General features: G+C 42.5%; 1 protein-coding gene across 1 annotated transcript; it reads left to right on the top strand.

The window, feature by feature from the left end:
* The first annotated feature begins 22,629 nt into the window (after positions 1 to 22,629).
* Positions 22,630 to 44,788, top strand: cerk (ceramide kinase). The gene is made up of 12 exons (XM_080737385.1): positions 22,630 to 22,764; positions 23,277 to 23,399; positions 26,611 to 26,736; positions 28,096 to 28,162; positions 28,886 to 29,031; positions 29,832 to 29,906; positions 30,210 to 30,362; positions 32,587 to 32,692; positions 33,500 to 33,582; positions 34,304 to 34,512; positions 36,000 to 36,220; positions 38,711 to 44,788. Exons 1-12 carry the CDS (start codon positions 22,719 to 22,721, stop codon positions 38,802 to 38,804), a joined length of 1,449 nt encoding a protein of 482 aa, XP_080593511.1. The 5' UTR covers positions 22,630 to 22,718; the 3' UTR covers positions 38,805 to 44,788.
* The last annotated feature ends 27,301 nt before the right edge of the window (positions 44,789 to 72,089 follow it).

The following is a 72,089-nucleotide window of genomic DNA, read 5'->3' as shown; positions in this document are numbered from 1 at the left end:
CTTGTTGACAGTAGCTGGCAGTCACAGACAGTGTGTGCCATCATTATCATAACCATGATAGTACAGTAGAAGATATGATATGGGTCTAGCATGCATGCACGTGCAAAGCATTGGTTCTCAAAGTGGGGCCCGGCCGCCCGGGGAACCCCAGGGGTCCATGAGGGAGTTCTAGGGGGTCCCCAGCTAAATCATAGATAGGAACAACTTATGGGTCTGTAACTCAGAGAGTACTGGTCTACAAATGGAACCAAATTGACCCATTTCATTTTTTACACTCTCAGAGTTAAATTAACATTAACTAGCCCTTACCCGTTCAAAGATATGAGCTCCAAAATGATGTGCAGTGTGTGGGTTATGGGATGTGCACTGTGCACACAGTATATGAGGGATGGAAAGTAACTTTAACTGGTGCTTGCATGATGTAGGAGCATCAATGTAAGAAACCTGTTTCCTTTAATGGCTACAGAGATACTGTCCCCCCCCCCCCCCCCCAGCCCACCCGCCCACCCGCCTGCACACACACCCGCCCGCCTGCCTGCACACACACACACACACACACACTCCCCCCGTGTGTGTGTGTGTGTGTGTGTGTGTGTGTGTGTGTGTGGGTTTGTGTGTGATTGTGCATGGCCTGAACAACAGCGCCCCTCCCTTAACATGTGTGGTCACAAAAGGTACTGTAGGCTAAATAGATAGATACACCATAAAAATGCAAATATACAGCATACGATTTGCGAAAGTGACAAACGGGCTTCACAGTTATGTCAGGTGTGTTCATATGCTTATGGTGATGCGATTTCAGATCAATTGCTCCAGCCACTGATGAGAAACGCGGTTTCAGACAGACACTCAGACAGACAGACATTCGGAAAATTATATGTTAGATTTTACAGATAGAATTGCCATTACATGGGAGTCCGTAGCCTAATGCATGTCAAACTAGGGGGTCCTTGAAATTAAAATGGTTGAGAATCAAAACATATTCTCTAATGGGGGTCCCTGGCATAATATCATTTCAAATGGCAGGTCCGTGGGCTAATAAGTGTCAATTTGGGGGTCCTTGATATGAAAAAGTTTGAGAACCACTGGTGTAAATAACCTGTTTTGCACCCATTGCCATGCGGGGGACACACACGTGTTGAGGTGCAGGTCAGGAATGTTAACAGACACCAACCCCCATACCCCTCTTCCAGCGGTGAAAGCATTTTCCAGGCTATTTATTATTGTGACTCACTGACACACAATGCAAAGTGACTGTTTTGAATGTTATTCAAATTAGGCTGGCTGTCATAGAATTCTCTGAGTTTGTCTAGAAGTTCGAGAAGAATGACATGCAATGTTCCCAATGAAATGATTAAACAAACAAATAGATATAAATACATAAATACATCTCCAGACTCCTGTTTAGCCTGTATGTTTCAGGGCTGGTTTATATAGAGGCAATATACAACAGGGAGAAATGTTGAATTGTGCCAAAAGAACGTTAAGAGATAAGTTTACACCCAACTTGACAAAAGCCTGAAATCACTATGAGGGTGAATACACGCTCATGTAGCATTTCCCCACAATAAATGTGCAAAAGACACCTTGAGCATGGATTAATCTAAACTTTATAGGCCCTGTGGTAACAATTCAAAGTCCACAAGTTAATGTGTAACTTAGATTTATGGATTATTAACATAGATAGTGTTTCACACGAGTGGATGCTTATTTAGTAAAACTTGTAAAACTAATCCAAGGTTCACGTCGCCTCGCAGATGCAACCGTTGTGAGCTTGTAGATCACACTAGGATGCGGCGCCAGAAAGCTGCCGCAAACCTTCTGCGCAATGCACAATGGGACGTTGGAAAGTTGTGGATAGATTGATACTTTTTATTAGTCAGAAATGTAAACAGCATGTGGTACCGAAAGCTAGAAGTATAATAACAAAAAAAGTCCTCAGGACTTGTTTACATTGTGGTCTGTCTTCATCAATTCATCAACGTAGCTTACAAAATGGACACACTATTACATGTCATCAACAATTACAAACACTAGTACACATGTACAAAGGAGAAAGGGAAAAAACAGCAGCAGTGAATAACACCTCCTTCCAATGGGAATTTACATACTTCCCCATAGTCTCCTAGGACTGGGGCAGACCTCCATTCAGAAACACCCCCACTTAGAAACATCCCCATTCAGAAATACCCCCACTGAGGTTAGGGTTTAGGTTAGGTTTAGGTGACACCTCCATTTAGAATAATGGAAGTGAATCTTCTGAATGGCAATGTTTCTGAATGGAGATGACCTGGATAGGTGTTTTTCAGGCCAATTTTGAAAGAAAACCGTGATACACATTCTTTTATGGATGGTGTCAGGGAATTCCACATATTGGTGGTAACAGTCTCAAAGATGAGACAACCAGGGTTCCAGTCTGATTTGATGAAGTTATTCATATAGTCCTGCTTCTCATGACATTTAAAGGGTGGGTTCACCCCCAAAATGTTTTTTTCCCCCTATCGATTACTCACCCATTGGAGACTGTAATTCATGGATATATTTTTTGTTTTTGGCACATTCCTAAGCCAATCATTTGAGGACACTCGTTTGTGTCTCTATGGGGCAGCGTTTCTCAACCGCTGTGCCGTGGACCTTTGGTGTTAACGTTTTGAACGAAAGCACCAACGAAAGCACCAAAAGCAGAGTCCATTCAGTGAAACCAATAGAAATGCAAATGTCTGGCTTTAACTTCATGGGGCCATCACCTGTACTACTCACCGGGCAGGTTTCAGGGGTGAAAGTGGGCTGTTAAAAAGATTCAGTGCCGGGCGGGTACCCCTGTCTGTACAGAGAAGGAGAGGGGAAAGCAATGCTCTCAAAGGCCCACATTGTAGCTGCCACAAACACTACGTTAAACGTCAAATCAACATCACTGTTAGTTTTCTTATAAAGTGCCTTGAAATCCAACATTTTTGTGGTTGATATTGATAATGAAGTTAAGATTAACACATCTGTGGTACATAAACAATTATTATTTTTCCTACATTATCAAGTGTTTTATGTGCTTGTAATTTCAAAACAGTTTAATTTGTAATTTCTAGAAAAGTAACTATATAATAGTTACTTTATATATTAAAGTAACTACAGTATATATTAGTCTTGTGACAAAAATAAATATCTTTGAATTCAAGTCTCCATGGGGTGAGTAATCGATAGAAGAAAAGTAATTTTGGGGGTGATCTGTCCCTTTAAGGAGAAGTAGTGGAATGCTGTTTAATCCAAATCTCCACCTGTTATCATATGATTGTCACATGCTGTGGTGACATTTTCCCAGTTGTCGGGACACTTTGACATTTCCAGGGACACCCTGTGATCAGCATTAGTGTCAACCAAAGGTCACCAGCTGGCCTGCTGATCACCCTCCCTTAACCCAAGACCTCTATTCTGAGGTGAACATTTGGCCAAAATAGCAGATCAATAGGCTTGTAGATCGGCATTGTGAGCTTGTAGATAGTAAATGTTTTTGCCACACACACACACACACACACACACACACACACACACACACACAGACTCACAGGTTTGTATCATCATGTGATTTTATCAATGCAATAAATGTTTTGCCATTTATAAGCCGAAAAATAGTAGCCGATCTACAAGCTGACAACACGTTATTTTTCGGTGCATGACACTGGCACAAAACTAAGTATGAATCATGTTTAACTCTAATTCCAATCCCTAAACCTAACCTTGAAATGTCTAACCTTAATCCTAACATCGCCAACCTGAAGGACCAGGAAAATGGCCCTCAGTTATAATATTCTACTATACTTGTGGGGACATTGGCTCTCGCAAGTATAGTCACACGCACGCACGCACGCACGCACACACACACACACACACACACAATTAAGTACAGTTTAGAATGGTCATGCCTGAGCTCACGCAATCATTCTGTGAGAGGCCGCGTCTGTTTCCACGCCAAAATCCCAAACCTCCCTTTGTCTGTGGGGGCTAAAATTAGCCTTGCCAGTTACACGACAAGGAAGACAGAGAGAAACTTCAGCGGTTCGGCTTGCACTAAGCGTGCAGATTTCCTCGGGTGCATGTACGGTGTACGCGTACCCGAAATGGGTGCACTAGGGATGCTACTCACAGACATTGTTTTATATATAGGGTTGAGTGCCAAGAACCGGTACCAGGCTGATCTAGAATTGGCACAAAGTAAGCTAAATGAAACGAAAGTGTCCTCCTGTAAACAACATTGTTCAAAGAAAGAAAAAAAAAAAATCTATAAATGTCATTGACAGTTTTTTCTTTGTATGGATAATTTCAGTTTTGGCACCATTTAGGCACCTTATGAAAAATAACTGTTTAGCAATAGGCCTTGGCAAAAAAAAATTTACCCTTTTTGTATTGAAAAGTGTCTGTTCTAAAAAAAAAAAAAAAAAAAAAACACTGGTTTAGCAGCACCCGTATCGTATAAAACCCAATCGATACCCATCCCTAGTTAAAGATGTATGTTGATTGACAGTTGACACTAGGTGTGATGTTTACCTTGCTATCCTAGTGATTTTTGTATCACTTTGAGGGTTTACTAGGGTTCATACAGCTTATACTCCGGGCTCTTGGATAAGCTGCTAAGTGCCTAAATTTTAACAATGAGGACAACTGTTAAAAAGACATTCTAACATTACAGTCACAACCAGGCCCATTGTGCTCCTCACATTCTTTCTTGTGGTCGTAGAAAACCACAATTAGATTGACTTACTTGGCCTGTACTGGCGGCGAGGGCAGGACACTTGGCGCTGATCGGTGGTAGTGGTTGTGAGATTATCTGCTGACAGACTGACTGACTGGCACATACACAGAAATTTGGGTGACATTAACTCTTTTACCGCGTAACGAGTGCTCGTTCTTTGTTTCACGTGTCCGCCGTGCCATGACGAGCGTTCGTTCTTTTACCTGTCTGAGCACTGCAAGCAGATGAGGGGTGGCGCGGGTACGTACAGTAGCAGCAGCTTCCGTAACGTTAGTCTCAAATCTGGAGCGCACATAAACAACAATGGCGGCGGGATCACTTCTTTAGTGTTTTTTCTCAGCCTGGATCTACTTTCTCTATTTCTATGTCTGAAAACTGATGCAAACAGGGGGAGGAGGAGCCTCTCGCTCCGTAATGGCTGCGCCCATAATGTTGTGGTTTTTTTTTCACTGCTCCGTGATCGATGCAGCTTTATTTTACACAAGAACACGATAGGAAATAATGGATGGTTATTTTTCTATAAAATCGCAAAGGTAAGCTACTTTGATGGCCGTGAGCAGACTGTACACAACCTAAATGGCAGTAAAAGAGTTAAAGGCTATCAAAAATCATGGAAACTAATTTATATGTTTTTACATTGGACATTGAAACATATTATGATTCATTCCTAATTTTCTTTGGCTTTTAGGCTTTGTGAATTAAAATTGCACAAGTATATCTTCAATATATACAAATAAATGACTGACATTTAATAATTAAATATAACAGGGGCGCCCGGAGGCCTACTGGTCTAAGCGCATACCATATAGGCATTGATGCCTGGTGGCGTCGCCGGTTCGATTCCCGATCTGGACGACCTTTGCCGCATGTCTCTCCCCATCTCTCCCCCCGTTTCCTGTCAGTCTACTGTATTATCCAATAAAGGCATACTGTACAAGCCCAAAAACAAATCTTAAAAAATAAAATAATAATAATTAAATATAACAATTTAATTATTCTAATAATTGAGATTATATACAGTACATGTATACATATTACATACTACTACATACAGTACATGCAGTAACAGTACATACATATACATACAGTACATACAATACAGATGAGCATTCGTCTACACAGCTTGCCCCTCAGGCACCAGCCATGCAGTATAAATATATAAATGTAACTGGATGCCAGTGTAGAAGTTATTAGGTTAAGCACCACTTGTAGGTCTCATTGAGCTGTTGAGTGCAGGTATACAGTAGCTGTACTGAAACACTAACCTTGTGTGATGAGTACTTGAACCTAAACGCACCCCTGCCACGTTGCTCCTTGTTGGCGATCCCTTCTCAAGCTCCATGAATATTTGATCATTAGATTGACCCATATACCCTGATGACTGTCAGAGTGTATGACTTAAATGGAACCAAATGGACCCTTACAGGTCTCCAACTCTGAGAGTGTACAACCTAAATGGAAACAAATGGACCCTTACAGGTCTGTAACTCTGAGAGTGTACCACCTAAATGGACCCTTACAGGTCCGTAACTCCGAGAGTGTTACTGTTACCCCTTAATTTAAGGGGTCTGATTCTATGTCAGCCAGTATTATTGCCTTTAAAAGGACTTGTCACTTGTGATTTTTCAGGAAAATGTTCTTTAACAATAGCCAACACAGCAGATTGGGTAGCCTGGCGCTACATGACATTTTAATTTATTTCTCGTTTTTCTTTGTCATCTTTAAGCTATCATTGTGAATTTGTGACTAAACAACACCGTGGACTGTTGTCTCAGATGCACACGGTAGCAATATACACTTATATAATGTAGTGAGTCACCTCCATTGAGATGATGGCTACGGCAGTGGAGTTACAGTTATCATAACACAACTGTAATTATCCTGTCATTCCTGGGTAATGGAGCTGCATGTGGACTCTATCGCCGCAGTCGGGTGGAAACCTCGTATGTCCAAAAAAACTGTTACTATTCAGAAAATGGACAAAAATAAAGTGTGGCCCGGATCGCTGGCCTTGCGGTCCGGGCACCCAGGGTTGATGTAGCCTGACAGCTTGTCGTGGGTTCGAGTCCCGTTTTCCCGACGAACTTCGCTACGTGTCTCCCCCCGTCTCTCTCTCTCCATCTCCCCTCTCAATCTACACTGAAAAACTATCAATAAAGGCAGTAAAACAAAACAAAAAACTAACAAAAGAAAGAAAAACTAATCTTTAAAAAAATTAACAAAATAAACGGTGTTCCAAATGGGTCCAATGTAGTTATTATTTTCTTAATGCTTTTCATTGGTTTAATATTTATAAAGCACACAGACACACTGAACCACTACTCGTGAAAATAGCAGATCTACAAGCTCACAACATGTCGCATAGCGACGGTACATTCTTGTACCACGAAGTGTGGCATTAATACAAAAAAGGTATGTTAAATATGGAGATACAGGGTTTCTGTCCAACTCCAACGACGACATGCCTCAAAGATAAATAGTCATTTACCCTACCGCTAGCTTATCTGTGTGTCATGTTACTTCATTCCGTTGGCCCACCGCTATCTACCATCTAGCATCTGAAGTTGTCAGGTTATTCTCTCCCGTTTATTTCCCCGATATATGGGCTTTGGACTGAAGCCAATTCATCTCCGAAGCTGAAAGCAGCAATGTTCAGCTAGATATATATCTGGGGGTGATCACAAGCCTATAAAATGGTTGAGATCTCTCAAAATGGGGCAATTCCAAGGACCTTTTAGTGAAATAATCACCTCCACAGATGAGAAGGGAAATGGAAGTTTGCGATAAAATAACCTTTCTTTATTCCTTTTCTTTTTTTTCCGTCATTTTCTGTGAAGCCTCTGGGCATAATTGATTTCTCTCATATTTTTTCGTGAAAGATCATTCTCTTGACTGAGAGGAGTAACATGACCCCGAGGTCTCACCCCCCCATAATTGAAATTTCTAGATTAAATGGCGCTGCCACTCCAATTCCTGCTCAACAATACATGTTTAATATAAATAGACGCTGCAGGGGCTCAAATCAAACAAGCAACACAAAGAAAGATGAAGTGAGGGTGCCAAAGGCAAAAAGAAAAGAGAAATGTATCTTTCAAAGACCTTGGACGAGAGCCAGCATTCAGTGGAAAGGTGAACACGTGGGGCTTTTATCTAAACGCGACCCAGTTTGCATGTTTTTGAGTTTACTGCCTTTAGTACTGGCATTTTGCATATTGCTTTTTCTTCCAGTATTCTGTGTTGCCATGTCTGCTATTTTATAAGTGACCTTTGGCTTGTTCTGTTCTGTCAACAGTGTACTCTGGCTATTCCTTGTTACTCTGCAGTCCCAGCTAAACATAGAGCGTTACTCTGGCTTTAAACACCCACATACAGCCAGGATTTACGTCATTAAAGCATAGTATGTACCTTGTCCCTGTGTTTAGCAAAACAAATAAATACTTTTTTAAGCATCATCCACAGCACTATGCTATGCCTTTCAACTGAGTTGAAATGATTTCCCTTTCTTCCACATGTGTAGAAGTGCTGAGAAGCATTTTCAAAGTCCTTAAGGTCTTTGCACACTGCTGCGTTTTTCGGGCCGAATATCGGAGTGAATTTCAGAGCGCGTGAAGAAAAAAACCAACCTCATGTTATGTCAATCACGTTTGCACACTGCCGCCCGTTTCGTATTCATTTTCGGACCAGGGTTGATTTTTTCCGATTTTCGTAACTGTCGCCACTGGGTCCTTCGGATTTCCAAAACGCAACGAAAGATAGATAAAGACTGTAGATAAATAGATGTGGTGTTGTCAATGTCAACCCTCCAGAGGGGGTTACAGGCAGTGGTGTAAAGTAACTAAGCACTGTACTTAAATAACATTTTGAGATATTTGTACTTTATTTGAGTATATCCAATACTTTTACTTCTCCACTGCATCTCAGAGGCAAATATTGTCTTTTACTCCACTACAATTATTTTACACTTTGGTAACTAGTTACTTTGTAGATTTGGATTATTATTACAAAACATTATCTACTTTAGCCCTGTATATATTTTGGCCATTTGGAAATAGCCGATCTACAAGCTCACAATGCGTCACATCTCGGCACATTGTGAGCTCGTAGATTTTTCATCCATTTGAAAACTTGAAATGCGATATTCTGCACAATGAGTTCTTTTACTTTTTGTACTTTAATAAGTACATGTTGATAGCAATACGTTTGTACTTTTATTCAAGTGCATTTTGAATTCCGGATTTTCTCTTACTAGCATTTCTACATTGCAGTATTGATACTTTTACTTAGGTAAAACATGCGAGTACTTTTTCCACCACTGGTTAGTGGTGTCAAGGGAGATGGAAGGAGTTCTCCTTCCTTGCCTCAGTGACCTTTTCTTTCCACAGTAACGTTGCCCTTCTCCTGCAGGTTTCTGCCCTGCTAGGTTCCGTCGCAGAGCAGACTCAGGTAGGAGAACCTCTTGGCTACTAGTGGCCACTAGTGGGCTAGTGGTCAAATAACACTGGCCATTATTAACAACACCCTCTGGTGTAGTACTTGGTGGAGAATTAACTGCGTGTCGCTTTTAGTGGGGAAAAGGGTGCTTCTGTCTCTGCTGTATTTGATGTTGATGAATTAAAAGCTACAACCCAGGACTTATTTTAGTGAATAAAATGCTTTAAATGCAGATTCTATGCCTTCTAAATCAGTGGTTCTTAAACGTTTCCATGTCAAGGACCCCTAAAATGATATGTAGGCTATCTGGTAATTATGATACATTTTTCAAACACTTTTCAGATTTTTAAAAAGTCTTCAAAAATAGCAGATGTACAAGCTCGCAGCTGTGAGCTTGTATAACTGCTATTTTTGAGAACCACTGTTCTAAACCACTGTTCTAAAAATCTAAAAACAAATGTTACTTTATTATATATAGCTAAAATCTAATCTATTACGCTACTTCCATTGCTTTTAGCAAGGGGAAGTTTCATTAATGGCCAAAATTAGTTTTTGCACATACCTGGAATGTGTCCTCTGCATTTTAAGCCATGCTAAATATTGGGAGCAGTGGGCAGTGCAGTGAACAGCACCCAGGGAGCAGTTAGGGGTGCTACTATATCTTATGCTCAAGGACACTTTGACACCATGCCAGGAGGGGACGGCCACTCAACCTCCTGAGCCACCGCTGCTGCCCTGGACAGAAATGTCTATGTAGGAAATTAGATTTTTTCCCCCCCTTTTTTGCCAAAACAAAACTTTTGAGCTGGATCAGATACGTTTTTTCCCCCCCAAATTGATATCCTATGTATTTGGCCATAGACAGACACCCCCACTCCGGTGCCAGAGACCCCCAGAAGAGAAGATTTGTGTTAAAATAATAATACTATTAAACAAACAATCATTTTGTCCTCCTGGAACTCCCCACAAGGACCCCTGAGGGTTTACTTTGAGAAGCACTGACTGGAGTAAAAACCACTATTCTGGGGTGAACATTCTGAGACAATAGACAGGTTTACAAGCTCACAACAATGCATCACTTTGAAACATGTTGTGAGCTTATCTGCTATATTATTTGGGGCAAAGATATTTGGTGTAGACTCAAGGGGAAAAAAGGTTAGGGATGTTGGTCAAGATACTGTATATAGGGTTCAAGCGGTCAAGCTCAAAAGTGCATAAAGGCCCCAAATTGCATGGTGTGTCCTCCTCCATTGGCATAGAGTGCTGCCAGGGCCAGAGATAGATGGTTATAATTATATTCCCATTCAGCATCAAAAACAGCAGAAGCCTGCTTTTGTGAGTGGTTGTGGTTTGGTTTCTAGTGCAGCGTGTGTTGTGAATTGTTGCTTATACTCCTGCCAAATTAACAGGGCACATACGTGACCAAATATGTCATAATGCTACTAAACATATTGTGTGTGTGTGTGTGTGTGTGTGTGTGTGTGTGTGTGTGTGTGTGTGTGTGTGTGTGTGTGTGTGTGTGTGTGTGTGTGTGTGTGTGTGTGTGTGTGTGTGTGTGTGTGTGTGTGTGTGTGTGTGTGTGTGTGTATTGTTGTGTAGATAGAGGCTTTAACCTTTGCTTTTTAATGAAATATCTGAGACCAATAGGGTTTTATTTAAGATGTTTCTGAACATTTGTTCATGTATTGCTAGTTTGACCACTTCAAATAGGCTTTTAATAACCGAAAAATGGCTGCTCTACAAGCTCACAACATGTTTGTGCATTTCGCAGTGTGATGTGCGGTGAGCTTGTAGATCATCTATTTTTGCTGTGCAACATGATTCCATAGAAGACATGCTGGCTTCTATGGAATCCACATGACTGAAGCTGAGCTTGTAGATCAGCTATTTTCAGCCAATTTTCTCCTCAGAATGTAAAAAAAAGAAAAAGTTTCAATCACAATGTTTTGGAGCCCCCCCGCATAATAAGTCTGAGGACCCCTTAGGAGTGCAAGACCCCTGTTGAAGACCCCTGCTCTAATTGCTTCCTCTTAGTTTTAGCAACAAAAACGGTAAGGCTTTCCTCAGTCTCTAACTGAGAGAGGCAGACTGAACAGAGACTGACTTGTAAAAAGCTGAAACAACGTTCCACTGCAACAGTGTGGATGTGACACAGTTTCATGCCGAGCCATGCCGGTACATGACTGCTAGGCACGTGCGTTCACCAACTTTGAGCTTTGTGAGGACATGCCCAGGCGTACGCTGAGGTCCGCTGTTGCACCTTTCTAATGCACGCAGATGTGACATTCACCAGGGTTTACAAGGGACACACACACACACAAGTCAAACGTTTTAAACATAGTTTTATTTGACTAAATCTAAGAATTGGTATGAGGTGTGAGCAAGTTGGTAATCAGTCATGTCTAAATTGTATGGATGACGTATGGAATGTGAGTGGCGTGTAAAAATGTGTAAAGAAAACCTAAACAAAAAGGGTGACACTGGCAGCCAAAGCAGAACCTGCCTCTGCAGAGGGAATAGAGCAGGGGCCTTCAACATTTTCAGGCAAAGGACCCCTTAGCTGAGAGAAAGATGAAGCAGGGACCGCCAGATTCCATATAGTTTCATCGTTTGACAGCACAATCATCAGTGTATTTTGGATTCATGTCAATTTGTGTTATCAGATATGTAACCACTTGAACCATCAATACTTGATAAACTTGACCTTTCACTCTGTACTTAGTGTGCTCTTTTCTCCCCTCTACACAAAACCTCTTTGACGAAAATAGTCGATCTACATGCTCACAACGCAGCGCGCTGCGAGTCATTGTGAGCTTGTAGATTGGCTATTTTTGGCTAAAGGTCTCAGAATATGGATGTTAGGGTTCAAGTGGTTAATATAAAAAAGGAGAAAAAAAGTTTCTATCAAACAAAGATTTAACGGACCCCCTGTAGTAACTCTGAGGACCCCCTGGGGGTCCCAGACCCCCTGTAGAAGACCCATGAAATATAGGAGTCCTTTATATACTTCCCCAAACCCATAACCTCAGTTACAGTACTCTTTTGGTCTGAAGGCAATCACCAAGGCTTCCAGCTAGCCAACAGTGAGGCAGAGGGGCAGAGTCCAGAATATGTATGCCACGTCTGAAGTCTGAACCAGTACAAATGTGTCCCTGTATAGTAGGATGAAATAATTGGCATGAGTGTCATAATCACTATCTTTATATTTATTTACAGCATGGCATTATGCCTTAATTCTGAACAATCTTATGAGCATGTCAAGCTGCCAAGAGTTAAACCTTTTTGGCCCCTCTTCTAACTACTTAAATCCTATATACTCTGGGTCCTCAGGGGTCTACTTGACCTCCTCCTTTTCCTCCCTCTACGCCAAATCTATTAGCTGAAAATATCACATCTATAAGCACACTACGCGTTGTGTTGGTGACACATTGTGAGCTTGTAGATCTGGTATTTTGCTTTTTTCATGGAATGTTTGCCTATTGCGATTGGCCCAGAAAAGGAAGGGATGCTAAGGGTACTTACTGTACATGTGGTTAACCTTAAGTCTTTTCATAAGATTGAGTGAGTGTGCACAGTGATCTCAGCTGAACTATTTGTTTTTAGTGTCTTGTTCTGACCCGACCTAGTTTTCTTTCTAAGAAGGACATGGTACCTTGGGGCAGTTCGCTGGTGTCAGGTTTGACCTCATAGTGAGTCTGTAACTGCTGAGCAAATGTCTCCTAAGCCCTCTCTCATAATAAAAGCACCAACATGGCCTTTTGCACAATTATCCTTTTTAATCTGTTTTGTTCCTCTGAGAGTAGCAGGCATATTGTCCCTTTGTCTTATGGAGTAATCATTTTGTTCGCCCTTCTTGATCATATATATACTACAGTGTCACACAAAAGCATTGCAGGTTTGCGCAGTGTTTTGAGCTTGTAGATCTGCTACTTTTCATATGTTTGAACTTGAATCCTGGAAAGTAACAGTTTTGGACATTATGAGGTTTCCATCAGCCATGGTCAGTTTTTCATACTGGGATTCCTGGGCATCTTAAACAACAGCACAATATAGTGTCCTCTAGGCCAGGGGTTCCCAAACCTTTTGGGCTCAAGGCACCCCTAGAAATGTATCTTTCATCCGAGGCACCCCTACATTATATTCATATTCCAGCTACCTTATATTTATAGCATATTTTAGCGATTATGTTGGAAAACGTTGAGATAATAGACATTTTGGTTAGAACTGACTGAAAATAACGTATTTCAAGTATAAAATTATACTAAATATATATTTCAAGTGTCCAAATAAATTCCAACTATTATCAACCCCTGGACTGCTGTCACGGCACCCCAGGGTGCCACGTCACCCACTTTGAAAAACCCTGCTCTAGGCTACAATCATTAAAACTGAAAGACCTTAATAGTGGTATTGGCATAGTGCCTTTTTAAATACATGAAAGACGTAGTCATTTTAAAAGCGATCAAAGTTACATCATTGCTTTGGAACGTGGCTCGTCCTTATTCAGTTCTCCAGTTCCTCAGTATTTATGCACCCTACAGAGAGACGTCTGTCTTTGTAAAACACTGCTATAATATGAGTCTCCTCTCCTTCTCTTTGTGGACAAGATAAATTAAATTTGATCCGCTGATTCCACAGAATCCACACCCATGCTGTGCCATGTGTTATTGTATAAGCGTTACAGAGACGCCATCCCCTCAGGCAGGGCTGCTTAATGTTACGTTATGTTATTTTATGTTATGCAAGCCATTATTATCTCATATCGGTGACTCATCCCTAGTGCTTTTCCTTCTGCAGTCATAAGGAAGAGCTTGAGGCCTGCTGTTACTTAACCTGAATATGAATTTGATTGATTGTTTTCTTTTTTTTTAGGTTTATTATATGCTTACAGTTTAGGCATTTAGCAGATGCTTTTAATCCAAAGCGACTTACAATAAGCAGGTAATACACATCACTATAATAAGCAGGATAATATGTCAGTACATTAACAACAATATAACAAATGCATAGGAATATCAATCTAGAAAAACAATAACATAGGTAGCCCACGCACCTAATCAGTAAAACGTCTAAAACCTAAAAATGCTATCTAGCTTCATGTATGATTGTATGGTCATTGAGGGAAGGGAGAGTGTCACAGTAGTGCTATGGGTTTAGGTGGAGTCTGAAGAGGTGAGTGAGTCTTCAGTCTACGGCGAAAGCTAGGGAGTGAATCTGTAGTTCTAAGTGCGACAGGGAGTTTATTCCACAGTTTGGGGGCCAGGAGGGCAAATTGTCTACTCTAGGACAAGTGGATTTTTGTCCTGGGGTTTTTAGTGATGGTTCTGTCAGCGTCCCTGTGTTGGCTGATCTGAGTGAATGGGTGGGGTTGTATGGGTTGATCAGGTTTTGCTTGGCTCATATTAGTAGATTGGACTTTTTCTCTGAAGATTGGTCACCAGAATAGGTTTACATTATAGGGTTCAAGTGGTTAACCTCTAACAGCTCTCCTCATGAGCGCTCCTCCGAGCAGGCCATCTGCTGGGCGAATGCAGAAAAGTAATTTCCCCAGTGGGACGATACAATACTTCTTGGCAAGTTGGCACCTCAACAGAGTGCCAACTTGCCCACCCACATACAGTACATACAGACAGCCCACCGAACAGGACAGATCGAGGTACTTGCGCGCTCTGCTGGCGCACAAGTACGCCATATGCGTACGGCCGCGAGTGCACAAGAAGCAAGTTGACACCTCCACTAGGGCATTCACGAATAGTGATTTTTAGTATTCAAATTATTCGACCTCAAAGTATTCGAATAGTCGAATATTCGACAGGACTGGCCAAACTGTAAAATATTAAGTAAGCAAGAGGCAGACATTGTGAAAATAGCCGATCTACATGCTCACAACGCCTCGCAACGCGAGGCGTTGTGAGCATGTAGATCGGCTATTTTCACAATATTTATCTGAGGAACCGAGTCACATTAAATGTAATACAATTCCAAGTGCTTGTCAGGGTGGGGGTCCCCAGTTCAAATATGTTTATTTTGGGGGTCACGGCCTAAAAAAGGTTTGAGAACCCCTGGTATATAGCATTAACAAATTCATCCAACAGGGGCTTGACTCATTCTTATGACTTACTATCTAGCCAAGTTTTATAAACTATATCTTTTTTTGAATAGAGTGCAGTCTAGTTATTGTTGTTATTATAATATGTGCAGCTTGGAAACGGTGACACTGATGAACAGGAGGCAGAGCTGGAGGTGGCAGCATTGAGGAACAAGTCAGGAACATGATCAGAAATGACATGTGCAGAGGAGGGATGAGGAGGCCGGGGTACACTGGGGAGAAGGATCACTGAGATGGAGCTGCCAGGCAAGAGGAAAAGAGGAAAAGCAGAACAGTAGGGGGTTCTTACAGAACCTTACAGGTCTGTAACTCTGACAGTATAGAAATGGAACTAAATGGACCTTACAGGTACATTTGTGCATTGAGTTATGGTGGTCCTTGAAATTAAAAAGTCTGAGAACCACTGGTATTGTTGTATAGCAGACTTAAAGTCCACATACTAGCTCTGAAATTGTGATAAAACCCTCAAACCGTGATGGATCCCATTCTGGTTCCTCAATGTTGGATCCGGTTTGGGATCCCAACCATAATTATGATGATTATGATTTATGATTATTATTGTTATTATTAATGTAACTCTAGAAAACATCGACTACCGTCTCACAGAGAAAGACTCCTATTCAGCACTTCTCTAAGGCTGTCTCTTCTGACACACCGACCGGTTTGGTCTCCCGTGTGTCCTGGCCTCTTGACAAAGACACCGTCCGCTGTTCCTCAAGCTCGACTGAGCCGCTGCAGCAAGGTCACAGCCATAAAGCGTGCTAATTCCCCTTTTTTTAAGGTGCATTTTCACCTGACCGTTAAAAAGGACAACATAAAAAAGAAAAAACAGCGCTCCTAAACGCTAACAGATTGCTCTTCCCTTTGGAGATAGAGGTAATTGCTCTCCAGCGAGCGTATCCTAGCGTTTTGTCAAGGTTGGCCCGCGCGGCGCAGTTTCTCATTCAAACACTCCTTAGCCCCCTGTGCCCCCCTCGGGACGACCATTACCCTGCTTAGTTTACTTTCGTAATGAGCCAACGGTTTCCTGTTGTGTGAATTGTGTGTAAAGATAATGCTGCGTGTAATTGCCAGAAAATTATGTCTTTGAGGGGTGCGTGCAGGTGAGAGTTCTGGAATGGTTTACGTTTGGGGCGAGTGCTTTATAAAATGTTTTGACAATACAAACAAAAACGGACAAATATACGCATACGGAGAATATGCATATTATATACACCCCCAGGACAAGACTGTGGAAGCACACTATGAATTCAAACCTATAACACAACAGTTCACCACAATGTAGAAAACACTGAGAGAGAAAACACTGGGAGAGGCTGTATCGTTGGCTGAATGTGGTAATGATCAATCAATCGATTTTGTTTCTGGCTTGGATCAATGGAACTAAAGAAGGGGTCTTCAATGTTTTCAGGCCAAGGACCCCTTAGTTGGGAGAGAGATGAAGCAGGGATCCCCACAACCTTTTCATGGATTTCATATAGTTTTATTGTTTGACAGCACAATCATCAGTGTATTTTGGATTCATGTCAATTTGTGTTTTCACTTATTTAACCAGTTGAACCGTCTTAATAAACAAAACAAAAAATACTTGAAATACTTAATAAACTTGACCTTTCTCTCTGTACTTAGTCTGCTCTTTTTCCCCTCTACACCAAAGCTCTTTGCCAAAAATAGCCGATCTACAAGCAGCTAGTAGATCTGCTATTTTTGGCTAAAGTTCTCAGAATAAGGACACTAGGGTTCAAGTGGTTAATATAAAAAAATCACACCCGTGTGAACTGAGCGGTGGTTCTCCCCCCCCCCCCCCCCCCGTGTGTGTGTGTGTGTGTGTGTGTGTGTGTGTGTGTGTGGCCTGGACAACAACGCCCATCCCTTAAATGTGTGGTCAGAAAAGGTACTACACAGGCTTGAGGCTACATACAGACCCACCCACATACAAACAAACTAACTAACAAACAAACATACCTACACACACGGCCACGCTATGGAGACGGTGTGACCACCGCTCAAAAATAAGAAAAAAAGTTTCTATCACACAAAAAGAAGGAAAAAAGTTTTTGTCACACAAATATTTGGAGGACCCCCTGTAGTAACTCTGAGGACCCCCTAAGGGTCCCGGACCCCCTGTTGAAGACCCATGAACTAATGTAGTAAAAGTTCTTATCTTATCTGTATCACAAAGTAAACACATTTTTTCCTCAAGGTTTTACAGAAAGAAAACACAGTGACCTAGAGTGACCCGGGGTTTTCATGTTCTCTTCCTAGACTGGCTCTGGCACGCTAGTTCTCTTTCTCACTTCCGCTGTGGCAAGCGAAACCTCTGTCCCACGGTGCCTAAAGTTTGTTTATGTGTGGATGTGGAGGCCTTGCCATCAAAACACTTACATAATCACCTTCCTGACGCTAATAACAGCTGATGGAGTGTTTACAGCGAGACGGTGACCGTTTTTGACAAGCGGCTCGTGATCTGAATCAACATGCGATCTGATCCCCCCTGCACCTTCCCTAAGGCAGGGGTGTCACACCAAATTCTGGGCCCTGGGTACAAGGATTCACTCACATTTTGCGCTTTAACTATTGAAAAATAGCAGCTATACAAGCTTGTGCCGCGCGGTGAGCTTGTAGATCTGCTATTTTTGAAAAAGGTCTTCTTCTAAGGTTTTTGGAAAAACCTATGTTTCTATGTCAGTGGTGCTCAAACTTTTTCATGTGAAAGACCCCCAAAATGATATGTGTTTGGCCACGGACCCCCATCTCAAAATATTTAGTTTCAGGGACCCCCTAGAAATACAATTTTAGTTACAAATGCTCGCTTAAAAAATAGTACATATATTCAAAGATTTGCAAAAAGATTTGCACACATTTTCACGACTTTTCAAAAATAGCAGATCTACAAGCTTGCAGCGTGGCACTCGGTGCCGCGCTGTGAGCTTTTATATCTGCTATTTTTCAATAGCTAAAGTATAAAATAATGAAGGCCCCTCCACCTTGGGCCCTAGTAACTCAGTCCCACTTTCCCCCCCCTTGTGACGCCCCTGCATAAGGTTATGTAGTCCTCCAACCGCTCTTATAGGTTGATGCAGGGGTTCTCAAGGTGGTGGACCTCCTAGGGGTCCTCGAGAGGGTCCCCAGGCGGTCCCCAGGCAATGTGTGTTTAATACAGCATCGAATTGGTTTAACAGCTGTTTTGGGTCATTACTGATGAGTAAATATCCCTTTGTGCGTGTGTGCGTGCATGCATGAAAAAATTACTCGTGACCACCTGTCTGTGACTCAAAAAAGGGTCCCGCCCCATTGTTTGGGAACCCAGTGCCCTTAAAGAGGCAAGCCGACCAGGAAGTTAAGACTTTAATGTGACCCTTAAACCAAGGTGATCAAAGCCTTAACGGCGTCTGCAACAATAGATGAACCATGAACCATTAACATCTTCTCTGTCCTCATTTGACTGCTCCATTGTTTAGAGTTATAATTCCAGACGTTTATTGTTCCTTCTCCAGATACAATCGCCTTCATGATCGCCACATCCTCACATAACATCCCCCTGCAGCAAGCCTTCGTTTCAGTGTTGCCACGTCTGATTATTATAAGCGACTTTGTGCTTGTTTTATTCTGTGAAGTTGCTTGTAAATATTGGTGGTTTTGGTTTTTGGCTGGTTTTGTTTCTAAAGCGCACTAGTTGCTTATTTGTGCTTGCTGTCTAATGTTGTTTAAACCAGTGGTTCTCAAACATTTTCATGTCAAGGAACTCGAAATTAATACTATTGACCGCGGACCCCCATCATTTTATTGTGTATTTTTTTTAGCTTGGCTATTTTCAATTAGGCGATGTATGTTCGGTTAAAGTGGTTTAACGGGGAACCGTGTTTGTGTGTGTGTGTGTGTGTGTGTGTGTGTGTGTGTGTGTGTGTGTGTGTGTGTGTGTGTGTGTGTGTGTGTGTGTGTGTGTGTGTGTGTGTGTGTGTGTGTGTGTGTGTGTGTGTGTGTGTGTGTGTGTGTGTGTGTGTGTGTGTGTGTGAGTGATGTGACCTGGTCGCTTCTTTTGGGCTTATTTTCATGGATGCTTGTTTCTCTCTGGCAACTCTGGCTGCAGGAGCCTTTGTTTACACTCCCTTCCATTCCCCCCCTCCCTCAGCCAGCAGTCCCATAGCTACAGCCGCACCGCCTAGCGCCCAATTCAAACCCTTAATTGCTCCATTACAGCTTCCATCTCATCACATTAAAGTTTATTGGCCAAAAAGCTATCCGACAGGGGTAATTGATACAGTGCAAGCGGGGCCTTGTTTGGCTCAGGCTGGTGAAAACAGGCCAGACTATGGGCTGTGTGTGTGCTGGGAGGGGGGGGGGAGGGGGGGGTCTGTGAAATTTTAGACATCTGCTGGGTCAACTTGACTTTTATTTTAGTTTTCTTTTTTTTGTACATTTTGGACGACTTCCAAAAAAAGTAGCGCTGGGGTCACTTTTGCCGTTTAGTAGTAGTTAGTGGTGTCTTGAGCGAGTTAACCTCCTCAGCCCTACTTTCCAAAACAGCGAAAAAATAGGCTGCAACGGGCGTCGGCAGCCTTTTTCACATGAAGTGTGCCATATAGACATTGAATTTAATTATGACACCGACATCAAAATACAAATTGGTAGTTCCAACAGATTTAGGTTTTCCATATAGCCTCCATAACAACCATACCGTATTTATTTTTCTTTTCAACTACATCAGGACATTGTAATGATCACTTGATCAATAATCAATCTCCCAGACTCGCTCCACAGTCAGACTTCAGAGTTTGAATGGATGTAGAATCATGTGCAGGATGTAATTGGCATACAATCTGATACATACTGTATGTGTGCCAGTGATGACCCTCCTCTGTGCCAAAGTTGGCACCCGTGCCTTTAGGTTGCTTACCTGTGACCAGGGGTGTCGCACCAAATGTTGGGCCCTGGGTACAAGGATTCACTCACATTTTGTCCTTTAACTATTGAAAAATAGCAGATATACAAGCTCACAGCACGGCACTGAGTGCCGTGCTGTGAGCTTGCAGATCTGCTATTTTTGAAGAATAGTGAAAATGTGTGCGGAGTCTGAATATTTTAAATCCTTCTAAGGTTTTTTTTTTTTTTTTTAATAATATGTTTATTAAATTTTCAAACATACATTATTTGGACAACAACACACTATACAACACTCAACACTATACAAGAAAAGGAAAAAGAGACAAACAAACTGGAACAACAAAAACAAAAGAATAAACATAACAAGCTCAGGCAATAACATGTATGTAGGAAAGATTAATACATGATGAGCGAAGCAATCAATCCCCAGCCCCCCCACAACCCCCCCACAATGGAGAGGGCAGGCCTTCTAAGGTTTTTTGAAAAAACTATGTTTCTATGTCAGTGGTGCTCAAACCCTTTTCACGTGAAGGACCCCCAAAATTATATGTATTTGGCCACGGACCCCCATCTCAAAATATTTAGTTCCAGGGACCCCCCAGAAGCAAAATTTGAGTTACAAATGTTTGCTTAAGGTACATATATTCAAAGATTTGCACACATTTTCACGACTTTTCAAAAATAGCAGATCTACAAGCTCGCAGCGCGGCACTCGGTGCCGCGCTGTGAACTTGTATATCTGCTATTTTTCAATAGCTAAAGACAGGCCCCTCCACCTTGGGCCCTAGTAACTCAGTCCCACTCCCCCCCCCCCCTTGTGACGCCCCTGCCCGTGACCTACAAGCTCACAACACATTTGAGCTGTTTATTTTAACCCGTTAAGACCGGGAACACATGTGTGTGCCACTTTAACCATTATTTTTGTATACTTTGGCTTTTCAAAAATAGCTAACATGTGAAGAGATGGCCAACCATAAAGGGACCATTATCAGAGACACTATAATTATTTTCCTTTGTTCTTCACAGAAAACGCTACAGTACGGACATGGTTACAAATGACATTTGAGCTTTTCATAGGTTTCTATAGGTCAGGTTCAACAGAAAACTTTTACAAAGGTAATCTATGAAGGCTTTTTTTCTTTTTTCTTTTTTAACTTTTTTGCATGTTTGCTTTCTCTGTTTGCGATTTCATTCCCACTAAAGTATAATTTAATGTTTAAGATTTTTTGAAAATGTCAGCGTATAATTTACATCCCCAAAAATAGGGACACCGGGGTTAGCGTGGTCAAGCAAAACACGGCGGTTGACATGAAAACATTCTTTCAGCTGCCGGTCTATCTTAATGTCATAGGCGTTTAAACGGGTTGGAAGGAACTTTTCCCACCGAAATCATTTAGATTCTTCAAGTCTGCTCTGCAATTTCCCCCATAATTGCATGTTTTTATTGAATCGGAAGCACTAATTTGTGTGTGTGTGTGTGTGTGTGTGTGTGTGTGTGTGTGTGTGTGTGTGTGTGTGTGTGTGTGTGTGTGTGTGTGTGTGTGTGTGTGTGTGTGTGTGTGTGTGTGTGTGTGTGTGTGTGTGTGTGTGTGTGTGTGTGTGTGTACCTTTGATTCTAGCTTAGAGGAAGAAGCCTTTATAACCAAAGTCATTTAGCCGCTCATCACAGAGCGAGGCTATAGGTGCAATCTATTTGTGTTCATCTTTGGCAGCCTTGGACATGTACATAGGTTGGTTGTAAGAGGCTTCCAAAAACTTGGGATGCCAAAAAAAGCAGCTAAACGGCTTGCAAAGTTCTGTGCAGTCTCTTCTATCGGTAGTCGCCAAATATGGCGAAGGCGTTGTTACTTATACCAGTGGTTGACACTAAGGTCTCAGAGGCACTTGCCCGTCGGGCAAGTACAGGTCATGTTCTACTTGCCCGAAGGTCATGCCCACTTGCCCGAAAAGTAAATTGTCCATAATAAAATGATAGTGTAGGTAAGATTTTAACTACCTCTCAATTTAACACTTTCTTTACTTTCTGGGGCTGTGCGCTAAAAAAAATGTTGTCCTCAATACCTTCAAATCCAAATGCCTACATAGCTATTATTGAATATTTCACACTTGTTACATTCCACAGACCAGAAGACGCGCGCTGGCCACGTTCAGGTGTTTAGACAGATATCTTGAGTTGTGTTTAGAGACGGCTGTGTCCCCTCTCAAATGAGCACTTGCCCAGTCGGGCAACCTGAAAGCCAACTTCACCTGCCCGAAGGTTTTATTTACCTGCCGGGGGCAGGTGGGCAAGCCTTAGTGTCAATGCCTGTATACCCTTGAATGGTGTGTGGGAATTGGATATTTGTCCAGGACCTGCTGACTGTACATTATTTACAGCACCTTGTAATATTTGTGTCCTTGTATTGTATCTCTTATGTGGACATAAAAAAATGATTGAAATGTGTGTGTGTTCTAGGTGTGTGCCACAGCGTGCCTGTGTCAGAGATCGTAGCGGTCAGAGAGGAGGATGTGGAAAACAACACGTCTAAGAACGAGGGCAGGTGGCAGAAGATGCCGCAGCAGAGACCAACAGAAGCCTACCCGTACGCTTTCACAGGTAAACAGAGGTGGAAGTAGTACTTGCATGTCTTACTTATGTAAAATGTAGAAATACTCTGTTAGGGCACAGTCAAACCACACTTTTATTCTACCCATGAGGGGGGAATCTGCCAATGCATTTCAATGGGAATGGAGCGGTTTGCTGCCATTTGTGGATTTCTGAAAAAAAAAAGAAAACACACTCTATTCCCATTGAAATGCATTGGCAGAACCCGCTTCATAGGTACAATAATAGTGCGTTTTGACCATGCCTTTACAAGTAAGTCCAGAATTCAAAATGTACTTATTGTAGTTGTAGTGGTTACTGTATGTTTTTTCTTATATTAAAAAGAAACCTAAATCTACAAAGTAACTAGTAACTACAGTGTTCAAAATAATTATAGTGGTGTAAAAGTACAATATTTGCCTCTGAGATGTTGTGGGGTAGTAGCAAAAGTACGAAAGTCCTGTTAGATATTTATGGGCATAAAAGGGATTCTGTTAGAGTGTTGTGTGTGTTTCTCTCTGCAGTGTCCTACGTGGAGAGGATGAGGCAGCATCGCTGGCGATGCAGCGAGGTCACCTTCCACTGCCCAGAGGGGGCGCTGTGCCAGCTGTGGGTCAGCACCATCAGAGAGCAGCTTGCGTCACTGGGTAATGATACTGATGACGCTTGAGTTAGCATTGAGTTGTTAGCGTTAGAAACTGCACCGTCACCCTCTTAAAATAATGGCCCACAATGTTCTCTAAATCATCTCTTCCTGACCCTGGCCACCCCTGGTACAATTGCCTACCCTGTGTCCTTATTGAAAAGGATCCATGCTGTTCCCACCCCTGTAGCAGTGGTGGAAAATACTGCAATGTAGAATTAAGTTAAAGTCCGGAATTCTAGATTTACTTGAGTAAGTAACTAGTAACTACAAAAGTATTGCTATCAAAATGTATTTAAAGTACCAAAACTAGAAAGTACTCAAAATGAAAAAAATCCCATTTTCAAATAAATGGATATAAACATCCTCTGAAAATAGCAGATCGCATCGCGTAGAAGTTGAAATAGAAGTAGAAGTAAAAAGTACTTATGGAAATACTCAAGTAAAGTAAGAATATCTAAAATTTGTAATTATTTACAGTACTTGAGTAAATGTATTTAGTTACTTTACACCACTGGTCAGTAATACAGTGGCCAATTGCCCAAGTCAAAACATAGAGCCATTTAATCCTCTTATGTTACATAACTTGACAGACAACATTATTTGTATGTCGATAGTTACATATTGTTGTAAACATTTCGTGTGAAATGATGAAGTATGTATTTCTTTATCTGAAAAACTGGGCCATTCATTTAGACAGTTCCTCACTGGGTAACACAGACACTGACTTAACACTGAGTTATTGGCGTTAAAAACATCATTATACGATACTTAGACAGTTGGTCTCGGTCCATTAATTTAATTGCTGTGAGTTCCATTGATTGCTGATATACATTACATACAGTACAACAGCACTCAAACTTTATATTGTAACATTTTGTATGATTTAAAACCATGCTCACAACCATGCGAGCAAACATTGTTAGGCTATTTACCTACTCGCACTGTTCATATGTTGCTCTAATTTTGAAGCAACTGTGTTTGTTGCCAGAGCCAAATAAACATTATTTTTGTCTCTGTCAGATGGAGACCTCATCTGTCCAACTGTTACTTTTCAGGATTAAAAAAAAAGAAAAAACTCTTTTTAGCTTGTGGATCTGCTATTTTCAATGCTGTAGTAGTGTGATCAAGTAGAGTGTTAATTTATGAAAAAAACACAAATGTTATAATATGGAGATGAGAGGTTTCTGTCTGACAGCAACGATTTACGAAATCATGAACTATCAATTTAATTGGCATAACGATTACATGTGTGGAGAAAAAGGAGATAAAAAGCAAAACCACTAATAACTAGAAGCAGTGCTCTTCCGAGCACAGGTCTCCACCAGGCCGTGCGTCCTCTAGGGAGTGTGCTTACAAAGTTTGAAAGTGATCGGTGGAGTTATAGGTAAAACCACAAATCGGCCTGTTATAGCGCCACCATGAGGCTGATTTTTAAAAATGTAAGTGGCATTCCTTCCTCGGCCTAGTGGGAACGTGTGTGCGCGATTTCATGATAATTGCACTTTGCGTTTGTGATTTGAGGCATTTTGTTCAAAACGGCTCAATCCTACAAACTTTGGAAGCCAATATTAGCCAATCAGGATGTTATATGCAAAATCGGACAGATCCGTCTCGATCACATGACTGTCGAGATACTGCCTACCGATTTGTAGGATTTTTGGACAAAATCTGTAAGAGTAGTCCACAGAAATCTGTTTTGCAAACATCGGCCACTAGGTGGCGCTAGAACAGGCCCATTTGAAAAATGTAGGGCAGAGGTTCTAGATTGGCATCCAGGGAATGTGTGTGCTCACTTTGGCAGTGACCGGGCAAACGGCGACTGAGATTAGCTGCACACAAACTGCGAGGACGCACGCACGCACGGACGGACACACGGACGGACGAAGGGGAAAACATACTCTCCCCCATGCCTTCGGCTGGTGGAGACAATAACGAAACATTGATTTTGGACATATAAGGTTTCCAACCCACAACGTTTTACAGTACCTTGTGTGATGTGCTATTTAATGCACCCTCAAAAGCATCCAAGTCAATGATCTCATTGCTGCACTTTGGAAAGTTAGAGAGCACTTCATGAAATACAACCCCAATGAAATTAATGATTAAAAAAAAAAAAAAAAAAAACAACAACCAGACATTAGAAATTGAAAACGGGGTCACAGGAGAATAAAACAGGCCAATGCAGCAAGAATTAAATGGGTCAAAAATAAAGCCCATAAAAGCCTGTCTGTAAAGAAATGTGCTTTTATAAGTGATTTTGAAATATGACTGCAGAAGTGTAAAAGAATAGGGAGGAACTCGACTGTAGAAATACAAAGGAGACTGTGGTGGAAAACCAGTAAGACTCCCTAAATCGGGAGATATGCGACCGTCAGGTCGCATACACAAACTTTAGAAGGCAATGGTAGCCAATCAGGAGGGAATATGGGAAATGGGACAGATCCATGTTGATGACATGACTTTAGAGATACTGTGTACCGCTTTGCGTGATTTTAGGGCAAAATCTGTAGGAGCAGTGTCCAAAAAAAATTGTTTTGCATAAATCGGCCTGATGGTGGCGCTAGATGGGACAGATGCATGTTGATGACATGACTGTAGAGATACTGTGTACCGCTTTGTGTGATATCAGGGCCTCGTTGTGAGGCGTTGTAAGCATGTAGATCGGCTATTTTCACAATTTGGCCAATGTTTAATTTGTCATTTCAGAAGTATTAAAAAGTCCTCAAATTGTCACTTTAGAAATGTGTAGATACCCTCTATACACTTAAACCTTATGTTGGTTTGTTTACTGTTGAGTGAGAAAACAATGTTGCACATTAAGTTAATCATCTGGGGACCTCCCAAAATAATTTGGGGACCCCCCTGGGGGTCCCGACCCACAGGTTGAGAACCACTGTTCTTAAGTGCCTGTATTGTAAAATGTACTTAATTGTAACAAGAGTATTCTTTCTGTATTGTGGCATTGCTACTTTTTACTTTGAAGTAGTAAAGCATCATGAGTACTCCTACCAGCAGCACTGTGTGACAGTAAGAAGGAGGTTACCCTCATTCAACCCCCCCATTTCCAGGACCCATGCTGCACAAAATGCTGACTACTGGAAATGGCTTTTTACTATTTCTGGCAGAGAAAGCATTCCTCTCCCCACTGTGATTAAAACGGTCCATATTTCTTTCTTTCTCTCTCTCTCTCTCTCTCTCTCTCTCCATGGCAGCCAACCGACCCAAGCATCTCCTGGTGTACATCAACCCCTATGGAGGCAAGCAGCAAGGCAAGCACATCTACGAGCACAAAGTTGCCCCACTTTTCGCACAAGCCAACATCTCCACAAACGTCATCGGTGAGTCGTCCAAGAAATAATTCGTCATTGATAAAAAAAAACAACAACATACCTTTTTTTTTACAACCTGTTTCTCCCTAATTTTATTTATAACAGTGTTCCCATGGTCATGAAATTCCTGGAAATATTTTGAAATTCGAAAAATATTTTTCCAGTACTGGAAAAGTTTTGGAATTGATCAAGGGTCCTGGAAAAAATGGCTATGCATTGTTTTTGGTTATTGATTTTGTTCTCATTTACTGCCACCATAAGTCGACTTTGAGGATTCCCTGCCACGATTTTCTAACCTTTTGACGTGGGCACGTGCGTGTCCATCGTGCACGATCCGCATGCACGCCACGGTCTGTTTGCAGCGTGCACGCTTTATTTTTGCTACACTGCCTGTCTTTGGTCATTGCACATGAGAGTAAGCGACTCGTTATTGCGCTGAATTATTGTTATATAGTCCTGGAAATTGGCTTAAATATTCTGAAAAAGTTTTGGAAAGGTTTTGGAAATTCATTGGTAAAAATGTGTGGGAACCCTGTTATAAGCCAGTTATTTCCTCCCCACACATTAGTTCTGTGTTGTTGTCACTGCTGTTGTATCCTACTGACTCACCTTCAAAGTCTTCACTTCACATGATGCTATGTCATGAATGACGACGGCGTTCATGACTAGTTGCCGGAGGCATACAAACACAATGCCGTAATTCGGGTTTCTTAACTCTTTGAGTGCCAATCCCGAACTAGTTCGGCTTTATTAGCGTATCGTAGAGTGCCGATCCCGAACAAGTTCGGCTTTAAAAAAAAAAAAAAAAAAAAAATTTTTTTTGAATTTTTTTTTTTTTTGGACCCCATCAAATCTGGTGAACATGATTTCAATCGCGATTTTGCATGTTCCACCCCCATACAACCCCATCTAACATACAGGGCAGCCATTTTTGTTTACATTACATGTAAAACATAATGGCGATTATTTCAAGAATGCCTGAACGGATTTCCAATCGGATTTTTTTGTTTGAAAGCTGTGAACAAACTGCACAAATCCACTCCAATGCAATCCAGGATTGCATTGGATTTTTTAGAGCTCATTCTTCTCTGTTTTTTTCCCATGCATGAGGTGTGCAAGGTTTAATCATGGCTAAGTTGACGAAAATAAGGCTTCTAAAATGCTTGGTAGCCAATAGCTAACTTCAAGCTAACTTCATCCTCTTCCTGTACATGCACAAAGGAAAGTGTTCAGGCAAGTCATGGCTCCAGGGCTTGGGCATGCATTACCAGCATATCTCTATTATTCTCTGGTCACTGGGCGCCCTCTAGTGGTGATAGGCTGGCACTCAATGAGTTAAATGTATTTATTCTGTCTTGTTTGCTACAGTAACAGAGTACGCCAACCATGCAAGAGACCACCTGAAGACTGACACGGAGCTAAAGAAATATGACGGGTGAGCCTTAGGTCAAGTTTGCTATTGACGGATTAAGTGGTTAAATGTCTGAAAATATACCTGAACATGAATCCAACAGATTAATAGAAAGCGTCAATCTCTTTGATGTCTCCCTGTGCCCATTGACGCGTTCGACACGTTGTACAGTAAACTATATTAATCTGTAGCTACTGTACAAAGCTACCGCGGTGACGGAAAACACTCCATTTCCCGAAATGCTGTGCAAGATCACGTGACGCTGCTGCACAAATGTAAAATGTTGTCCTAATCTAACTTTTAAATCACCTTCATGTTTAAAACGCGGCCTTCTCTACCAGCCGTTACAAAAGCACTGAGGCCCGTGATTGTTAGAAAACTCTCCTGACTGAAAGAAAATACTATTGTGAAAATAAACAGGACATACTCAGATTACTTTTTTGCCAGCCCTTCAAAAGAAGCTAAAATGACAGGTTGCCATGGGCACCTGCCGATTAAATGTTGAATAATCCTGGTCACCCTATGTGTTAATTGACACAACCCTGATGATAGTGCTATCAAACACGTCTATGAAGCCATCTATGGAATCCATTAATAATGTTAATCTGCAACACAGTTTAAATACAACATGTAGTGTGGGGAGGGGGTCCCTGCTTCATCTCTCTCTCAGCTAAGGGGTCCTGGGCCTAAGACCCCTGCTCTGTAATAGTCCTGTGTGTAACCCTTGACCTTTCCGTTGGCGTTCAGAGTGGTGTGTGTGGGCGGGGACGGCATGTTCAGTGAGATCGTGCACGGACTGGTCGGACGCACGCAGCGGGACAACGGCGTGGACCAGAACTGTCCCGACCAGAAGCTGACGCCCTGCGCACTCCGCATCGGGATCATACCTGCAGGTCAGAGACACACACACACACACACACACACACACACACACACACACACACACACACACACACACACACACACACACCATTGTGAAAGAGGGCCTTTATTCTCAACCACTAGGCCAGGGGTCTTCAACAGGGGGTCCGGGACCCCTAGGGGGTCCCCAGAGTTACTACAGGGTGACAGAGTGATATCCTTTTCATCCTTTTTATGGCGTTGTGAGCTTGTAGATCGGCTATTTTTGGCAAAGAGCTTTGGTATAGAGGCGAAAAAGAGCAGACTAAGTACAGAGTGAAAGGTCAAGTTTATTAAGTATTGACAGTTCAAGTGGTTAAATATCTGAAAACACAAATTGACATGAATCCAAAATACACTGATGATTGTGCTGTTCATCTCTCTCTCAACTAAAGGGTCCTTGGCCTGAAAACGTTGAAGACCCCTGCACTAGGCATTAAAACAACCTGAAATCCAGTACAAAAAAAAACATTTCTTTACCATGATTATTTGATCCCCTTCCCCCTCGCTTACATGATAAAATACTGCACATCATCAGCTCATTAAGAAATGTTATTTGCCGTGCCCTCAAGCAGTTAACATAATTAACCCATGTCTCTATTTAACTTAATTAACATTTAGCTTAATTAAGGGACATTTGCTAATGGGAAAAGAGGGAGGAGAAATATATTTTTAATGTTCAGTCTTCTATAAGTCGCCGTTAAATTGGCAGTTTTTTGGCCATTTTGCCCACTGTTCTGGTTACCTTTTTGACTATTAAAGCTATTAACATGGTGGTCTCTTCTCTTTCTAGGATCCACGGACTGTATCTGCTATGCAACTGTCGGGGCCAATGATCCTGTGACTTCGGCTCTGCACATCATAGTGGGTGAGTCACAGCAACCACTGTATCCATTGGAGCACACTCCAATGTCCCAGTAGGCTACACAATAAAGGGCTGATATCTTGTTGGTATGGCTGTATATTAAGGTTGGGTCTATAACGCATTATACACGCATTTATAATGCATTATAATGTGCTTATGAGGCATTATAAAACTTGCTGGAAGGAGAAAAGACACTGGAGCAGCTCGGGCAGTTGAAGCCTCTTTTATTTGGAGACCCACTGGGCTAGGAGACAGTCAGCCTATGGACGTGTGTTCAAACCTACGTGTTGTTGTTATTGTTGTTAGGAGACAGTCAGCCTATGGACGTGTGTTCGGTTCACCACAACAACACCTTCCTGCGCTACTCCGTCTCGTTGCTGGGCTACGGTTTCTATGGTGACGTGCTGACGGACAGCGAGAGGAAGAGATGGATGGGGCCGGCCAGATACGACATCTCAGGTAAGATGGTCACCATCAACCAATGACTCTAAAAGAAAATCTGGACAAAAGGAGACGTTCAAATCTTACATTTTTTTAATTCCCGGTCCTGAAATGGAACCGGAAACTAATGCTATTGGCTGGAAGGGCAGTGGGGGCGGGCCTTCACGGAGTAGAACCAGTAGAAGCTCTAGAAACATACCCTACTTTATCGTAAATTTTAAAATGAACGGGATAATTAAAAGAAAAACTATAACTGAAAGTATAAAGTACTAGAGGGTCGCGGCCCTTTGGGCCGCTCACATCTAGTTAAAAAAAAAAGTTAAAAAAAAAAGTTAAAAAAAAAAAAAAAAAGTAAAGTAAAAGAAATAAAAAAAAAATAAAAAAAAATAAAAAACGTTAAAAAAAAAAAAAAATTGGGGGGGAACTATTGTGGCGGAACTATTGTGGCGGAACTATTGTGCCGCAGCGCACGTTTCCGGTCGGACATATTTGACCGGCGGACTATTTTATACAGAGGCAAAATATGAGGGTAATAACGAATACAACTGTATACAGAGGTTTGGAAACGACATCTTGCAAAGGTGACATGGGTGTTTGAATTTTTAAGCTATATTTAGTACATATGTAGTACATCTTGGCCAAGTGGTTTGGTATTTAAGTTAGCGATACATGACCCGGAAGTAGATCACTTACTCTGATGTAATATAAAGATTGATGACAGTGTTTACTAAGGTAATAAAATCAAGTGTTAAGTCTGGTGAAATACCCATTGAGATTAACAGTTCTACTGCCAGATTTATTATTTATTTATTGGGGCTGGTGCCAGCAAAAAGCAGCTTACCTTTGTGATGTTATAGAAAATTATCTATTGATTATTTTCAAACTAATTCTTTATACAATGGACGCTCATATGTGTACTTTAGCCAAACTGGCGGCAGAGGGCAGCCTTATGCAAAGAATTCATGTGAATTGGGCCACTCCGCTTGCCATACATTCAGCGCATAGAAATGCATCTTCTAGATCAGATCCACAGAAAACAGCCAGGAAGTGATTTGGGACTCCATTATTGCTAACGTGCGGTGGACTTTTGAGAGCAGCGTTACGGGAGATGTTTTTACTGTACACGGCTGCGTGACCCCTCATCAGCTTACAGTCATCAGATAAGGTAAAAAGAACGAGCCGTATTGGCAACAAGCTGGGTTGAAAATCGGGGCGAACAGGAACGTCCAAAGCAGTAAAAGAGTTAATGGCATGAAAAGTCTTCTGCAACCTGAAGGAGGGGAAACAGCGACACCCTCCAGGCCATTAATGAGAACTGCAGCGTTTTCAGTACTTTACCTTTTTATATAGCCTCATTTCCAGCTGTGAATGCTTGCCGCCTGCTTATAACCAAAGGGGGTCACTGGTTCAAATCCCTGGGCCGACTGGGGAAAACCCGGGGCAGGGAAAGTAACATGCTCTGACTAATGTTCCTCGCCCCCTCCAACAATAACTAATGTTCTTTGCCTTGCCCTTGAGCAAGGCACTTAACCCCAATTGCTCCGGCCTGCAGCCGTACAACACTGATGGTGCATGGCAGCTGCAACGCCCCAGCCTGGCCTCTAGGGGGAGGGGGGTTGCTGGTGCTCAGCAAACCTGGCCTGGATAAATGCGTTAATTTCGTCATCAGTAATTGTCCAGTTTTGCACCTTAGCATGCTACATTGCTGGCATTGTTACTTAGATAAATTGTGGTGCTGTAGCGAATGCACCAATGAGGATGCTGGCAGTGGGGAAAGTGAATAATGAAAAGGGAGAATTCTAAAGCCTATGTGCTGTGCCCCCACTACAAAGTAGTACCACCTTTACCAGCGCAAATGTTTTTTCCTAAGTTTTGATGTTCCTGTTTTCTTTCTTTCTTTCTTTCTTTCTTTCTTTCTTTCTTTCTTTCTTTACTTACTTACTTCCAAGCTAGCAGTTACACCGTTTTTCTTTCTTTAGATATTACATGTATGCCCAGAATTAGTTTGTTAGATAAATAGTGTACATGATGCAGGAGCAAAGACCCTAATGAGGATGAAAAAGCAGAGACCCAGACGAAGGCTACTGTACCTCTGCAACACTGGTCAGATAAGGAGGTTCACTTCAGGGCTGCAACAAGTCAATCAAACTCATTATTGATTATGAAAAGAAAAAATCTATTTTAATAAAATATTCAATCATACTCTGCCAAAATTAAAATCTTTGCATCGATCATCCTCTAGGTTTGAAGACGTTCCTGACCCACCACTACTACGAGGGGACTGTGTCCTACCTACCAGCTAACGATATCCTGGGGACACCGCGGGACAGGGCCAGGTGTCGAGCAGGGTAAAGGCCTTCATCATTCATAAAACACTGAAGCACGGGTATTACTTCGCAGACTTCTTATTTATCGGCCTGTTTGGTAAGAACCGACTACGCGGCTCCGACGTTATAACTACTTACCAGACGGGCACATAAATAAAAAGTGCGATGAGTGTGATTCGAGCCTGAGGTGCTGAGATTGCTGGGCTAATATTTAACGTTGACGTCACGGTGCCATGTGAAATGGGAGGGGTCTTGGGAGTTACTTACAGCGGTCCACTCACGCCTTTGCCTGGCTCCAGGTCATAGACCCGCCAAGTTCACACACCAGGCAGGCAGGCACACACACACACACACACACACACACACTGACACACTGACACACACACACTGATTTCACCAAGCTGTTAATGTTGATTACATGTTTCTGGTCGCAGATATGTGTGGAATCAATCACACACGCCACGCGCGATCGCTCACGGCCGTGTGCGTGCTTCGCGATCACGCTCGCACACAGACACACACACGCGATGTTTGTTGCTGCCATTGTGTTTGCAAATGGCTTGGCTAGAAATGTTGTGGGAAGCCACAAGTAGGCGGATCCGCTGATCTCTAGTGATTGGTTTAGGGGAAGTCAAAGTCCCTCGCCTCATTGTGCCCTGTAAATCCTTCAGACAGGGCACAATGTCAGACTCAAGCGTCAGCGGAGTCTGAAATCAGGCTACTCACGCCTCGCATTTGAAATGCCATCTTCCTGTGCATTTAGTTTGCCCTGTGTGAAGACTCTGGAAATAATGTACATTATGTACACCCCCTATCTCCACGTTTCAGCTGCCTGATATGCCGGCATAACGGGCGGCTACATTCCGAGGAGAAAGCAGAGAAATACAAGACGGAAGAGGTTTCCGACAGCGGTAAGTTCCTTTTCAGATTCAGTCTAGCAGAAAGTTGGTTTGAAAATGCAAGCCCTTCAATGCATGTCAAATTGCTTTGGCTTTAAATCTTCTTTGTGTATATTCAGCGGTTACTGTAAAAATCAAGTACTTACTGATATTTAAGGTTTTGCCTTCGATTTAAATAATTATGGTTTTCAAGGAGAAATAAAAAATGCCTGCATAAGGATATATGCTGATACACACAAGAGTGTCTTGGACTCTGTCACACAGACACACACACACGCACGCACGCACACACACACACACACACACACACACACACACACGCACACACACACAGTATATGCCTCGTTAACCACATAAACCAGTGGTTCTCAAAGTGTCGTCTGGGGACCCCCAGGGGTCCTTGAGGGAGTTTCTGGGGGTCCGCAGCTAAATGATAGTTAGACACTAGCCTCCCCTAACACAGGCTGATTTTGGTCTAGAGGGGTGGATTCACCGGCTGAAAACAGCCGGTGGATCCTATTGGTTCACGATCTGTGCCATGGCCCGCCTCCCACTTCCTATGCCAGAAATTGCAGCAAGTTACCCCAGGCTTTTATTTTTCTTCCTATCGCCAAAATAAAAGCCTGGGTTTCCGAGGCTAGTTAGACACCACTTGGGCCCTTATGGTTCCATTTGTACACTCTTAAATGAACATAGATTTTTGTTTTAACCAACAAATATCACTTCTTTCCAGAGAGTGATGATGGCGGGTGGAAGACGATCCGAGGAAAGTTCCTGGCCATCAACGCGGCCAGCATGAGCTGCGCGTGTCCCCGCAGCCCCAAGGGACTGTCCCCGGCTGCGCACCTGGCCGACGGCACCACCGACCTCATCCTGGTCCGCAAGTGTTCCCGCTTCCACTTCCTCAAGCACCTCATCCGGCACACCAGCAAAGAGGACCAGGTACACAGGCCTGGTTATGTGTTGTTTTCTTCTCCAGGACAGATGTTAACCCATTCAGAACGGGTACACATTATTGTGTATCATTATTTTATGCTTTAACTATTGAAAAATAGCAGATCTACAAGCTCACAGCGCTGCGAGCTTGTAGATCTGCTATTTTTGAAAAATTGTGAAAATTAGAATTTTGACCCGATTCTATAAGTGTCTTTTGAATCCTTCTAAGATTTTTTGAAAAAACCTATGTTTCTATGTCAGCAATCTGGCGGGCCATCGTCAAAGAAAAGGTCCTTTTCACTTAACTAGAGCTCAGTTAGTCTGTTCTTGAGAGACTACTATGTCAGTGGTTCTCAAACCTTTTCATGTGAAGGACCCCCAAAATTATATTTATTTGGCCACGGACCCCCATCTCAAAATATTTAGTTCCAGGGACCACCCAGAAGCAAAATTTGAGTTACAAACGTTTGCTTTGAAAATACATATATTCAAAGATTTGCACACATTTTCACGACTTTTTCAAAAATAGCACAAGCTCGCAGCCGCGCTGTGAGCTTGTATGTCTGCTATTTTTCACTGGTTAAAGCATTCAATAATTATTGGCCTAAATGGGTTAAATAGTGCAAATAAAGACGTTTTAAAGTCACATTCTGACGGCGCGGCTGCAAACACGACCCACATCCTTGCTAGCCAACCGGAAGTCAGCCTATTTATTGTTTTCTTTACGTGCATACATTAACCTTGTAAACCAGGGGTCTTCAACGTTTTCCAGACCAAGGACCCCTTAGCTGAGAGAGAGAGAGAGATGAAAACGGACCCCCTCACTGCATGTTGTATAAATTGTGTTGCATGTTAAAGGAGTAGTTCACCCCCAAAATGACTTCCTATTGTTACTCTTCCCATGGAGACTAGAGTTCAATCATATTTTTAGTTTTTTGTCGCATTCCTAAGACAATAATTATCAGTAGAAATAAAATCATTTTGGGGGTAAACTACTCCTTTAAATGTTTTCATAGACGTGTGTAGATTTCACTGTATGTTGGATTCATGTGATTTTCAGACATTTAACCACTTAAACCCACAATACTTGACCCTTGGCTCTGTACTTGGTCTGCTCTTTTTCCCCTCTACACCGAACCTCTTTAGCAAAGATAGCCGTCGTTGTGAGCTTGTACATCCTGCTATTTGTTTGCTAAAGTTCTCCTCAGAATAGGGATGCTTGGTTCAAGTGGTAAATATAAAAAAAAAAGTCTGCTGCAGTTTCCAACAGGAAACAGGATGTATTCTTGGTTGATCGAGGTAAAGTGTTATTAACTTCTAGATTTGTTTTTGTGACACCGTCTTACAACAGTACAGTTTTACTCAATTTCTCCACTCCTCTCTCTCTCTCTCTCTCCCTCTCTCCTTCTCTCTCCCTCTCTCTCTCTCTCTCTCTCTCTCTCTCTCTCTCTCTCTCTCTCTCTCTCTCTCCAAACATTCCAACCAACCCTCAGTTTGACCTGTCCTTCGTGGACGTGCACCGCGTGCGTCGGTTCCGCTTCGTGCCGCGCCACTGCCAGAGCGACTCTGACCTGGCGCTGGACCTGCACCAGGAGAACGGCAAGCGCCTGTTCAGCCACATCTGCCGGGACCACCCGGCGTGCGGCTGCGCCCCCGCCTACAGCAGCTGGAACTGCGACGGCGAGATCCTGCCCCACACAGCCATAGATGTCGGGTATGTGTCCTCCCTCCTGTAGGAGCAGTGGTGAAAAAAAGTATCAAGTATCAATACTGCAATGTAGAAATGCATCAGTCTTGTATGACAAAGTACAGCATTAAATTGACAAAACAATGAGTTTTAATATGGAGATGCAAGGTTTCTGCCTGATGAAAAGGGAGAAGCCATATACCAACTGGTGCCACAAAGGGTTAATCTGCCCCTGCACAAGAATTACTGAAGAAATGTTTGGACGTAGCAAAATGTGTCTGTGTTAAAATGTTCTTATTTTGATCATAAGACCCCGTTACTGAATGTCAAGCCTGCTGGTGTCTGACAACTGATTTACTATAGCACATTAGGAGTCCAACTACTGTAGTTCTAGTGGTTCTCAAACGTTTTATTTGCACGGACCCCCTAAACTTTGAGAGTGTTCAAATGGAACCAAATTCCATTTGAACACTCTCAGAGTTACAGACCTATTACGGCTATCTCTTAATGTTTCTGGTAATATTATTGACCACTCATTTTGTATGTCCGTGGCAAAATATATATATTTGGACAAAAAAGTCCCTGAATAAGCCAGCATGGCTGAAGAAACGTTTGGAAGTAGCAACATTTGATAAAACAAACTAGCAGCTGTAGATGTGAAATTAATCAAGATAAAGCGACTACATGGCCTATTTACTGGCTGAAATGAATAGTTTGTTTACAAACAGGCTGCCAGAGACGAGCAACGATAGTCTGTACTCCTCCTCTGTGCATACGGTACTGCATGGGGATAGGGTTTGTAGTGTGTTTGTTTAGTTCAGATCCATAAGCTTGAACCATTTAATCACTTAAACCATTTATACCTTTGCTATTCAAAAATAGAGCTCACAGCATGTCACATCGTGCCACACTGAGCTTTTACTTCTGCTATTTCTTTAAAACTTTATAAAAAATATCGAATTTTCCATTTAGTGGTCCTTGGCTAGAAAAAGTGTGGAAACCGGGCTGTAGTGCAAGGGACTCATAACTCATTTCACACTGTCTGATCTCCGTATTTATTCAAATAAAATTACACCTTGAAAAATAACTCGATAGAACTTGTAGAAAATGTTATTTTGATACATAACAACCTTAGGAAAGGAAGCTTTCCTTCGCTTTCACGCGAGGTTAGCGATCAGCTAATTAGCCAGTGTTTTATTCTGTCTTGGGGTTGATATGGCCTGTGGCTCAATCTTGTAAATGAATTCATGAAGTCGAGGGAGAAAGAACCAGGAGGCATAATTAATCAGGATGGAGAGTAGTAAAAAAAAAAAAAAAACACATTGATGGTCACCTGACGACTGGCGGGCAGGGCACGCTGTGCTCCACATTTCTGTGGCGGTCTGGGGCAGTGGTGGAAAAAGTATTCACATATTTTAAGTAAAAGTATCAAGAAATACTCTGTTAGGGTGCCCTCACACCAAAATACCTATGAGAGTGGAATCCGCTTTCTGCCAATGCATTTCAATGAGAGTGAAGCGGTTTCATGCCAGCAGAGGATTTCTGCAAAAAACGCTCCCTTCTTATTGAAATGCATTGGCGGAACGCGGATTCCACTCTCATAGGTATTCTGGTGTGAGGGGGTAAAAGTAAAAGTCTGGAATTCAAAATTTACTTGAGTAAAAGTACGAAAGTGTTGGCATAAAAATGGACTTAAAGTACCAAAAATAGCAGATCTACAAGCTCACAGCGCGTCGCATCACAAGGCGTTGTGAGCTTGTAGATCTGCTATTTTCAAATAGCCAAGGTATAGAATTGGGCTAAAGTGGTTCATGTATGTTTTATAATATTTATAGCTGCAAAGTAACTAGCAACTAAAGTTTTCAAATAAATGTAGTGGAGTAAAAGTACAATATTTGAATCTGAGATGTTGTGGAGTAAAAGTACTAGTAAGGCGCCTCAGGGCGACGAGGTCGCGCCACAGTGATGTGGACATCAGGGACGTGGACATCAAGGATCTCCAAATATGGACTTAAAAGGGATTTGTTCCCCTGGCATCGCAGGGATCTCTATATCTCCATATATGGGCATAAAAGAGATTTGTTCCCCCTGGCATCACAGGAATATCTCTAACAGGGCATCATTAACATTGATGACATCATGGAACTCCATATATGAGCATAAAAGGAATTCTGTTAGTGTGACATCACAGTGAAGCCATAGACCGTAAAAATGTGTACACATCTACACGGACGGACGGGGACAAGCTGTGACATTTCTCATAGTAAACAGCGACCTTTGGTCGCAAAAAGTATTGGAATTTGGAAATACTCAAGTAAAGTACAAATACCTCAACATTGTACGTACTTGAGTCGATGTACTTAGTTACTTTACACCACTGGTCCGGGGGGCGTCAAACCGTCATCCTTCTTGACCACCAGCTCCACGCCACGCATATAGGTCGAAGTTTGTCATACCAAGGACCCCCAAATGGATATGAAATTTGACTTTTCCTTATTCTCTCTCCCCCCTCCCCAGAGTGCACTGCCAGTTGATCCAGCTGTTTGCTCGAGGGATCGAAGAGCCGGCGGTGTACGAAGACCTCACCAACAGCAACCCGTGTGCAATATAAGAACACCCCCGCCCCGCCCCCCAGACACTGGAAATGTCTTAAAACTGCGTTTTTGGAGGAGGTCACAACGGTATATATATATACACCCCCCACCCCGTCCATCTGTGATGACATCAAGATGGAGACTTTGTGGGTTGGGGGGTCCAGTAGGAAAGTGTAACTATTTTTATTCCAGCAGCAGCGTGGTTCTCAACCTGTGGGTGGCGAATGCCTAGAGCAGTGTTTCTCAAACCTTCACATTTCAAGGTCTCCCCTCAACTCTGACAGTGTACAAATGGAACCAAATGGACCCGTCAGGGTTCATTTGGTTCCATTTGTATACTGTTAGAGTTACAGACTTGTATGGGTCAATTTAGACCCCCATAAACAAACCCACCGAGTCCTTGGAATCCACTTTGAGAACCATTGGACTAGAGTGATCCGCAAAAGGTTTGAGAACCACTGCCGTAGCGTGGATTTTTTTTCTTTTCTTTTTTTATTGCGAGCCCCATGGTTGAGTCTGATACCGACAGGGATGAAGGTTGAATGGTGTCTGGTGCCTCACTTAATTTGACAAACCTAATCAGCCCCTTTAATACTTACATATGAACTATAATTAAAGCGCGATATAGTTTTCACGTGGTCCCCCAGGGACCTGTACTTGGACCCTTCTTATGACCCCTCTGGTGCGTTTGTTGGCACAAATAAAACTATTAGAATACATCAGAAACGAGGAGGGTCGCCGCACTCAGAAATAAAAGTCTCATTGTTTAGTTTAGTTTTTCCCATGCTTCAGGAAAGGTGACAGACAGACGCTTTGGGCTACTTTATAATCCAACCTTTTCATCGATGTTAGATTCCTATTGATTGGAAGGCTGGATAGCCTGCATAAGGCCTGTCACCTTATTACCTGAGGCATGGACAAATTTTAACGGGAAAGAATGGACTTTTATGGCCCACCTTATTTTTGATATAAAAGAATAATCTCTAAAAAATAAAACTTAACGTAATATATTCCCTCATTCTTTTAGTTTGTTTTGTTTTTGTTGCTTTAATGGAGTTATGAAAGGTATTTGTTACAGTAGAGAGGTGCAATACTTGTCAATATTTGTTAAACTGACATCTTTGCACATTAGCCTGTCTGCTGCTTTAGCGTAATGGTGAATTAAGTGTTTTCAAATATATAATAAAATAGGTATTTTATTTTATTTATTAAAGTCATACTTTGTAACTTTGCTTTTTGGAGTTTTGGCAACACCTCTGGTTGTTACATGGTCCTTCCAGCATCCTTTTCTTTTTTCTTTGTAAATGAATGCCCTTGGCCTAGTAGCCTAGTTCATCATGCAAGAGTGTCACACAAAAATGGTAATAATAGCAGATCTACAAGCTCACAGTGCAACACATTTTTTGGGAAAAACTATTAAAAACGTTGCACAGTATGACTTTAGGTACAGTAGAAAAGTAGATTAATCATTAAAGAATGTTTTGCACGTTTTGTTTTAAAACCTTTATTTTGTTATTATTATTATTATTACCCTTATTATTATTATTATGCTACAAATCAAAGTATACCGTGTAAACTAACAATTGCCTGTGCCTGTGGGTTAATTTCGTGTTATAGGTTGTGAATACATGCATTTCTAATATCGAGTAAGTCGTATATTATATTTTAGTTGTAAAGAAAGGTCCCCAGATTAAGTGATACCAGACACCATCCAGTCAGATTTTTTTCCCAATTCTATTATGGGTTCAGTTCCAAGCGCATTTCAGTCGCTTTTTCATAGTTACAACCAGACGTGAGACGTGGACTTAGGTTGAGTCAGACTTATATTAAGTCATGAAATTCCTGACTTGACTTGGAACTGGGTCACGTTTTCCGTCTACACCAAATCAACAAGCTCACGGTGCGTTGCAAGCTAGTTTTGGGCGAATGTTCCCCCCTTAGAATATGGACACTGGGGCTCAAGTGTTAAGTTGTGAAAATCTGTACGTGCACCAAAAGACTAAAAACAAGAAAGAAGGAAGAGCATTGACCCTTTACCAGTGGAAAAGGACTGCTTATCAGACGGACCATTTGAACCCAATGTCGTGTCCGTTTTTTTTTTTTTTTGTGTGTGAACTGAAAAGAACTGAATACATTAGAGTAGGTAGGATAAGCTGACCAGCTAGCTCTATTATTGCTGCAGTAATCATTCCGTAGTCGTGTCTTCAAATGTCTGAAATGGCTGTCAGAAACAGTAGTGTTGAATGATGTGTTGCACTAGTGGTGCACTTTGAGGCGCTGCTCTCCATTCCAAATCTCTGGCTTTGCTCAACAACACACACTGGCTCTTTTCAACCCCGGACGAAGTGTAACCTAACCCTTTACCTAACCTTGACCTGAACATTTTCAGAACCCATGGAGTTCTGTTAGGGTTACATTTTTGCTATTTTAGAAGAAAAACTAAATGAACTTAAAAGTATAATATAAAGCAGAGGTGTGGACTTGAGTCACAAATGTGATGATTTATATTGACGATCTTATACAATCAAATACAAATAAAATAAATACGTTGACTTGACTTCAACACCAATGACCCCTGACTTGACTTAAAGTCACTTGAGACCTTCCAACAAGCTCAGGACTTGTTTGCGACTCAAAACAAAAACAAGAAAAAACGAAAACAAAAAAAACGTTAGGACTTGGACTTCCCTTGGGGCTTGCCTTGAGTTCCCAGAACTCCAGGTTAGTACCAACCTTCTGAGCATGGGGCCCCACTTTAGGTTCTGAGAACCTAAAAAATGTAATAAATCAACTGTCGGGTGGAAACCTCATGTCCAGTTCCAGCTTATGGATCTGATCCTTTTTGTTGTTCTGCCTGACTAAGTTCAGAACATGTGAAATACGTTTTCAAGGCACAGCGTGGTTCACTTTGTTCTTGGTAAGTCGTAAAGAGCCAGTGTTGTGTACGGTGCAGATGACCCTCCCTCCCTCCCTTTCCTTGTTTGCAAGCTGGCCTTGCTCCATGTGAGGGAAAACGGTAGCAATTCCTGATGCAATTCAACATGCATGTGCTTTGTCTGAGCATCACAATCACAGGGTTTTAAACATGTGTGTTCATACTGTATACCTGACCAAATGATACCAATCACGATGTAGGGTTGCCAACCCGTCCCTTTTGAAATAAGGAGTCCTCCTTTAATTTGGAATCTAAAAGACGTGTCCCTCATTGGACTGGTAAAGGGACACACTTTTGTTCCTTATTTGTTGGGAATCGATGAATGGCACACATCTTAAGGGTCATTACCAGTGTGGACACTACCATCCACTTCAATTGAGAACGATATTTTTGATCTTTATCTTTATCTTGCCCAGTGGGAATAACCCTTTACAGTTCATATACAGTACCTAGTAGTATATTATTTATAATACAGGTCGTTAACATCTTAAACCCTCTAGACTTAGTAAACTGGACCTGAGTTATCTCCGTACTTTTTTATTTCTTTGTCCAACGTTCCTAGCCTGGTGTACCGTTCCGGTCGCGTGAATTCACATTATCCCGTGTCTTCTGCAGACCCGTCTGGCCCCAAGCGCTGGGTGGGCATTTTGCAGCAACCAAAACCTGGAAGAGACGGACGCTGATTGTCTTTTCCACTTATGGATGCTGGGGTTCGAGTAGTTAATATAATATACAAAAACTCTACATATATAAAGTTAGATTTGATCTTTTTTCTGGGCATCCCTTATTTTTCTTAGAAATAGGTAGGTAGTTGGCAACCCTAATCTCAACCTGTATGCTGTTGCTGTGATGTAGCTCCAATGTAGATGTCAGATTGCTGTACTTCCTTGTCCAGGAACTATTATTAAATTACATAAGTAGCACATAACTTAATAACATTGTGTAATATTACTTTAACATACTATTTACAAAATGGGTAATATTGTTACAGTTAATATACAACCCACTGCTTTCAGAATCTCTGTAATTTACCTTCAAAAAATATATATATGCATACTAACTTTTTCTCTGCCATTTTAAACATAGCTGTAGTAAGCAGCTGCCAAATTGTCCTTACCTTTTAGCGTGGGCACGCGCACGCATCGTGCACAATCTGTGCGCGACTCATCTAGTAGACGTGTAGACTCGGTGACAAGCTTTCGAATACAAAAAACCCCATTGAAAAAGACATATCCGTTGCCACGCTGTATCTCTGCTTATCAGCCAGTGTTTACATGAAAAAGCATTGAAAAAAGCCAACTGTGCGCTATGGTAACACGTGGACACGTTCGCGCACAAAACGCACGATATGTGCGGGGATCATAATCCAGGCGTGTAGAGACTGGATCAAAGTTTCCAAACGCAAAAATCCGATTGAAAAACGAACGTTCCATCGCCCAGTAGCTTCCACTTCTGTTACACAGTAAACCAATGGAGGCGGGACTATGGCCCAGGCTCAGACTGGATACGGAAAGCTGGATCCGGTCCAGACCGGAAATGACCGGATACAGTTAGGGGGGCGGGCCTAAAGAGCCAGAATCAGCGAAAATCTGCGCTAATACTTTTAATCCTTTCATAATGATTAAAGCTAATTAAACTTTACGGGCTCTACGGGCATGGCAGCGCGGTACAGCGGGAAATCTACGGGCTCTACGGGGATCGCGAGGTATGAGCTAATAACCAATGCAGTTTATCCACAATTCACTACTTAGACCTTTATTAGTTTTCAGTCCTATACTACCTTGCACTGCGCTGTTGGTTCTGGGTTGTTTGTCTTTCATCATGAAACTGAAATTGAGGCCTGAAATCGCTTTTTTTTTTTTTTTTTTTACTTATTGTTTTATTATCAGCATTCATCACATAAAAAATAATTCCAGAATATAAAACAAGAAATAGCCTTTTAATATCAATAGTATTCCGTCACTGTCGGGTAGAAACCTTGTATCTCCAAGTTTCAAATTTGTATGTTCTTTCGCAAAGTAAAGCCCTGCTTCATCGTACAAGGCCGTCGCACAAAAGTAGTGAAAACAGCAGATCTACAAGCACACAACGCCTCGCACTTGTGTGCTTGTAGATCGGCTGTGTTCACTAGTTTAAACCATTTTTTAAATGAAAAACAAACAGTTTTGAACATACAAGGTTCACCCGACAACAACGATTCATTCTATTCTATTCCCTTTAGCCTCCTCCTTCCATTTCATATGAGGCCTCGTTCTTTTGCGCTTCATTTGAGAGTATTCAAAAGTAATGCAAAAGACCTTATTCTGTTTAATCAGAAGTAATATAATACTACTTATCTTGAAAGCATCTTCCCCAACATTGATTGATTATACGTTATGAGCCAAATAATATAGACAATAATATTACAAATACGCAGGTATCAAAGGTGCTGTTAAAATGCAAGTAGCTACTCTAAACACACACCCACACACACTGTGACTAGAGCAATATAGTTTCTCTGAGACTACAGCAAACAAGTCTTTACAGACTTTCATCTTCTCAAGTACGACAGGTTAGCAGTGTTCTGACTAACAACAGACATCAGTTTAGCCAGTAAATCTGACACGTTGCTATCGACTCCTTAAGCTGTTTATTTTTTCCAATATGTCTTTCATCTGACCTGGCGTAGAAGGGGATATTGATTGTGTGTGTGCGCACGTTGTGTTTGTGCGTGCACGCGTGTGCGTAATAATGTACACCGTATTGACTGTTGAAAATGTTGGACAGTCAAGCGGATTCGATTTACGATGGCTAGAAAACAAAGTGTCTGCCTCATTTCAGCAGCAAAGCGGCATGATTAAATGTTCGTAATACTCTTGTCTTTGTAACTCCTCAAATGTCTTGAGGATGTTTGCAGCGATATCAGCGATTCCCATCCAGAGAAGGTTGGGGACCACTGGGTCTGTGTGTGCACAAACTTCAAAGTGAAAACCCAACACAGTCAGTGCTGTGTGATCTGTGTAGCTGATAATGAAGGAACCTGTTTTGTTTTTGTCTTACTGTCCCTGGATTCTGTCTTGTTTGTTCTTCTCCATTAAAGATGCTGGATCTACCACGGCAGTGTCTGTTGTTTATTACCTCGTAGCAAAACACGTAAGCCACGTGATATACATTCTGGGCTCTGATTGTCTAATTCGTTTGTGGTCTTAGTTAAGTGGTTAACTAAAATTAAACAGCAAAAAAGGAAAACTAGAATTGGGGGGGGGGGGGGGGGACTCTAAACTAACAGGTCCATTTGGTTCCATTTGTATACTGTCAGAGTTACAGACTTGTAAGCAGTGGTGTAAAGTAACTTAGTCCATTACATTACTTAAGTACAATTTTGAGGTATTTTTGCTTTACTGGAGTATTTCCAATTTGCTTATATATAGTACAGAACAATTATTTGAAAACTTTAGTTATAGTAGTTATAGTTACTTAGTAGATTTTGATTATTATTCCAAAACATACACTAACAACTTCAGCCTCATACACATTTCGGCCATTTGAAAATAGCCGATCTACAAACTTACAATGTGTCACAATGCGTTGCGACACATTGTGAGCTTGAAGATTTGTATACAGTATTTCTACATTGCAGTATTGTATATTGTGCAGTATATAATCCCCCCCCCCCCCCCCCCCCCCCTCTTTTAGAGAGTCCCTCGACCCCATTTTGAGAACCACGTCACCAGATGGACAACAGTAGGTTAATCCTGACAATCCTAATGGTACAGCACATTCGTTTATCACTTTTTGAAATACCACTGCTGCTTGAAATACCATGGAACCTGGGGTCCCCGCTGGCCTATACTGGTCCAGGAGCATACCACTTAGGCATTGCCACACATAGGCATGGATGCCTGGCGGCGTCGCCAGTTTGATTCCCGATCCGGACGACCTTTGCCGTGTGTCACTCCCCATCCCTCCCCCATTTCCTGTCAGTCTACTGTCCTATCAATAAAGTCATAAAAGCCCAAAAAACGAATACCATGGAACCTACTCTGCTGCTACTGCTTTAATAAGCTCAGCAACCGAATGTTTATTTTCTTTTGCTATACTTTGTCGTACAAGTGTGTCACACAAAAATAGTGAAAAAATAAATAAATAAGCAGATTTAAAGCTCAAAAGTTGTGATCTTCTACCGGTATTTTTGAAAATTGTTGAAAGTGGAAGTTAAATCTGTCAGTGGGTTTTATGGATATTGAACTAATGAAAAGTATTAAAGGTATGGTAAGTTATTTTATCGCGCTATTTTGACAAATAGGAACTTAGACTGATGACAGTGCTGTCAAACAAGTCTAAGAATCTATCTATGAAATCGATGAAAATCTGCGACTCAATGTTATATAATATGTAGTAGGGGGTCCCTGCTTCATCTCCCTCTCAGCTAAGGGGTAGTTGGCCTGAAAACGTTGAAGAACCAATAAAAGTGCGGTGTGACCGTGAACTTGTGACTCAATAATTACAGTTTTGAATTGAGGTCTTCACCCGACTGCAATGACTCCTGCAACGCCCTCCTCCGGCCTTCGGAAGCATTTGTTACGAGGCAGATAGTAGCCAGACTGGAGTACTGTAGGTTCCACCAAGCTGCAATCAAACAGATGGCTGCTATGGTCCCATCCATCCCCCAAAGATCCTGGAAGCTCGGCACAAACGATCCCAATTAATCTGCCAGCGCAGCACCGAGGCAGCAAGCCTCCTACTGTACCTTCCACCTCCTCTAAAGCTCGCCTGCTCATAAGTCAACAGCTTGGTGCGGTGCCAGCTACAATCAAAAGCATCCGCCTTGTAAAACACTGTGGTGGTGGTGGTGGGAAAGTAACCAAGTAGCGTACATATACTCAAGTACGATTTGCAATTCAGGCATGTAGCTGACGCTCTTCGTCCAGAGTGACATAAAATAAGCAATGTAAATAGCATATCGTCGTTGTCGTGTGGAAACCTCAAAGTAAAGCCCTGCTTCATCATACAAGGCCGTCGCCCAAATGTAGTGAAAACAGCAGATCTAACGCCTCGCGGTGTAGATCGGCTGTTTTCACTAGTTTGAATCATTTTTAAAAGGATAAATGCAAAACGAACGGTTTTGGACATACAAGGTTTTCACTCGACAACGACGATATATAGGCTACTTTTTACTCCATGCAATTATTTGAAAACTTGAAGTCACTTGTTATTTTTTGCATTTGTGATTATTATTACAAAACTTGCATGAACCACTTCGGCCTTAAGTTGTGACGCTTGTAGATCTGCTATTTTTAGATCTGAAAAAAAGGAAAACCTGTGAACCTGTTGTGACGCCTGTATTACTTTTGTACTTTTAACGTCAAGTCAGTTTTGAACGCAGGACTATTACTTGTAACAGAGTATTTCCACATTGAGGTGTTGCTACTTTTACTTCAGTAAAAAGAAGAGAAAAAACACTGGTGCTGTGCCAGCAACAATCAAAAGCATCCGGTTACTGTGAAGCGAGAGGCTCTCTCATCCACTTTTGGCACACGGTGGCTACGGTGCTTAGCGCGGGGAAGGCTGTAGGCGGCCTCCACTTCCTCTATGAAGTATTATAGCGTCGTTGTCGGGTGAAAACCTTGTATGTCCAAAACCGTTTGTTTTGCATTTATCATTTTAAAAATGATTTAAACTAGTGAAACCAGCCGATCTACAAGCACACAGTGCGAGGCGTTGTGTGCTTGTAGATCTGCTGTTTTCACTACTTTTGTGCGACGGCCTTGTATGACGAAGCAGGGCTTTACCTTGCGAAAGAACGTAAAAAATTTGAAACTTGGAGATACAAGGTTTCCACCTGACAACGACGATAGGAGGAACAGGAAGCAGAGCTGCTGACGCCAGCATACAGGCCAAACGTTCCCCTATGGATTCACTCGTGTTTTGGTTTCCGTCAAAAGGAGCCATTATTCCTGAAGGGACGTGTAACTGTAGTGTGCTTGAGCACATGTGTGTTTGTTTGTATAACTGTACTTGTGAGGAACTAAATGTTCCCACAAGTATAGTTAGTACATTGCGAGGAGTGAGGACCATCTTTCCTGGTCCTCACAAGAGAAATGGTTGTCTTATGATTAAAAATCACACCCTTGTGAAGTGAGCGATGCTCATATTGCACTCTATATTGGGGCTGGGATGCGATTAAAAAAATGAATCGAATTAATTACAGGCTTTGTAATTAATTCATCGCATTTTAATCGCATATTAATATTTGACCCGAGAAGCATTTTGTAAAACACATTTTGTTGTATGAGTGAATCAACAAGTGAGTTTTTAAAATCTAAATTTCGCATCCACTGGGCCAAGCAAAGCGCTCTGATCGGCTACTTCTCCCTTTGCGTTTGTTGTCTCTTCTTGGTTGGTGCATCGCTATCGGTATGCCCGAAATCGGTATGCCTGAAACTGAAGGTTCAAATTCAATCAATACTGTACACAATAAACATGGACAAATTAAAATGCATCACGTCAGCATTTGTTTCATTCAGACCTGGGGCCCATAAGGTACAAAAACTAAGTGCGATTAAAATGTGTTAATTTTTTTTATCACATTAATTTTCTGTAATTAATTAATCGCAATTAATCAGTTAAAGTCCCAGCCCTATACTCTATAGGGCTGGGACTCTATATGGGACTCTATATATATACAACAGTATATATTGATATCCTGTGACGTTGTGTCATGGGAAAACCCTTGGAAAGCTTACGTCAAACTTACGTCATCGGGGTCATCCCAAAAACACATGGTGCAAAAACGATGTGCAAACTTGCTGATGAGGATCTGCAATTTTTTCTGCTATTTTCAATGCCGTCCTAAGATTCTTTTTATATCCCCATAAGTATGGTAATACAAGTGTGCGTGCTTGTGTGTGCGTGACCTCACCGTGCATGTGAATAACATTGTTTTTTTATGTGTTGCCGATTCAGCTGTGTTGTATAATGTGTGCATGCACCGTAAAGCCAGTCCCAGCATGGTATTGTAGTTAAATGAGGCGCGATACTGTGCTGTGTGAGCTCTCTGTACTGTAATGTACTGTTCAGCAGTCATTACAGTACAGTATATCATTGTTTTCTTGCAGAGTAATCTTATTCTAGATCAGCGCCGAGTGCGTCTTAATCGCAATATTCATCTGCATGTGACACATGTTATACGAGTAGACAGGTGTTTTCTGCAGCCATAACATTAGTTAACCTCTTTCAACCCATGGTATCGCTATTTTGAGCATGTCATCATATAGGCAAAGATATTCAAACTTTTCTTTCTTTCTTTCTTTCTTTCTTTCTTTCTTTGCTATTTCACTGCCACAGTTAAAACTCTCCCCCTACGAAAGATTTTGAGCTTTTTTACTAACCTTTGAAGATCCACAGACTTTTTTTTCCCAACGCGCATATTAACAACGGAGGTTGCGTTGACAAGACTCGTCTCTCTTCTTTCCTCCGGAAAAATAACATTATATCCGCGATTATTTGTTCTTTAGTTAGGGTCCGTAAGAAAAAGCTTGTTTTGACCAAAAAAGCGAAACTAGGAAGATTATTCAGAGATAAACACACTTTTCTCATTCCAGTTATATGGAGACAGAGGAATGGGGGGATTTCATATTGTAAGGACAAAATGACGAGATTTCTCACTTTTGGCATTAAAATAGTGAATTAAGCGTCCCGCGCGTACTGTGAAGCCGGTTGTGCAAAGATGTAGGCCATATCTAGGCCAGATGTACAGTAGGCCACGCTTCAGAGCCGGACATTTTTGTTGTTGAAGCTAAGCTCCTTTCAGGAACATCGCTCAATAATAAGGTGCCCACCGCCCACAATGTTTAGATGCCCACTCTCCCGGTTACCCAAAACAGAACCGAACTCTGAAAGATAGCAGGACGTTTTCAGCATGTCAGGGAGTTTAAGACAGTAAAGGATACAGAAAAACAACAGAAAGCTTTATTTATTCCATCTCCCCACGGGGGAACTCTTTCTCTAAATTCCACTGCACAGGCAGGATATTTCAAAACGTTGGCAAAGTAAAATGAGGGAAACAAAATGAAAAATGTACATCATGGTTATGTGGCTGCGTTGAGGACTGCATTCCATCCTGTAGCCTGGAGCATATAGTCGGGCAGAAACCTTGTATCCATATTTCAACTTTTTATGTTGTTTTTTTAAGCCATAATGTTAATCATAATGATAATAATGATAATGAATGAAGTGCTTTATACAAATCATAAAATAGAATAAAAGTACAAAATAAAAAACAAGCGCATAAAGAAACAATCAAATTATACTGTATATAAAAAAAAGAACAGTGACACACAAAAAAAGCAGATCTACAAGCTACAGGCTAGTAGATCGCCTACTTTTGCTCATTTTGAAACATTATGAAAGTGGAAGTTAAAGTGGTTAAGTGTGTCTGTGGGGGTTTTATAATTATCTAACCAAATGTGAAAGGTATTAACAAGAGCTTTGGACTAAATAATAACACAATTGGGTCCAATTGGAACACACATTCTTTTTTTATCCCATGTCCTGAAAAGTAATAGTTTTGGACATGCAAGGTTTCCACCCGACGATCGATGATAATCTGACCTTACTAATTCATCACTGCTGCTGCAGCAACACAGAGTTCCATAGATAACCTCTCTATTAAAGACCGGCTACACTGCCTGAATAGAAACAATGTGTTGGGGTATGGTGGTGGTTTCCACCAACGCCAACCCCTATACTGTAAGTCAGCCACTCCCAACCAGTGGCCCAAGATTGGCAAAACTTGAACCCCCCCAAAATTGGTAAAACTTTAACTCTGAGGACCTCTTTCTAGAGCATTGTTTCTCAAAGTGGCTGCCGTGGCACCCTAGGATGCCATGACACAAGTCCAGGGTGCCGCAGAATACTTTGATAATATTTGAAATGTATAAATATCACTTCAGTTTTACACCACTCTGTACTTAGTAAGACAGACAACGAAACCTCCTTACCAAAATAGCAGTTCTACAAGCTTACAATGTGATGCGTTGTGAGCTTGTAGATCGGCTATGCTTCGTGAATTTTCCCCCCAGAATAGGATGCTGGGGTCAAAGTGGTTAAATGGCCTCCCGATTGATAGTCCGGGAAAAAAACAGTGATTTTTGGCTGAACGTGGTTTCGTCGGTAAAAGTTTTTTTCTCAACTGATTCTTGTAGCTTGGGGTCACCTCTTAAGGATTCAAGAGGATGACCAGTGATATCCATTGAGCATTTTTTATTATTACCCCTTAATGCCTGAAACATGGGCTCCCATTGACTTTCTATACAGGAGGAAAATACCCAGAAAAAGATTATTTTTCGGGGTATTTAAGGAGGATCTGAGGGGTCTAACTAGGGGTTTGTCATGATGCTGAATCCATTGCAGGCATTTGTTTTGCACAAAAAACATTCTGTGGGCTAGAAATAGCCTCAGAAAACAATATACGTATGGGTGAGTATTCATGTTAGTCGGAGGCCTTAGGGTTTTTTTCTCGTGCTAATCAGTCTAAAAGTGCAACATTTTGCACAGATGTAGCTCAGGGCTTGCTCTAATGATTTAGCTAGGGCGCCCGAGTCTGCGACATTCGGGGTCGCCACAGCGGCCAAATCAAGTTGGGCTCCCATCGACTTTAGTGATGAAAAGTGATGAGTCATCACTTTTCAGAGTTTTGTGGGTGTTGCGGTGACCCCGAAGGTCGCCGACCTAGCTAAATCATTAGAGCATGCCCTGAGCTACATCTGTGCAAAATTTTGCACTTTTAGACTGATTAGCACGAGAAAAAAAACCCTAAGGCCTCCGACTAACATGAATACTCACCCATACGTGTATTGTTTTCTGAGGCTATTTCTAGCCCACGGAATGTTTTTTGTGCAAAACAAATGCCTGCAATGGATTCAGCATCATGACAAACCCCTAGTTAGACCCCTCAGATCCTCCTTAAATACCCAGAAAAATAATATTTTTCTGGGTATTTTCCTCCTGTATAGAAAGTCAATGGGAGCCCATGTTTCAGGCATTAAAGGGGTTAATAATAAAAAATGCTCAATGGATATCACTGGTCATCCTCTTGAATCCTTAAGAGGTGACCCCAAGCTACAAGAATCAGTTGAGAAAAAAACTTTAACAGGCAAATCCACGTTCACCCCCATTTTTCCCGGACTATGATGCAATTGATGCAAAATGCCGCAGCACGATTGGTCTTGAACCAACCGAAATTCTCACATGCGTCTTCTTCTTCTGTCGTATGTACTTAGACCTTCAGCTCCGTGTTAGCAAGCCAGTCCAGTGTGTCATTGTCTAAGTCAGTTAAGCCACGATCACCATTCGGTGGCCGGTATATGGGGCAGCTGGTTATCACATGTTCCACAGTCTGTGATGGATCACCGCATTCGCAGTGGGCACTGTCTGTGAGACCCCACTTGTGCATTGCTGCACCGAAACGTCCCACACCTGTCCTCAGACGATTGAGGGTTGTCCACTCCTTACGAGGAAGGTGCTGGCCAGGAACATCTGTAGGATCCTCAATGAATTGATGGAGCCTGGATGGTTCTGCTGCCTTCCACTGTTCCCTCCATCTCGCCTTCACCCAGGAAGCCTTGGTACTCCAGTACCTGGCTTAAAGTCCTGCTCGCAATTTGGTGTTAGGGGAGTTTCTCACCTGAACTGAGTCAGTGGGTCCCTAGACATGAAAAATCACCGAGGTGCTCGTTCGCCATAGTGGCACGAATGGCGCAATGGCCATATCAAATATGGCTGCCATCGGCTATGATGAAAATCCAACTTTTCTGTTTCTGGGTATATATGCACATGTAATACCTCTATTTGGACTAATTGGGGTGTGGGGAATTCATTTCTGACATTGTTTTGACCATTTTGGGTGATCTGGACCTCGACAAGGTCATGGTCAAGGTCATTTTGCTATTCCGAAGACCGTGGCCATAACTTGGCCATTGTTAGGAGTAAAAACAGGTGCAATAGGTCTAAATCAACTAATGCTGACATGTATAATTCATTTCTGACATTGTTTTGACCATTAAGGATCATCTTGTCTTTGAAATATCAATGTCAATGCCATTTTTCAAAAACGATTTTGTTCATTACTTGCACTTTTATATTATTTTTTGTAAGTTTGTTACTATTTTATTGTAAGTTTGTTTTGTTTATAACAAAAGACATACTAGTGAGAAATACAACAAGTGAACATCCACATTTAACTTTAAAGGGGGGTTTAAAATGGGTGTTTAAATGAGCAAATAAGTCTATTTACGAATAAAAGTGACAAATAAAAATCACACACAAAAGCACACACAAAATTAAATAACAATTTCCCTCAAAGTGCACCATATTGTGATTGTGTGCATCCAAGTTAGTATGATGTGTTTTTACAGGATGTATTTGCCATTGTTCCATGGCAAAATATGATGCACCGATATTGGGGCGGCATAGCTCAGGGGTAGAGAAACCGTTATTAGAGCACAAAGGGTTCCCAGTTCGAATCCGGGCTCCCACTGAGTTAATGTCGAAGGGTCCTTGGGCAAGACTCTGAACCCCACATTGCTCCCGGTGAGCTGGTTGGTGCCTTGCATGGTTTCCTCCGCCACCGGTGTATGAATGTGAGGGTGAATGTAACCATGTCTTCGAGCCACTCCAACTGCAAATGGCACCATTTACCATTTACCATTTATCCATCAGCAAGGCAGCCATATCCTCGAGAGTCGAAGTGTTCCTTGCATCCATCCATGTTCCATTGGTTCTAGTCTTTCCTCAGGTTCCTTGGCTGTTGGAAGCATGTAGCAAGACATGCACTAGAAAGGTGCCTTGTTGGTCTCAGCAGTTGTACTTCTCTGCTACCAATGCTGTGTCTTGTTCTGTCAAGGTCTTTGCCTCTCCAAAGTTTGTTAGATATTGTATTCGGTCAGAAGCCATAGCTGCATGCTTAGTCCCCACCTGGCCCATGCAGTCATCTCCAGTTTCCAAGGCATATGTCCCCTGATCACTGTCTTGGCTAGTGGTGCTCCAAGATGAGAGACTGCTTGATGCTGTAGAAGCATGTGCCGCTGCACAAATGGTGCCATACTGCTACCAGATCTACTTAATCCCCAGTGCTTGGAAGTATCACTACGACAACTCTCTGGGGTCCACTCATAATCCTGGCGACCCATTATTCCCTCCATTAGGTTAGGGTTATGGGTAGGTTTAGTTATAATAGGGCCAGTTGACTCCACATGTACCAGCAGCTTGGTGACAGCCTCCTCAACCTAGTTCAATCTTTGGGATCTCTTCACCTCCAGCCCCTTTTGCAGGGAGCCACTCATCATCAGAGATAACAGAGTCGACAGACGCATCCCTCATCAACTTTACAAATTCTGGGTGTCTGAGGAGAACAAACAGCTCTCCAGCTGTGTGTTCGGAATATGGTGTCCATAGGACACCAGGTAGAACGGCTGCCTCCTGCTTATTTGTCGAAGTGTCCTTAAGCAAGACACTGAACCCCTAACTGCTCCCGATGAGCACCTTGCATGGTTTCATGGTGTGAATGTATGTGTGAATGTGTGTTGTGAAATACATTGTACAGCGCTTTGGAGAAGAGTGCTATATACTGTAAATGCAGTCCATTTACCATTATCAGCTCTGTTGTGTCTGTTGATGATGTCGCTAGTGGAGAAGAGATCCCAGACATCTTGAATAGGATTGAGGAGGCTGACACCTGGTGCATGTACAGCCTCCATTATAACTAAGCCTATCCCTAACCTTCACTAACCTAATGGTCAGAATAATGGGATGTCGGAACTATGAGCGGACCCCAGTCTCCTTCACATTACTGCTATACTACACCCCATATTTCCAAGCACTGGGGATGAAGGAGATCTGGCAGCAGTATGGCACTGGTGAGACTCACTTCCACTGCATCAAGCAGTCTCATCTTGGAGCACCACTAGCCAAGACAGTGATCAAGGTACATACTGTATGCCTTGGAGACAGGAGATGACTGCATGGGCCAGGTGAGGATTAAACATGTAGTTATGGCTTCTGACCGAGTACAATATCTAACAAACCTTGGAGAGGCAAAGACCTTGACAGAACAAGACACAGTATTGGTAGCAGAGAAGAACAACTGCTGAGACCAACGAGGCACCTTTCTAGCGCATTTCTTGCCACCTGCTTGCAACAGCCAAGGAACCTGAGGAAAGACTAGAACCAATGGAACATGGAACAGGACATGACATAAAGGCTTGTCCTGTTGTCTGGGACAAGTGCCCATACTATGGAGTGGAGGGAGCAAGGGGGTTCATTTTAGCCGTCCTTTTGTTATTATTTCAATGTATGACATTTTTATCCGGACAAGTGACTTTTGTCCCCAGACAAGTGAATGGGAAATATACTTGTCCAAAGGACAACTGCCTCAAAAAGTCAATGTCAAGCTCTGATGGATGGAAGGAGCACTTCACTCCTGCCATGTCTGAAGCAAGACACTCGACACTGATGGAGTTCTGTGCATCATATTTTGCCATGGAACAATGACAAATCCATCCTGTAAAAACACCTCATACTATACTTGCATGCACACAATCACAATATGGTGCACTTTGAGGGAAATTGTTATTTAATTTTGTGAGTGATTTTGTTGTGTAATTGTATTTGTTACTTTTATTCGTAAATAGTCTTATTTGCTCATTTAAACACCCATTTAAAACCCCCCTTTAAAGTTAAATGTTGATGTTTACTTGTTGTATTTCTCACTAGTATGTCTTTTGTTATAAAGAAAACAAACTTACTATAAAATAGTAACAAACTTACAAAAATCACACCCGTGTGAACTGAGCGGTGGTTGTGTGTGTGTGTGTGTGTGTGTGTGTGTGTGTGTGTGTGTGTGTGTGTGCGTGCGTGCGTGTGTGCGTGTGTGTGTGTGAGAGAGAGAGAGAGAGAGAGAGAGAGAGAGAATATTGCAGTTGATGCTCAGACTAGACTCAAGAGCACCCTCTCTGGTCACTGAGTGGTAGTTCAGGCTACATACACACATACATACACGGATACACGGATACACACACGGCCATGCTATGGAGCGGTCTACCACCGCTCAAAAATACTATAAAAGTGCAAGTAATGAACAAAATCGTTTTTGTAAAATGGCATTGACATTGATATTTCAAAGACAAGATGATCCTTAATGGTCAAAACAATGTCAGAAATGAATTATACATGTCAGCATTAGTTGATTTAGACCTACTGCACCTGTTTTTACTCCTAACAATGGCCAAGTTATGGCCCACGGTCTTCGGAATAGCAAAATGACCTTGACCATGACCTTTTGAGGTCCAAATCACCCAAAATGGTCAAAACAATATCAGAAATGAATTCCCCACACCACAATTAGTCCAAATAGAGGTATTACATGTGCATATACACCCAGAAACAGAAAAGTTGGATTTTCATCATAGCCGATGGCAGCCATATTTGATATGGCCATTGCGCCATTCGTGCCACTATGGTGGACGAGCACCTCGGTGATTTTTCATGTCTAGGGACCCACTGACTCAGTTCAGGTGAGAAACTCCCCTAACACCAAATTGCGAGCAGGACTTTAAGTCAGATACTGTATTATGGAGGTGTCGGCTGATGTTGTGCAGAGCAATTCCTGGGCCTGTGTGGCAAAGGGGCGCCGGGACTTCAGACGTGTGCGCTGTGGTGTCTCCGTGACGACCTTGTGGAGGAGGTGGGATTCACTCATCTGTGCCTTGCGAGCAAGGGCCAGTGTGGCCGCGTCGCATCTGACCTCGGCTGGAGCGATTCCAGCGAGGACAGGTAGTTGGTTTGTTGGAGTGGCTCGAAGACATCCGGAGACAGTCCGTAGGGCAGTGTTGAGGGCAGGGTCCAGCTTCTTGGCATGGGGGCTACGGCTCCAGACTGGGGCACAGTACTCAGCGGCGGGGAAAACCAGAGCCTCGGTGGAGATGCGCAGTGTTTTAGTGGTAGCTCCCCATGTGGTACCGGCTAGACGCCGTATCAATGCGGCACGGGCGGTGGTCTTTGCCTTGACGCTGTCCAGGTGTTGTTTGAATGACAGTGTTCTGTCAAGCTTCACCCCAAGGTATGTCGGGGAGGACTGGGACTGTAGCCGGGCATCGTTGACCATGATGTTAATTTCACGGGTTGCTTCCTTGTTGTAAAGGTGGAACATTGTTGACACTGTCTTCTCAACACTGAGCTTGAGGCGCCAGTTCTTCAAATATGAGGACAGAATGTTCATGTCCTCAGATAGGCCCTCTTCCACTGCTTCCCAGGAAGGCTTGCTGAGCAAGATGGCTAGGTCATCTGCATAACCATACTTCCGTGATGTTGTTACGGGTAGGTCATGGATGTAGATGTTGAAAAGCATCGGTGCTAGCACTGAGCCCTGCGGGACTCCGTTCCTTACTGGTGTGAAGACGAAATCTGCGGTTGCTCAACGTCTCCATGATGAAGCGCACCATGTGTTTGTCTGGGATGGTCTCCAGAAGCTTCATGTGAAGCCCACGCAACCAGACGGTGTCGTAGGCAGCCGTGAGGTCCAGGAAGACGGCACCAGCTTTCTCTCCTGCCTGGAAGCTGTCCTCTATGTCGTGGCACAGAAGGGTCACCTGGTCTGTTGTTGACCTACCGCTTCGAAAGCCGGCCTTTTCTTTTGGCAGCTGGGGGTCGATCACTGGGGTGAGGCGTGCCAGGATGAGGCGTTCCAGGACCTTGAACGGTACACACAGCAGTGAGATGGGCCGGTATCCCTTTGGGTCATCGCTTGGCATCACATGCGTCTCCCCCCTTCTCGGCTCCCTCCACTGACTCCCGGTTGCTGCACGCACAGACAGGCCCGTCGTACACATTTTTGGGAAGGGGTCAAGATCAAAGAGCTGGGGACCCCAACCACACAGGCCCTCCTCCGTTTTTCACAGGAAATTATTCATTTTCCGCAGTGGAAACGTAATGACATCACAGCCTGCCTACCGTAACTGACAGTGGTAAGTGCGCCCTCAAATCTTTCCTACCCAAACTCTCCCGAGTCCCGCTGAACTCATGTGTTCAACGGGTCGCGATTTCCAGAAGGGGGGTGGTTACAAGGCTTTTCTAGCCCTTTTCTAGGGGAAACATTTTCCAAACATAGAAGATCTACAAGCACACAACGCCGCGTGCGACGCATTGTGTGTGTTTCGGCAATGAGATTTGGAGTAGAGCGGAAAAGGGAGCGGGCCTAGTATAGAGCAGATATACATTGTACATCTGTTAATTTTGGAACATTTTTGGAAAAATCTTGAAAGTTTGAAAACTACTGATTTAGAAGGCATTTGTAAGAATCGGCCTCAGGTCTTGTTGATAGAGGAATCTTGTTGGCAAAAAGTATGAATGCCTTCTTATTGCTAACACAGTTTGTACACTCCAATATACAGTGTGTTATGTCAATACGGTACACAGACGTACAGAAGAGAAACTCAATCAATACTCTGCTCTGACATACTGTACACTAACTCAATCAATACTGTACACAATAAACATGGACAAATTACACTGCATCACGTCAGCATTTGTTTCATTCAGACCTGGGGACCATAAAAAAGAAAAGAAAAACGCTTCTACATCTTTTTGTCACAAACTTATACATGACTCACATACACCAGATAACATTTAACACTATCACAGACACATACAAACAAACATACATACGTATACATACATACATACATACATACATACATACATACATACATACATACATACATACATATACCGGTACATACATACATACGTGGGTGGGTGACGTGACGTAACGTTTTCGCTGTCCTCTGTGTCAAACATGTATAAATAAAAAATATATTTGTCAAAAACCTTCTGAATATTGTGCAGGACATTAAGCTTTATGTGAACTTACTCAAGATTAAAACATTTCATTCCTCATTTCTTCAGAATTTTCAACCAAACATGGCAAAACTCATATGGTGTGACTGTCCTGACCTTGTTTCTCAAAGTGGGAACTTGAATAAAACTAAGACAAAGAATTGCTAAAAATCATTTGAAAATGAATTTAGGCTAAAAAAAAATTCTATTTGTGAGCCTATATCTTTTCAAAGTCAAAGCATAATGTTTTCAGTCATTTCTGATCAAAAACATTTTGTCCCCCAAACCAAAATCATTTGGTGTGACACTAGTTTGGACAAATTAAACAGGCAATTATTTGGACACCTATTGGCTAGAGAGGTCCTTCTTCTGTAAGGCTATTCAGCACTCCCAGCACAACTGCAAGACAGGTGTCTGAGGTGAGTTATGATTTTAACATTTTCATGAAATGCCATCTTGTTGAAACTTTGACAAACTCACCACTTTGGATGTCTGTTGGTGTGACACCTTTTCATTAAAAAAAGCTTAAGTTATTTGAAGTTTTGGTCATATTTCCATGTAGATCTAGGTTGCTTTGTTATAGCTAGCATGCTGTTAGCATGCTAATGTGTACATAGTAGCCTCAAGGTAAACCTAAATGCAGAAAACGTAATATGGTGTGACACTTAATCATAATGGTGTGACATGTCTGCTTGTCACGCCATATGACTTGATTGTCACACCATATGATTTATACTGTATTTAACTACAGATATAACAATAAATAACAAAGTTCCATGTTTCTTTTGTACTTTTAAACATTTGTTTTAAACATTTTTACATAAAATGTAATTTAGCTTCATTCAGTGATACTTCAAATTCATCAGACAGAGCAGAAACCCCTTCACAGAAACCTTAACATATTGTTTCAATCTAAACAATATTTTCTCTTTGTCTTAAACTATACATTCCATTTTCTTTTGTCAGCTGGAAAATGACAAGTGCTGAGAGAACGAGAAAGTACAGGGAGAAACTAAACAATGACCCAGCAAGGAGAGAGGAGCCAAAGGGGCGAGACTGCATTTTCTACGAAGAGCAGGAGGTTGTCTGTGGCATAGCAGAACCGCAACAAGGCAGCCGGTTTGCTACCCTCACCAAATACGACTGGCTGATGTACAATACAGTCTAAATGTATAATCTAATCTGATCTAATACACGTTGTGCTGCGAGAGCTTGTAGATCAGCTATTTTCGGAGTTGCGCAACCCAGCACTCTTTAGCTAGTGGAGATGTGGTGTAATGTCATGATTCCTAATTACATTTGTTCAACACAAAATGCTGTGTTCAAGTTCAGGAGACTTCGGAAAAAAGCAATTTACCTGAATGCTGAGTTCTGTTTCCACTAATTGGTGTTAATAAAACGTTGCCTTGGCTCCAAGTGTGGCTATGCGCCTTATTGTCTCTTTAGGATCCTTCTGCCGTGGGCCAGCAGAAGACTTAGGTGTGCGTAGCATTCCTGTGCACATCCTCATCATCCATCTACTACTACAATTCTTTCTTATCCCATGTTAAAGCCCTACAATAATATCCTGTTCAGAAATATTAAGGCCATGTTATCCTGGGTAATTGTTTAATCAATCAGTAAAGTTCAGTACTCACTAATAGGTAGGTTAAAACACAGTTTGCTTTGACACATGAAGATATGATCATACGGTGTGACACTAAATCATTTGGTGTGACATTCCAAATAGTGAAAAATCATACCTTTATTAATGATTAAACCAAAAAAATGTTTATGGATTACATAGAGAATATTATCAGGAAGAGTCACAAATATTTGTGTAATTTTAGAGAAAGTTTTGACAGAATACATTTAAAATATGTTGTAAGATCATGAACATGGGCCTCACACAGAGTGTCGATTATGAAAAAAATATACAGATATAATTAATTTTCAAAAAACTATAGTGGATCACTAGTTAGTTATGATAAAGGACTTTGATAAAGTGAGTAACTTAAGAAAGATGTACTCCATTTTCATTTTATGAACAATTATTTTCATGTCACACCATATGACGATTTTAGGCACAAGTACAACAAACTGTTGAATAAAGTCTGATTCCAATAAAATATCTAAAAACAAAATGTATTTCCATAAGGTTGAGAGTGAGTAGAACAAAAGTAAATAACTTTTATGCCTGCAATTTAAAGTTTTTTTAAAAACACATTTTTTGGGGCGTCACGTCACTGACCCACTATACATACATACATCATCTTCTTCTTAATACTCCTAGCCTTCCAAATCCTTTGTATACCTTTGACAGGGATTCTTCCTGTGGGGTGTTACTTGGTTCCCTAAATAGCAAAACCCCTTGGTAATATTTCAGTATATTCTTCTCCCATAGATTCCACAACTGGGCCCCAAACTAAGAAAAACCCACTCATGTCCCCTTGGAGAACGTGTGTGAGCCGTTCTAACTATAGCCAACGCTATAATATGTTCAACCTTGCACAGTAATAGTACCATACACTATGAGTAGCTGGGTGTAAACCCAGGATACATTGTAAGGGGATAAGTTCAGTCCTACACCCTGTTATTTGGTTATTCATTTCTACACTTGACATTAATGATTATCCTTCAACTTCTTGACTGGGATGACTGGGATATACAGGTTTAGAAGCAATGTGTAGCCATTGTAGAAATATTAGACCTTTAATCGTCGAATGTTTTAGCATGTTCTAATCATGTATAGGCCTACCTACTTTTTACTTAAAAACAATAAAACACAGAAGATTTAACACCGAGGTGTCCACTCTTCCTTGGTGCCCACCTATCCTGTTACCATATACTGTATATACAGTATATGCCCCCAAAGGATACACTGAGTAAACTACCAGGTCAGTGTGTTCCCCCAGATAGAACATATAATTAAACATAAACATTTCTCTTCGTCCTGCCCTCCTCCAGGTAGGAGGGCCATAGTGGGCTTGCTGTTGGGTAATCACCTGCGTGGTGGCGTGCTGCTGCTGGTCTAAGCTACACCCCCGTGAGTAATAAATAGAGTCCTCCGCCAGCGCTGACTGCACAGCCACATTAGCTCAGCTATTTGGAGGGAAACGGCGGAACATTACACCTGCGGGGGCCTGCAGCCTACATTCATCTTACACCGACGCTTGAGGACAGTTCACTATGTGGGTCTCTGAAGTGGCACAAGGGGCCGTGAAATATATATACCGTCGTTGCTGCCGGGCGGAAACCTCTCATCTCCATACTTTTTTTGTGTTTTTGTGTAAATTAACACCCGACTTGATCGTACTACAGTGTCACACGAAAGCATTGGAGGTAGCAGATGTACAAGCTCGAAACACGGCGTGAAGCGACACGGCGCAACACGCTTTGAGCTTGTGGATCTGCTACTTTTGCTATTTTTCAATTTGAATCCGAAAAAGTAACAGTTTTGGACGTATGAGGTTTCCATCCGACAGAGACGATATCGTTGTTGCCGTCTGGAGGAAACCTTGTCTATGTACCAAAAAACGTTCTGTTCTTTTTGTTATTGTCTTTTAAAGCTCTTCACACAAAATCTTGGCTCTTTACACAAGCTTGTAGATCTGCTGTTGTCGTTACTTGGCTGTCAATTTACGATAAAACTTGGGCCTGGGCCACAGGGTAGTGGTCCAGGCACTTAAGCTGGTAATCCAGCCCTTGCAGCGTTGCAGGTTCGAGTCCCGATCCTGGCGACCTTTGCTGTGTGTCACCCCCCATCTCTCTCCCCATTTACTGTCAGCCTACTGTACACCTATCAATAAAGGCAGAAAAGGCCCCAAAAATATATATAAAAAAAATGGAAATATGGAGACGCAAGGTTTCTGCCCTAAAAAAAGAAAGAAAACAATACTTACACGCTCGCACACAAATACACAAACACACTTGTGCAAATGCTGTAGCCTACTACTGTATATGGAGGAGGTCAAAAATAAACAGCCCAAAATAAAGTAGGCATAAAGTGCAGCCATTCTCTCTGAACATGACCACACACGGATTGTACGATAATAATGCAGAGGAACATAAAGTCGGGGGGGCTAATAGACGTTGGTGCAATATGCCCAGCCATTCACACTCATATACAGACATTACGCTGGTCCAGACTCCAGTCACTGCCATCTGGACTGGAGTACTGCTGCTGCTGCTGCTGCTGCTGCCAGCCAGAACACACTCCACAATGGATGTTATGTCCATCCTGGATAGTAGGGGTCTTCAAAGTGCTTCAGGCCAACAAGGACCCCCTCAGCTAAATGTACTTGCCTGTTGTATATTAAACTGTGTTGCACATTAAACCTTTCCATAGATTTCATAGATAGCTTCGTAGACTTGTTTGACAGCATCAGCGTTTTTCTTTTCCATTAATATGTTGGATTCATGTTAATATGTATTTACAGTGATTTGACCACTTAAACATGATCCAACGCTAAACTAAACTTGACAAACAAATCTACAACTCCAGAATAGGAACGTGATTAATGTGTTTATTGGTCTGCAACACTTATCTTTATTCCTGAGATTAAACGATTCCCCGGCCGGGTCATTTCAAAGACTAGTTAGAATGGGACCCAACGCCACCCTGCTTTGGCACTCAGCATCATGGGTTGGATTAGAGATTAAGTCCCTGTGTCATACTAGCGTCATGTCCAGGGGGTGTACTTGTACATCATGTCCAGGGGTTGTACTTGTTGTTCATCATGTCACTGTTTTGTACATCAACCTGCACTGCCAGGCCACATTACAGAAACAGGAGATATGACTCGGCAAGGCTTACCTGTGGAGTTCAACAAGGTTAATGGTTTTATTTGTCTGCAACACTTGTTATCTTTATTCCATCACAAACTCAAGCATCGTGTTTGAACACTGCACTCAAGTTTAACTGGGACTCTTCCCGTTTGTTGTTTTATTCAGCGAAAATTCTTCATTAAGTAGCCTCCGCCACTATGCCGGGTGAGTGCGGCTGAAAATGACAGCGAGTGACTATTCGCTTCTAATCAAGAAGAGTGCGCCGTTTGGGGACGCAGATCTGTCTGAGATCATTAAGCAGCCATCACCAACCCCACAATAATGCCCCCGTTGTCCAATTGTCCTCCCTGACTTATACCAGCTAGCCAAGCGTCCAACTGTCCAGACAGAGTATACAGACCGGCAGGCCGGCCTGACGCTCTCTCTCTCTCTCTCTCCACTATAGAGGTTGCCATGTTGGAATGGTCTATCATCATGCCTCATCACGGCCCCATCTGTCTCCTATAGCTCACAGCCGTCCGTCCATCCGTGGCAGTCCGCTGGGACTTAAAAAGTAATTTTCTAAAATGCTGTGAAATTCATCGTCGTTATCGTTGATAAAAAACAAATGGTTTTGGACATTCAAGGTTTCCCATTGTATGTCCAAAACCGTTCATTTTTATCATTAAAAAAAGTGACTAATCTAGTGAAAACAGCTGATCTACAAGCACACAACGCAGGGCCGGATCTAGGCATTGGCAAAGGGGGGGGGGGCAATGCCAACATGATGGCATGCAAAAATGAAAAAGTTCAAAAATATTAAACTTTTTGAAATGTTATGCTACAACAAGGTAGATAGATAAACTGATAAGATATTAGAGAGAGAGGAGAGATAGGTGTAAGACCTGTTATTTGTATTGCGTGTTAGGTATAAGTGTATAGGTATAAGTGCCAAACCCTAACCCTTTTCACTACTTTTTTGAGAACTACTGATTTGTAAGGCATTTGTAGAATCGACCCCAGGTCTTAACGGGATAGACACGAGCGAGGCGCCAAGCATCTCTCTCTCTCTCTCTCTCTCTCTCTCTCTCTCTCTCTCTGTCTCTCTCTCTCTCTCTCTCTCTCTCTCTCTCTCTCCAGTCTCCTGGTTGCTGGAGATAACTGGACTGAGGCGTGTGACATCTATCCTGTGCGACAGATAGAGACAAACCGCCAGGCCGGCGCGGCAGTGCGCGGCCAGGCCAGGCGGGACACTCACTAAAATGGAGGCCAGCTTGGCCACGGCGGGGCTGTGATTGTCTTTCATAATTAGTGAGTCTTTTATAATTAGCCTCGCCAGCCAGCTAATGGGGGGGGGGTTAATTTTTTTTTTTTGTTTTGTTTTGTTATGACAGCGGCATTCACCGCTCCGCCGCCACGCCACCTGCTGCAGCTGCAGGTTCGCTGAGGCTGGAAGCTCCGCCCCCCCGTGGGGTTCGGACTAAACGGCAGGTTAGTCAGGTCACGTAAAAAAAAAAAGAAAAGGAACTTAGCCCGTGGAACCGTCCCCCGGTGGCCTCCTTCCCCCCAAAAAGACACCCGATGATTCCGGGCGGCCATTTGGCCACGTTCCTAGAACATTTCTACGACACATACACACACACAGACAAGCCATCGGGGTTGGGAGTTGCGGGGACAGCTGGTGCCGTGGTGGTGACGGATCGCGAAAGGATGTGTGTGCGGTGTGTGTGTGTGTGTGTCTGTGTGTGTGTGTGTGTGTGTGTGTGTGTGTGTGTGTGTGTGTGTGCGTGCGTGCGTGCGTGCGTGCGTGCGTGCGTGCGTGCGTGCGTGAGTGCGTGCGTGCATGCGTGCGTGCGTGTGCGTGCGTGCGCGCACCTTCATCGGGGGAGACTCTCCGTGACATCTGGACCAAATCCCAAAGTCTCCTGCCGTGGGTTTTTGGCTGCCACCGGTTGACCGACTACGCCGCGCTCCGGCTGCTCCGCATACGGGGCGGGAGAGCGGCGCTCATTACTCTCTGCCGCTCCCTCTGGGAACGACAGTGTCGAGCGGCGTGTCGGTGTCTGGCGTCTCGCTGACCTAGTACACACACAGAGGTTGTACAACACGTCCAGGCCTTTTTATTTCTTTTTTTTGTGTGTGATGTTGTTGGAAGCCTGTTTGTCCCATAAGGGCAGCAAGCATCCTCCAAACTTGGTCATCAAAGATACCCAAGGGACCAGCTGCCCACGTACCTGTCTAACTACTTCAATAACGTGAGAGACATCACCGCAGGCACAACACCAGAGGGAGCTCCACTGATCTTGTTCAAACCAGATTCAGCACAAACAGAATGCCCTACCAACAGCCATCAAAAAGTGCAACTCCCTAGTCCCTACCCTCCTTCAAAACTGCCATAATGGAGCACCTGTCTAGCCTGACACTCAGCCTGACTTGACATTTCGTTTCACTCCATTATTCAGTCTGAACGTGCTTTTGTCCACAGCAGTTTTAGGGATGGGCGTTGCCAAAGAGGCAGTCTTCTGCAATTGGTTCACCGCCTGACCAATCACAACAGTAGCAAAGCAGATGACGTAGTGTTGTTAGGCTGGCTAGTGGCTAGCCTGTTGCTTGCTACTTGCTAACCAAAGAAACAGGCAGAATAGGAGCGCTACGAACTAGTAATCAAACACAACATAACATGTCTGCTACTGATGTTTCATAGCGAGATCGATACGATCGCATATTACTGTTTGTTTGGTACGGTACGGTGGCGGCGCTGGGTAACTTGGAAGTTCTGGGAAAACCCCACCCATGCTGCTCACAAGCCCCGACGTCATCGAGTTGAAGCAACGCTGATTCGCCGTACGGATTTCCAAACGAGGAAAACCTCTTCAATGAGAGCACTTCCAGACCTCTGAATCGCAGAAACACATTTTTAAAGGGGTGTGGCAAGCGATTCAGGGTCTGGAACCAGGCTAGCACCTGTCTGCAATTTACAGACAGTAAAAGTCTTTTGAGCTTGACACCAGAAATTACCCCGCCTTTCTGTACTTGTATATTGCTCCTATAGTGTTGATGTTATTGTATATCTTTAAATCTCTCTTGATGAGTTCCTTTTAGCATCATTGTATAATCGTACCACTGTACTTTTTGCAAAATGTCAATAAAGTATTCACGGTCGTTGCGGTCAGTTGGAAACCATGTCCCAAAAAAAACGTACAAGTTTGTGTAGATCTGATTAACCCAGGGCTTTAGCAACTTGAACTATAGCGTCCCTATTCTGGGCATGTCGTAATATACGAGCATTCCGACGAAAACAGGAAAACATTTGGTGAATATAGCCGATCCACAAACAAACTCACAACGCGTCGGGTATAGTGAGTGTGTAGTCGAGCTTGTAGAACGGCTATTTCTAAAGAGATTTGGTGTAGAGGGAAACGTTTTAACATGTATCATCCATATTTTTAAGAATTTCATTATGAAAACAGCCATCTTCTGTTTGTTAGAAGTGTGCATGGATCTTTTCTCTGCTGTTGTTGTTGACTCGTCTGCAGGGGCGTCACACCAAATTCTGGGCCCTGGGTACAAGGATTCACTGCGGGCCCCCCATGAATGTTAACTATTGAAAAATAGCAGATATACAAGCTCACAGCGCGGCACCGAGTGCCGCGCTGCAAGCTTGTAGATCTGCTATTTTTGGAAAAATCGTGAAAATGTGCACAATAAACTTATGTTTATTGTTTATTCTCAAAATATTTAGTTCCAGGGACCCCCCAGAAGCAAAATTTGAGTTACAAATGTTCACTTAAAAAACACATATATTCAAGGATTTGCACACATTTTCACGACCTTTCAAAAATAGCAGATCTACAAGCTCACAGCGCGGCACTCGGTGCCGCGCTGTGAGCTTGTAGGCCTATATCTGCTATTTTTCAATAGCTAAAGTTTCTAGGGCCCCTCCACCTTGGGCCCTGGTAACTCAGTCCCACTGTCCTACCCCTTGTGACGCCCCTGCTCGTCTGTATTTGAGCGGGAGGAAAAGACCTGTGCACACACGCACGTGCACACTCGTGCACTGCACTGCACTGCACGCACATACACACACATTGCCAATGCCTCTGCATGCCCTTTCTCAAGAGGCAGATGTTATATTTGTTGCGAGATTCCATAAATAGAACTTTTCTTACTCCACAGTGGAGAACACATAGTCACGTGTGTGTGTGTGTGTGTGTGTGTGTGTGTGTGTGTGTGTGTGTGTGTGTGTGTGTGTGTGTGTGTGTGTGTGTGTGTGTGTGTGTGTGTGTGTGTGTGTGTGTGTCTGACATTGTGTCTATTAATGTCTAAATTGGAATAAACCAATGCATTGACATTAAATAGACAAAATACTGATATTATGTACTTTTGAATTATTAACTAGGCCTACTTTTAAAAGCAGGTACTCACAACTTTAACTCGAGTACAATTTTGACAGAGCAACTTTCACCTGCAGTGGAGTAATATTTGACCAGGTGTGTGTGTGTGTGTGTGTGTGTGTGTGTGTCTGTGTGTGTGTGTGTGTGTGTGTGTGTGTGTGTGTGTGTGTGTGTGTGTGTGTGTGTGTGTGTGTGGGTGTGTGTGTGTGTGTGTGTGTGTGTGTGTGTGTGTGTGTGTGTGTGTGTGTGTGTGTGTGTGTGTGTGTGTGTGTGTGTGCGCGTGTGTGCACGCGTGTGATGTCCTTGAGAGTGGCTATTCAAGCATGTACTGATGACCTCCCCTCCAAGCTGCTTAACAAGCCAATAAATAACACTCAAGTATGATGAAATACGGGTGATTGTGTTTGTGTTTGTGTGTGGGTGCGTGCATGCGTGTGCGTGCGTGCATGCGTGCGCTTGTATTTACCATACATGTGAGGAGTGGGGACTGAATGTCCCCACAAGTAAAGAAGAATTTGAGAAATAGACATTGTGAGGACCATTTTTTCCGTCACAAGAGAAAAAATAGATTTACGTTTTTATAAGATTAGTAAAAGATTCACAGTTGGGGTTAGCGTTAGGATTAGGCATTTATAGGTCAGGGTTAGGGTCGTGTTGAGGTCAAACACTGAAAAAATTGCCAATCAACAAGCTCAGATCGTGAGCTTTTGGAAGAGCCTGTAGATCAACTATTATTATTATATTCTTTGACTATATTCAGCTATTTTCAAATGGTGTCCTAAGACGTTGATGTCCTCACGAGTGTTGCACAACAAGCGTGTGTGTATATGTATGTGCGCGCGCGCGTGTGTGTGTCTGCGTGCGTGCATGCCATCGTGTGCGCGTGTGCGTGTGTGTGTGTGTGTGTGTGTGTGTGTGTGTGTGTGGGTGAAATGGAACAGTCGGCAGATGCGACAGTGAAAATGACCCTGCTTCATTGTCATGCTGGTCCAGATAGCACCATAATGTATGGCTGGTATTATAACGCCTCTGTCGGGCAGAAACCTCTTATCTCCATATTCTAACTTTTTCAGTTTTTATGTCAATCGACACCCTACTCGATCACACTACAATGTCACGCAAAAGCATCAGAAGGAGCAGATCGACAAGCTCTAAACGCGGCGCGAAGCGACGCGTTTCGAGCGTGTAGATCTGCTACTTTTGCTGTTTTGGAATTTGAATCCTGAAAAGCAACAGCTTTGGACATAATGAGGTTTCCAACCGACAGAGACGATATAACTGTGAGCAACTGTGAGCAAAGACACTACTTCAGAGAGAGAGAGAGAGAGAGAGAAAAAGAGAGAGAAACATCTCGCCATCACGCCAGAGGCGGGGGGGCATAAAAAGCGTTTGCGCAGCTTTATTTTCCCACCCAACTGTCATTTTGTATGTAATGAGGCCATTAAACCTGTGGCGTCTCATTTGTCAGTCGCCTCCCCCAAATATGTTTGTCAACAAAAAATAGGCCACTTTGCCACCATCTTGAGCCCGTTGAAGGTCCTTTAGGAGGATAGGCGTCGCTAACCGTGGTCCGGAATTGATGATGATGGTGACTGAACGACCGTCGAGGGGGTTCAAAGCCTCTCGTGAACTCATAACCTTACGGGGTGCATTTGGTTCGTTTATACACAAGTTCCGATTTGCAAAATTATTCCAGAGCGACTTACAATAAGCAGTTATGAAAAAGGTACTCAACCAGGCACTACTCATGTACTAACCCTCAATGTAGGCCTACTCATGTACCCTGAGTATAGTATGAGTTACTGCCACCAGGCAGGAGAAGGGAAATGGTTGACAGGGGGCTAGAGGTTTTGAGTTAGTGTTCCCCAGTTTAAATATGATTACTTTGGGTCGCAGCCTGAAAAGTTTGGGAACTTGCTCTAACACTAAGGGTGGTGGTGACTGATGATTCAGTTGAGTGACGACCTTGGAAAACAAGATGACACCAGGCAGCATCACACCACCAAGTTCTGAAGTTTATTACAATTTACAATTTGCAATGAGGCATTTAGCAGACGCTCTTAAACCAGAGTGATTTACAACAAGCAAGGACAGGCTGGACAGCACAATACATCAACATCAATACATCAAATGCATAGAAATAGTTATCTAAAAACTTAAGTAGACCAAGAACCTATTCAGTAAAAAATGATAGAAATCAAAACAATCAGAACATCAATACAGTGGAGGCCTTTGACATTTTTCTCACGTTTCAATTGAAACGGGCCTCGGCCGCCAGGGGGCCTCCCAGAGCCAGCTGTTTTTCTTTTTTTTATTCGCATCCCAGTCCGGGGCCCAATGCAAGAATTGAATAAAGAATATTCAGCCTCGCCCTCTACACCACTAGTTGGCAGCAGCTAATAATCACTGGTGTTTGTTTTAACCTGTAAGGTGTAGACCGACAGACAGCGAGACTAGCCTACTGATGATCACAAAATGAAACGTATACATCCTAGTGTGGTGGTTCAAAGCGTTAAATAATAGAAAATAGAGCAAAACAAATAAAAAGCCTCCCAAATAAGGTAACCTCTTTCTTTTTCATTTAAATTATTACATTTGCGGTTGTGGTGCGGCAGTTTCGTGGGGGGAGGGTGGTGGCCGGGGCTCACTCACTCTTGAAACGGCCAAAGCCACTCCTACATCACTAATCTGTACATCGAGCCCTATTTTCATCCATGCCTTACCCCTTACCTCTTATCCCTTTTTTTTACCATTTTGAAAAAAAAAAAGTTTAGGGATAAGGGGTGAGGCATGGAAGAAAATATAGCTCTCTATATCTAAATGACATGTATGGTCATTGAGGGTAGGCAAGTGCTACGGTAAGTGCTATGGGCTAAGATGGAGTCTGAAGAGGTGAGTCTTCAGACCATGGCGGAAGCTAGGGAGTGAGTCTGCAGTTCTAATTGCAATGGGGTTCATTCTACAGTCTGGGGGCCAGTAGGGCAAAGAGTCCAGGAGGTGTAAAGAACATATACATTGGACACATTGCATGGTGTGACCGAAAGATGAGACATAATAAAAAACACAACATGCATCTGGTATCATTTGTACACAGGACATGATGAAGAACAGAATGAGTTTGAACTGGGAAGTGAACAGATACAGGATACGTGGGCACTATATAGGGACATCTGGGTACCTCAATGTAAAATTGGCTATCTTTTCCAAAATGTAAAAAAAAAAAAAGGGCTATATGTATCATTATCAGATTTCATTTTATCCTTGAACTTCTTGTTAATGCCCCAAAATTACTGGATTTACAGGATTTGTAGCAATTGTAGAAATGATTTTACCAAGTGCTTATGAGAATGATTCAACATGTGTCAAGCAGATAAATGTCAGCAATCATATAATCATGGTGCATTTATATATCAATCATACCACTTACCATGCCGAGTGGGCTTGTACAGTGTGTGAGTAATCACTCTTGAGCTGCACCTCAATCTTCATTCTTTTTTCATCCACTCGCAGGGCCGTCGCACCAAATTCTGGGCCCTGGGTACAAGGATTCACTGCGGGCCCCCCATTGGGAACGCATTATTACGCAGTATTTTGTGCTTTAACTATTGAAAAATAGCAGATATACAAGCTCACAGCGCTGCAAGCTTGTAGATCTGCTATTTTTGAAAAATCTATGTTTCTATGTCAGTGGTTCTCAAACCTTTTCATGTGAAGGACCCCCAAAATGATATGTATTTGGCCATGGACCCCCATCTCAAAATATTTATTTCCAGGGACCCCCAGAAGCAATATCGGAACTATCCAACCGGAAACAGTTTTAACCCAAAATAATTCCCCTGCGCTCAAGGACACACTTTTAGGGCCTACCTAATAAACTCCTTGATTTCCTAGAACACTTTTGTGTTGGTTCCTGTGCTGTATTTCAGAGGTGGGTGTTGGGGCCAATCTTCACAAGCTGGCATCGATCTGACAGAAAGCCTTTTGACTCCAGCTGCACAGGCTGGGGTTTAGGCCTATAGGTCTCTGAGCTCGGTCTGGAGTCTGGAGGGGACTATAGTGTTGAACGCGGCTGAGCTGTAGGCCTAATCTATTAAACACCATTCTCACATAGGAGTTCCTCTTCTCCAGGTGGGAGGGGCAGTGTGCAGTGTTATGCTATGGCATATCATCTGCAGATCTGTTTTTGCCAGTATGTGAATTGGCGGGATAAAGGCCGGGGGTGTCAATTGGGGCGTCAGGGGAAGGCAATGGCCACCCCCTATAGTGTTCATATGTAACCATAAATTCAATTATTTTAGGCAAGTTAGAGCACTAATAGGCTAAAAGAAATTAGCTACATAGAACTTGGCTTCCCT

Source organism: Nannobrachium achirus (genome assembly GCF_963921795.1).
Source record: "Nannobrachium achirus genome assembly, chromosome: 11".
Taxonomy (NCBI): Eukaryota; Metazoa; Chordata; class Actinopteri; order Myctophiformes; family Myctophidae; genus Nannobrachium; species Nannobrachium achirus.
The sequence above is the reverse complement of the archived record's forward strand: the minus strand, read 5'-3'. Positions and strand labels throughout refer to the sequence as shown.

Bases quoted from the DNA above. Each gene is read 5' to 3' on its own strand.
- cerk (XM_080737385.1), top strand. From the start codon at position 22,719: ATGCCGCAGCAGAGACCAACAGAAGCCTACCCGTACGCTTTCACAG. The intron at 23,400-26,610 runs GTAATGATACTG...TCTCCATGGCAG, and splicing joins AGAGCAGCTTGCGTCACTGG to CCAACCGACCCAAGCATCTC. The intron at 26,737-28,095 runs GTGAGTCGTCCA...TGTTTGCTACAG, and splicing joins CATCTCCACAAACGTCATCG to TAACAGAGTACGCCAACCAT.